At 32.6% G+C, this 68,310-nt stretch overlaps 1 protein-coding gene across 1 annotated transcript; it reads left to right on the top strand.

Moving 5' to 3' along the window:
* Positions 1 to 7,860: 7,860 nt before the first annotated feature.
* Positions 7,861 to 50,563, top strand: LOC134702468 (laminin subunit beta-2-like). Its single transcript, XM_063563367.1, has 30 exons — positions 7,861 to 7,890; positions 9,269 to 9,327; positions 12,943 to 13,018; positions 18,980 to 19,075; positions 19,348 to 19,431; positions 19,946 to 20,137; positions 20,505 to 20,600; positions 22,392 to 22,536; positions 22,891 to 23,051; positions 23,382 to 23,498; positions 23,729 to 23,823; positions 25,998 to 26,131; positions 28,609 to 29,342; positions 30,681 to 30,798; positions 32,310 to 32,437; positions 32,888 to 33,077; positions 33,560 to 33,703; positions 34,295 to 34,529; positions 35,442 to 35,605; positions 36,348 to 36,572; positions 38,366 to 38,565; positions 41,598 to 41,694; positions 41,883 to 42,074; positions 43,968 to 44,148; positions 45,427 to 45,611; positions 45,921 to 46,156; positions 46,528 to 46,710; positions 48,159 to 48,335; positions 49,050 to 49,225; positions 50,359 to 50,563. Exons 1-30 carry the CDS (start codon positions 7,861 to 7,863, stop codon positions 50,546 to 50,548), a joined length of 5,040 nt encoding a protein of 1,679 aa, XP_063419437.1. The 3' UTR covers positions 50,549 to 50,563.
* Positions 50,564 to 68,310: the final 17,747 nt, after the last annotated feature.

Below are 68,310 nucleotides of genomic sequence, written 5' to 3'. Positions count from 1 at the left end.
GAATCAGTGACCATTCATTATTAATTGAAAAGGGAAGGCATTTTAAAATTCCTCGCGAAGAGAGACTTTGCAAAAAATGCAAAGTACTAAATGATGAGAAACATTTCTTAATACATTGTTCTCATAATTCAAATATTAGATTAACATATTTTGATTGCATTAACAGAGAAAGTAATTCATTTGCTAATCTCACGGACAATGACAAAGTTATATATATACTTAACCCATCAACACCAACACAAGTGAATAGACAAGAATCCTTTATAAAAAAAATCAATGAAACTGCATGAGGACAGGGGACCCTTTAATATTTACCGGAATTTGTGTATATATATTGAGTTACTTAGTTATTGTCTTTATTTGTTTTGTTGTAATATATGTCACAAACTGTAAACTTTATATGACAATACAACTTCAACGGAGTGAATGGAATTGAATTGAATAAATGTTGGTCAGCGATGTTATTCGAAATAGAATTTTACTAACACATTTACGATTTTCAGTGGCGGATCCAGAACTTTTCCTAAGGGGGCCCCGCTGACTGACCTAAAAAAAAAGGGGGGCTCCAGTCATGCTTCATTGATTCCATGTATAATCAACCCAATTTTCCCCACGAATCCCTGGATCCGCCTATGCTGCTTGTGCTTGGACACGGACTAAAAAGTGTCAGTGTCAAAAATTGGAAGTTTGCCGAGCTTGATTTGAATGATTAGATACGTCGTTATATTTTTTGTAATTAGTTTATGCATAGAAAAAGGGAATAATATACTACATAATTCTTTTAAGTTACTTTTTATGCTCAGTATGCTCCCCCACGAAATTGACCGGTCATTATTTTCTAATTCATGACGGGGCTTGACAGGGGGTAAGTTTCTCCCTGCTCCCGCCCTTCTTCTCCCTTCTCCAAGCCTCTTTTTCCCTTTAATCGGAAATAGTCCTGTCAAGGACGGCAGTAAAAATCGTGAATGTATGACCCCAGCTTAACTCTGATGCACACCGTTTCTCGATGATTTTTTTTAAAGTATAAATCCAAACTAAAGTAACACAGGCAGGATAATGTGAGAAAATACGGGTAACTTTTGTGACACTATTAGTGCAGTTTCGTAAGAAACCAATTCGTTTTAATGGTTGCAGAAAAACGCTGCTTGCAAAATAGAAAAATAAAATTCTTTTGGAAAATAATACGAATATCAAAGATATATATATACATAGTTCAAGAATTAACAAATAAGAATAATAAAATTGTCCTTGAACTTGGTTATTTTGGCGCACAACTTTCCCTTTATGTTCCAAGTGTAAAATTGAAAATGAAAAAGAGGAATGTGTCCAAGAGACAACGATGCCGACCATAGAACAGACAACAGCAGAAGGTCACCTATATATAGGTCTTCAATGCAGCGAGAATTTCCCGCACCCGGAGGCGGCCTTCAGCTGGCCACTGAACAAATATATACTAGTATTAGTTCAGTGATAATGGACGTCATAATAAACTCCATATAACAAAGAAACTTAAATTATACATCATATATACAAGACTATAACCAGTTTTGGAATATTTTTGGACTGAACAGAAAATATGGTTCCGGAATCTTGTAAACAGTTTTAAATGTGCACCCGTTGGGTTGAAATAAAAAAAAATCCGACCACGTTACATATTTTTCTTTCAATTCCTTTTTTCAAAAACAGGGCAATGCTTTGAAAATTTTAAGGGGTGCACGCCAGTCACGCCCCGCCTAAATCCGCCCCTGTAATGCTTTGTAAAATAGAACAAAATGATCATAAAGTTTAACGCTTATCATATATTTTGGTCACTCAACAAAATGCTGCGAGCATACTGTTTTACTCGTGTCAATTTTTCCGCTCGTCCCTCACTTAAGGAGACTCACGGGTATAAGATTTAAAAAAAATTAACACTTATTTTTCCGTACAAATTGTTTAAATCACCTTTAGTAGTTCTTACTTTATCATATTATACAAAAATCATTTTGCACTTACATTTAGGGCTTTCCGTTTTTAGATTTCCTCTGAGTTTTTTTTTTTCTTTTTACTTTTTTTTAGCACTTTCTTGAATCTTTTGACTCAGTTAACTCATTTAGATAATTGTTTTCCTGCTAAAATAATTCAAATACATACATATTTGTCTCCTTTTTACCCCCCTTCTCTCCTTTCTCCCTTTTCCCGCCCCTCCTCTCCCTTATCCCCTCTCTCCCATGCTCCTAATACCCTGTCCAGGCCCTCATCCATATTTTTTTGCTGCTCGAACGGTTATCATTTTGCTCACTAAACCCCTGTTGGAAACATGTACATATAGTCTTCAAGTCAGTGTCACAGAAATCCAATCCTGGCCTCATACCACAAGCTTTCTTCCCATTGGTTACAATGCATTTTTTTTTTTGTTAAAGGTCAAATTGAATTTAAAAATTTGCACCGCCTCAAACATGAAATAAATGTAACTGCTAATTAGACCATTGTTATTTGAACACAATATGCTTGTCACAGGACAACCCATAACTGCTTTTTCTTTAGAAAGCCGTATTAAAATGTCAAATGTAGGATTTGAATCTAGAATAAATTAAAGAGGCTAGTGTCTATCCTACTTTCATTTTGGCCAAATCACAATTTTCACGTTCATTCAAGAGGCCCCTCATGGGGGGGGGGGGGGGGGTCCTAGTAATCATATAATCACAATTTTTTTGCCAATATAATCACACACATAATCATTAAATATTTGCTTATCTTTAGTAATCAAATAATCATAAACTAAAAATACAGTCCTAGGTGATCAAATAATCATGAAATATTTGGCTTAATAATCAAATAATCATTAAAAAAACGGCCAAGTAATCACATAATCAAAAACCCCATGAGGGCCCTCATTCAACAATTAATTTTACACATATTTTGCTTAAACATTTTAATATATATGCAACTTATAGGACAACTTAAATAGTAAACATTTCAAATAAAACAGTAGTCAGAATACTTGGCAAGAAATACCCCAGGCCACATAATAATTGGGAACTATATAGACCATGATTGCCGCTTCACATCGATTTGACATTGTCCGATAGAGGGCGTAGTAATTATTCGAGTGAACCCTCGATAATCTGCAGTCTTTTCTTGCGAGATACTTGAAGGTAATGGTTGTGCCAATGACACGACCCCTCTAATAACATGAATAACGTTGTCTTCATAATAAGAAAGTGAATTTCAATTGATTTCTAAACAAATAACAATGGATGTAGCAGATTTTGACAAAAAAACCCATCACCCATTCGACATCATTCTACACGTGTCCATGATTTTTTTTTCAAATTTCGCTCTAGTCAAATTCGGGGGAGAAGTAAGAGAACCTTATACAGAGAGAACAATTCATCCCTCATCGCAACCAAAGATAATATTCCTTTTTACAATCAGAGGAGTAGCTAATAATCCTCAATCTTAAGGTTCATCATGACAAACGGAAAAATATGGCTGTAATAACTTGCCGAAAATTACTCTGAGACTAGTACAGACTTACCTGTGAACTTGGAAACGTTTTAATGCCTGGCATCCACTAGACATAATAAAGTTGAATGCATTTTGTGTTTCAGAAAGATATTATCTTTTTGGGGTTTTGATGGGCATTTTTTTTCCTTCATGCAAAAGGTGTGAAAATTAACTAAGTTGTGGTACAACTATGAGATACTCCCTCAGTTAAAAAACCGGTTTGTTATTGTATTGTTTTGAATGTCATTAATTAACATGGACAATAGGTATCTTCACAACTATAGGTGAGTTGAAAGAGTTTATCTGAGTCAGATGTGAGGGGACAGTATCAAAGTAATTCAGGTGTTTGTTTATTTTTGCACCTTCTGCAGAAAGGAAAAAAATGCCCATCAAAAACCGAGAAAGATTTTATCTTTCTTAAACACAAAATGCATTTAACTAGTATATATCTAGTTGATGCTAGGTATTAAAACTTTCCAAACAGCACAGGTAAGTCTACACAGGGTGGTTTTTAAGGTGAAAATAAGGCCATATTTGTCCATTTGTTATGATAAACCTTAAGGCCTGTTGGCACAAATTGTCCCAAAAGCGTTTTTTCTGTCTTGTGCGTTTTCCTCAACATATTTTCTTCTCTGTGCTGGTTAATATTGGGATTGTGGCAGTGACAGCAGTATTAAATCTTCCCGTTCTGTCAATGTAATGTGCCACTGTTTGTAGTTTGGCTTTTGTCTCTTCTGTGTTCCTGCCGTCAAGTCTTGTTAGCATAGTACATTTGTAGCTAAATTATAGTTTCAGAACCCAACCTCTTTGGATATTTGATGTATCAATTACATGTATCTTCTCGTTCGTTTTCATAGCAGACACTCCTGAACAAAATGTTGAGGTGTTTCACTGGTGCTCCACAGTTGCAGGACTCTGTGGAGTTGGTTTGGGCTACTTAGTTCTTGTAGTAATTGAGTTCAGTATAGCTAGTTCTTAGTTGGGCAAATACACTGAAATGTCGTTTAGTTTGGAAATTATACATAATTGAGTGTTTCGTAGTTGGTATTTTTTCATAACAGTCCCTCGCAGCCTCTCTCTGCCTTAATTTTCCATCTTCTCTGTCATTTAATTCCGGTACTTTTATATGTTGCTTGTTTGACGTCCTGAAGTTTTAGGACTTTATTTTCCTCTCCCGCTGTTTTTGCAAGGATGTCAGCCTCATCATTACCAGCTATGTTGGCATGTCCTGGTGTCCATGATATATTTACATTTAGTCCTTTTTGTCTAAGTTGTTCAATGTTTTCTTTTATTTCTCTTATTACGGTGATGTACAAATGTAGCTTCTTGGGGCCCAATTCAGTGTAAGTAATTCCACGGCGGTTTGACCGTCAGAAAAATTGTGATTTTTTTGTATTGCATTGTAAATATTTTCTGTAAATATGTAATGCAGTATTCTAGGATGGTGAACTATGAGAATTGCTATGAGTTCTGCCAGAAGGATGGATCCTCTTTGTGCCACAGGTCTATGTAATCTTGCAGCAGGTTTAATGTGTTCAGCATAGGTAATTGCTCCTGCTCCACAGGGTCCTGGGTTCCCTAAGCAGGATCCATCTGTAAACGATATTGTTTGTTCTTGTGTGCAGTCTCCCATGAGTTGGTTAATGGTTTCCTGGCAAAGTTCTTGTTGCTCATTTGTCCTCAATTTTGAGTTGCCTAGTTGACTCCAATATGAGTCATTGAGTTTCTCCCAATCTGTAGGTAAACTCTGGTTCTATGAGATTGATGTTAATCTTTGTATGTTTTCCTTTTCTGCTGCTTGGCTTAGTGCTTTGCCCATTGGTGTTGGATACTTGTCAAATGTGTCATGTTCTTCATACCTCACAAGTTGCTGTTGGATGGGTTCCTGTGCAGATTTGGATTTAATCTTTGCTATCTCTTTAATGGCTATTTGTTCTAGCCTCAGGTCTGTTGGCATAACTCATGATTCTACTTCTAGTGCTTCTCTGTCCGATGTTGTAGGCATATCCATGCATAGAATAAGTGCTTTTTTCTGTACTCTGCCAAGTTTTTGCAGGTCTGTAAATTGGTTCTGCTATTTGCCATGCTGGACTACAATATTCCATGACCGATCGGACTAGACTGTAGTATAGTTGTAATAGCTTTTTTGACTCAAATCTCCCATAATACATGTAGTTAAATTCCAGTTTGCTCTCTTCAATTGCATCAGTGTGTTTGCTGAAGGTCATTTTCTCGTCCAGATGGTTTAGCTGTTTGCCAGAGTGTTCCGTCATCAGCAAATTGTGTGTAGTCTCCTAGAATGTCTCCCAGTAGGTGGTTGATAAAGATGTTGAATAGTGTGGGAGCCAGAATTGATCCTTGTGGTAGCCCTAAATGTATCTTTGTTTCAAATTCTTCACCTACATAGTTTTCAAAGATGCATCTTGCCATTCTGTTATTTAAGAAGTCTTAAATCCAGGCCCATGTTTTTTTCTCTACAATGTAATACCCAGATGGTGTAGTTTACTAGTAGTTACTAATAGTCCCTCTCGCCAGATTGAATCATATATGCCTTTTCAATATCAATAAGACATGCAAGTGTGATTTCTCCTTTATTGAATTTTTCTATTGTGTTCTGAATAAATCTGATCATGCAGTTTGATGTTGAGTGTTATTTTCCTGAATCCTTGTTTTTCTTCTATAAGCTTAATTCCTTCTATGAACGCTGTCAGCCTTTCAAGAACAATTCTTTCAGTAATTTTGCATATGACACTGGTTAAACTTATTGGGCGGTATGATGATGGTGAGTAGTAATTGATTTTTCCTTGTTTCCTTAGGAATTTTATGTTTTTTGTCTTCCATTCCTGTTGTAGCCAGCCATGTTTAAATGTGAGCTTCACCATAGTTCGTATTGCTTCTATGAGTTTTTTTCCGGCAAATTTCTTGGAAGTGGCCGTCAGCTCCAGGTGATTTACCTATTTTCTAGTAGGCATATTGCTGCCTCAACTTCATCTGTGGTAACCACATAATCCAATTTATGTTCTCGTTTTGTCAATCTTTTCTCTTAAGGTGGTACCTAACACTACAGGGAGATAAAGATAACTCTGTAAAATCAGCTAAACCTTTTAATTACGTTGTGATGTAAAGGGAATATTAAGCTTCTCAATGATCAAAATTAGTGTTTGTCAAACTGCTATATAACCAGTGTAATTTTTGTGACAAAACGGTTGGTTCAAAATATTTGATTCTTTTTATATTTTTGTTAAAGGATCAAAGTAAATACTTTGTCAAAATTTTATGAAAAATAAACAAGCCAAATTAATTTTAGTGAAAGTGTTAGGTACCACCTTAAACTCACATATTCTCTTGTATTCCTCTCGAGTCTGTTTGTAGAACTCTTTGTCAAATTCATCAGTCTTTAGATGTTTACCCTCAAAAAATGTTTTTTGAAAATTTTACTTTCCCTATAACAAATTCTTTTGTCCCTATAATGCACATATTTACATTTACATTTGCTTTTTATTGGTTTTTGCTATTTTCTATTTTGTTTTATTTTTGTGCAACTAAGAGAGAGAAAGCAGTGCCTATTCAAAACTGGAGAAAGAGGATAATTTGTTTGCGCTAATTTTTCACCTACATGTATTTTGTTCTTATAGAAAAATATTCTATTTTATTGGCGAGTTGAACACAATTTTTTTCTTTCCATTTTAGCATTACATAAAGTGGCAGCTGAGGGTGAAACAAATTATTTTTTTCTCCACAAACTGGAAACAAACTTTTTTTCCATACCCCTCCTCCTAGAAAATCAAATGGTTGCTGCCTTACAATCTTTCCATGAGTGATTTTAGATAAATGTGTTTAATGCAAAGACCCTAGCTATAAGTCAATCAATATTAAAGCCAAAATATGCAATTTTTAATGACCTTACAACAGTATCGTACTTTAAAAGACTGTTATAAATCAATATAAAATAAATAAAGGAACTAAAAGAGCAAAAAAACCCAAACTTCAGGGGTTCAAATTAACGTTTGGTATTGGAAGGTACTGTGACCTGTGACATGCCAAACTGAAAGGTCCACAACTTAAATTCTTTTATTTCTTTTAATTGAAATATTTCATAACTCAGTAAGGCCACACCAATTTAATTTCTTGTACTACATACTTTTTTATGTTTGAAAATTGACTGTCTTTGAATTCAATGGAACCCCAAATGAAAAAAAAAATGATTTGGTTGAGTTTCTATTGTTAAGAATGCTTTCACGTCAAAAGTGATGTTTTAGTGTAGGCTTTTGAAAATATTACCCATAATGCATTAGATACTGAAACAACGTAGTGACAAATATTGTGTGTTGCTAAGATATTGATATATGACTATTTTTTCAGAAACTTAAGATGGCTGAAGATTTGTTAAAACAACCAGATGTAAGTTGTTATTATTAGTATCAAGGTTTAAACAGCTTTAATATAAACCGTAGAATGTTTTATATTAACTAAAGTGTTTGTCGTGTGTCTTCATGACATTGCCAGATTTCCAAGTTTTTCTTGCTCATTATGACCATAGTAGAAAAATATATCTTTTTTTGACAAGTGGCTTTTAAGCTCACCTTTCCAAAGGCACTTGGCATCCCGCTGTTGTCCTCTTCAGTCAGGTGTAAACTATTTGAAATATTTTCCACTCTGAAACTACTGAACCAATTCCAACATAACTTCAGCTGAATGATCCTTAGGGTATCTAGAAAACACATGGCGGCAATGGCTAAAAAAGAATATAGAGGTAAAATGCAGGTTATGGCTTACATCTCAAAAATCAAAGCATTTAAAGCAAATGTGACATGGGCTTAAAGTGTTCATTGGGTGAAGTTCTTTCATGCATGAAACTTTTAGTTGAATCTGATAACCTATTGTTGGGTTGCTGACACTAAATTGGTAATTTTTAGGAAATTTTTCAGATTTTGGTTTCTTAAATATGTATTAATGATAAATATAAATTGTAAACAGCAAAAATGTTCTACAAAGTGAGATCTACAAATAAGTTTATATGATCAAAATTGTCAATTGACCCTTCAAGGAATTTATTTTTAATTGGCCTTTAAAGATATTTTTCACAATTTGTTCATCCAGTTTGCTTATATTTTTTTTTTACTTCGAAAAATGTTCTCCTTAAATGAATCTGCTGAATCAATTTCAGCGAAACTTAATTTAAATCTAAATTTTGTATTTTATTTCCTTGTACATTGTATGTCCGGAAAAATAATCTTATATGCAGCATGAGGGGCATCATCTCATTTACTTTTTATGCCCCACCTACGATAGTAGATAGGCATTATGTTTTCTGGTCTGTGTGTCCCTTCGTCTGTCTGTTAGTTCGTCCGTCCGTCTGTCTGTCCCGCTTCAGGTTAAGGTTTTGGTCAAGGTAGTTTTTGATGAAGTTGAAGTCCAATGCTTAGTACACATGTTCCTTATGATATCTTTCTAATTTTAAAGCCAAATTAAACTTTTGACCCTAATTTCACGGTCCACTGAACATAGAAAATGAAAGTGCATGTTTCAGGTTTAAATTTTTGGTCAAGGTAGTTTTTGATGAAGTTGAACTCCAATCAACTTGAAACTAATAGAACACATGTTCCCTATGATATTATCTTTCTAATTTGAATGCCTAATTATATTTTTTATCCAATTTCATGGTCCATTGAACATGGAAAATGATAGTGCCTGCTAAGTGCCAGTGGGGCAACCGTGTACTTTGGACACATTCTTGTTTATATATATTATGTGAAACAATATTTTCTTTTTGATATAGGTAGAGGAGGAGGAAGATTTCCAAAGATTCATGCAAAGTATTGGTGATTTAGAAGAAGAGTAGGTTTATAAATAATTTTTTGTTTGATATTATTGTACAATATTGAAAAAATAGGAATAGAGGGAAACTAAAAGGTAAACAAGCAAATTTTAAGGTGTAGGTTCATTAAGGCCCCTTTTTGGCCCCAAAATATAGTTTTACAAAATTGTGAAAATGTTATCTTTTAGCCATTGACTGGAAAGTACAAAAACTAATTGAATCAATTGAAATAGACACTTAAGTGTTTAAAAAGTGTCCAATATCTTACGTTAGATGAACCTCGGCCCTTACCAGACCTTCTACCTTACATATTGCCTTTGTTTCACATAAACACACTGGAACCGAAAAGCTGTATTTCAAAACTAAATAATGATTTGGTTCCAGAAGAAAACAAAAGCACATTTATATATAAGACCATGCCAAATGAAAATCTTGTTTGGGATTCCCTGCTTGTTGAAAAAAGTCATAAAAAAACAAACTTGCATCCAATGAGAGTCTTAACGCATTCTGAACTTTTATTTTAATTTTTTTAAGTTAATTGTGCATTTGACACAGATCAAGAGCTACATTTTAACAATGTCTTCAAGATTATCAATTATCTGAGCCAACATATTACTGCAGGATAGTCGTTATACATTTAGAGTTCTTATTTACAGTAATATGTTTTATGGTCCGCTAAAATCAACGTAACAACTAACACATTATATTAACGATACAGGCCACATATGTGACAGTTTATGTTTCAAAATCAATCTTATCAAAAGATACATGTATAAAATTTGCATACACTATAATTTAAGGTACCAATTATGAATTTAGATAATCATTTACAGCAGTGTTCTCCCTAGAAATTTTGGATAGCATCACATTTTGTGTAAAAAAAAATAACGATTTCTTTTTAATGTCATTTGTTGCGTCGCGCTGATGCTCTATTTCCTTTATATGTTTTAGTTTATAATGTTCAATTCATAACTGAGAATACAATTAAACTATAACAACAAAAACAGTTGTTTCAGTTTATGTTTTCTTTATTCCTTTATAGTTACAGAATTATTTTTTTCCTCTTGTGCCAAATAAAAATAAATATGTGCTTTCAGTTACCCAACAATAAGTTAAATGAATGAATGGTTCATTATAGTGCAACCTGTATATATATATAAAACTCAATATGTTATACACAAAATTAACTATTTTTTTTATATTACATTAAGTAAAGATAAAGTAGCAAAAGTAGCCAAAAAAATATCAATTTAAAAACTTTTTTTTATCATGTTTATGAAATTCAATGTTTCATGGTACTCAATGAATTAGTCCCTGTTGTTTCTTATCTTTACATCAAAATGAAATGTATTTTGTTATCTAAGTTATCTTACAAATAGTCTATTAATGCGTAGTTTTCTCTATTGGTATATTTTTAGCATCACTTGGCGTCCATCGTCGTCTGTCATCGTCGTAAACTATTTCAAGAATCTTCTCCTCTGAAACTACTCGGCCAAATACTTCCAAACTCTAACTGAATGTTCCTTAGGGTATCTAGTTTATAAATTGTATCCAAAGTTTTGATCTATCAACAAACATGGTCGCCATTGCTAAAAATAGAACATAGAGGTCAAATGCAGTTTTTGGCTTATATCTCAAAAACAAAAGCATTTAGAGCAAATCTGGCATGGGGTAAAAATGTTCATTAGGTGAAGATCTATCAGTACTGAATTTTCAGATGAATCAAACAACCCATTGATGGGTTGCTGCCACTTAATTGGTAATTTTAAGGAAATTATGCAGTTTTTGGTCATTATCTTGAATATTATGATAGATAAATTTAAACTGTAAACAGCAAAAATGATCAGCAAAGTAAGATCTACAAATAAGTTAATTTGACCAAAATTGTCAATTGACCCCTTAATGACAATTTTTCACAATTTGTTCATCATATTTGCTAACTTTAAAAAATCTTCTCCTCTTAAACTACTCAACCAAATTCAACCAAACTTGAACTGAATGATCAGTAGGGTGTATAAAATAAAGTTTGTGTTTTATTTTCTATTTCGTCAAAAACATGGCCATCATGGCTAAAAATAGAACACAGGGTAAAATGCAGTTTTTGGCTTATATCTCAAAAACTCCAGCATTTTGAGCAAATAAGACAAGAAGTTAAAGTATTTATTAGGTCAAGGTCTACCTGTCCTGCAATTTTCAGCCGAATCTAGTAACTGGTTTAATGGTATAATGCCCCTGAATTGATGATTTTAAAGAAATTTTGCAGTTTTTGGTTATTATTTTTATTATCTGCCCTGAAATATTTAGATGAATCTGACAACTCTTTGCTAGGTTGCTGCCCCTAAATTGGTAATTTTAAGGAAATTTTGCTGTTATGGGTTATTATCTTGAATATTATTATAGATAGAGATAAACTGTAAACAGCAATAATGTACAGCAATTTAAGACTCAAAAATAAGTCAAAATGACCAAAATGGTCAATTTGTCACGGAATAGAAGTTCCTTCATAATGTAAGTTCCAAATGGAAAAAATATTTTGGAATATAACTTCCACAGGAATAAATATTACAGTAGATGTTCCTTAAGGAATAAATAGTATAGAATATTTATTCCATTAGGTACAGGTATTATGCCATTGTTTATAATAAAGTTTCCGCTGGAACTTCTGTTAGGTGGAACAAATATACGTTGACAAATTGACCCCCTGAGAAGTTATTGTCCTTTATGATCAATTTTTAACAATTTTCATAAAATTTTTACTAACATTTTCCACTGAAACTACACGGACAAGTTCATTATAGATAGAGATAATTGTAAGCAGCAAGAATGTTCAGTAAAGTAAGATGTACAAACACATCACAATCACCTGAACATAATTTTGTCATGAACTGTCTGCTTCCTTTGTTTGATTCACATATACCAAGGTGAGCGAGACAGGTTCTTTAGAGCCTCTAGTTTCATTTACATCTAATACATCTAAATCAACATTGTCTGTTGTGTAATCCCTTGTCAGTAAGTGCCAAAATTATTTTGGTGTCAACTTCCTTTTACCTCTTTAATGCGAACACCTGTAAAAACCAAACAAAACGCAAAGTCTTGTGGATGTTCAGTTTGGGCAGGTGTCACTGTATAAATATTAAAAAAAGATGTAGTATGATTGCCAATGAGACAACTCTCCACAAGAGACCAAAATGACACAAAGATTAACAATTATAGGTAACTGTACAGCCTTCAACAATGAGCAAAGCCCATACTGCATAATCAGCTATAAAAGGCCCTGAAATGAAAATTTAAAGCAATTCAAACCAGAAAACTAACAGCCTTATCTATATAAAAGAAATCAATGAAAAGCAAATAATTATGTAACACATAAACAAACGACAACCACCGAGTAAATGGCTCCTGACTTGGGACAAGCACATTCATACATAATGTGGCAGGGTTATAAACATGTAAGTGGGATCCCAACCTCCCTAATCTGGGACAGTGGTATAACAGTACAACATAAGAACGAACTATAAAAATCAGTTGAAAAAGGCTTTACTCATCAGATGGACAAAAATACAAGCAATTTCTTTATTTCAGTAATATGTTTTAATGTCAATATGAATTACAATGTATGTTGATTTCATATTCAGAATAGAAGAAATAGATTATCAGGATCATTATGAACAAACTATTAAAGAATTAGAAGAAAAACTTAGGAAAGAACAGGTATACTTCTTATTCTATATCCTTACTAGTAAAAGATCATTGTATACTTATGTTGTATTAATAACCTTACTTTTAACTTGAAATTATAACATCCATAATATATCATTGTTTTGTGTTTTGCTGCACATGCTTGTTTTTAGCATTTAGAGTTCATAGTTAGGCTATTGAGGATCAATACTTAGTCACATTCAAAAAGAAGACGATGAATAAAGTCAACAACTTTGTTATGAAAAAGTTTCTTTTTAGCTCACCTTGCCCTTTAAAGTGAGCTTAGGCCACGGTTTTTTTATTTGTTGGTTTACAGATTTTCCCCATGAAAAAGTCTGGTCGGTCGGTCAGGAAAAAAAAGAAAAAAATATCTTTCAAGACAGAAAAAAAATGCAAAATAAATATACATTTCACCTTTCTAACAAAATGTTTTTTATGCTATTTTGTCATCATTTCAAATTTAAGTTCGATGAAATATTCTTGCTCAGCTGTCATAAATAACGCATGACATTGTCTGATGATTTGCCGTAAAAAAGGGGGGTGTTCACAGACAAAGACGAAATTAAATCGTCATTTCACAAACAAGAAAACAAATTTGCGTAGCTCTTAATCAATTCCAGAAAACTTTGTGAGTATCTTCAAAAACAAAAACTGATAAAGAAACAAATGTTAAAAACGTCGTACGAAAATAAGTTTCAACACACGTGTCAAAAACGTAATAGACTCATCCGCGGAAAAAAACGAGAATATCGGGTTATCTGGTGTCCATTCCCATTTTTTATCCAAATGGACGATATTTTTTTTTTTTATTATCCATGAAACAAGAAAATTCTAAATGACTTGTTGATATTCAGAACTTTTACTTCCAAGGTGCTTTCCAAGTCTATTTCTATGAGATTATGCATCTTACAGACTGATGACATATAAGGGAAACGAACTTATTGTGTTATTGGTTTTAAACACAGATTTCGTTCCGCAAAATTATTTGCGTAAACAACATTTCAAGGTCAGTTATAATTGATTTGTCTTTTTTTAGAAACGTAAACTGGAAGTTTTATTTTTTCACAACAGAGAGTGTTATCAATTTTGTTAGTGATTCATGCATTTCATTTCATAAAAAAAGAAGAATTTAATTATTTTTTAGGAATAATGCATTTGTTTGGGTCAGCTGGAATAAAAAAGCATGGAAAGTCAATTTTATTTTTATTCTAGGAGTCGGCAAAATCGGGTCGGCGGATCCGTAAAACAACAAATTAAAAAATCCTGGCCTTATCTCGTTTCTCAGCGTTCTTATCTTATACAAAAATCTTCTCTAAAACTATTATGGGCCAAATATACCAAACTTTGTCACAATCATCATTGGGGTATATAGTTTAAATAAAATAGTTTTTGTCTGGTGACCTGGCAAACCAACCAAGATGGCCACCATGACTAAAAATAGAACAGAAGGAGAAGGGTACAATGTATATTTTGGCTTGAATCTCTGAAACCAAAGCATTTAGAGCAATCTGACATGGAGTAAAGTTGTTTATCAGGTCAAGATCGATCTATACTGAAATTTTCAGAAGAATCAGATACTTCAGGCATCCCATTTTGGGGTTGCTGCCCCTGAATTGTTAATTTTATGAAAATTTTGCAGCTTTTGGTTACTATCTTGAATATTATTATATGGCCGTCTTAGACAGGAGGTTACTTTTTATCATATTATGGTATTCCGTCTGTCATCCACAATTACAAAAAAAACGCTTTTAATAAATTTTATGAGACTTTGTTGAATTGTTTATAATCTATTGACATAAGCTCCCTTTCGATTTTTCATAAATATCAGATTTTTAGTTCTTTGTTATGAAGTTTTATCCTTAAAAAAAAGAGGATTTTTCCCGTTTTTGGACAATAACTAAAAAATGCTTCCATCAATTTGAATGAAACTTTGGTGAATTGATTGTTTATTTCGGGGTCAGACCTATAGATATATTTTTCATAATCAAAACTGTATGACTTTTGTAGGGTTTTACCTGGCCTTTCAAAAAAATCTTGTTTCAGGGTACGGTTTCCTGCTCCGATAAGAGCTACAGTGGCTGCAAATAAGTTTTCAATTTTCACTGCTAAAAAAACAGACTGTTTACAGTGTTGTCTCCCCTTGAAACATGTATATTTTATATAATTTTTTAAATTATTTCAATCATACAACCTGTTTTAATTGAAAGCTTATTAACTAATTTTTACAATCAAATACAAAAAACATGATACTTTTTCACCAAGTAAGTAAGTAAACAAAGGTTTCCCTCCATGGTTATTTTTAGTTGGGGAATAACCCCTAGTTTTTAGTACGAAACTGTTTATAGCACCCTATATAGCAGTTTGACAAACACCAATTTTGATCATTGAGAAGCTTGATATCCTTTTTACAACACAACTTAATTAAAATGTTTAGCTGACTTTACAGAGTTATCTCCCTGTAGTGTTGGGTACCACCTTAAGTCACCTTTTAAGTAACTGCAGAAAATGTTATCTTTTTACATTTTCTTGATAAAAAAACACTTCCAGCCATACATACCATTATGAAACTTGCTTTTTCAACATTTTTTTACAGTTTGATGAAGGTATTGAAATTTTTATGCCCCATTCAAAGCTCCAGATAAGAATTATCAAATTGGAGTTTTTACCAAACATTTTTTATTTAGAGTGAAATAGTTTTTCAATTGCATTAATAATTTCAATTCACCCCTCGGGCAAATATCAAATTGGATTGCTCACCACCATTAAGCTCCCTCAAGAATTGTTTTTTTTCATCAACACGATATTTTTGTGTTCACTCATCAACTAAAAGGAAATATATATATATATGTCTAGCGGGACGTCTGCAGTGCAGACGATTTTGTGTCACGATATCACAGTAGCATGGGTTCGAATCCCGGCGAGGGATCTGATGATCTCAAAAGATCATTGGATGATTTTAAGGGTCATGACCTTTTTAGCTAACTGGATGAATCAAAATATGCTAACAGGTGTTAATAAAATTGACAACTTCGTGCAATGTGAAAGGCACTCGAAGGGAATTTTCGGTTAACAAAAAAGAAAATGTATTTTTTAATCATTAGAGAAACAGATTCTTACATAGTTACTCGTGGATTATCGGATTTATCAAATCTCAATAGTTAAACTATAAATTTTAAAGTCCTCGCCGAGGCGGCTCGGACTTTAAAATTGATAATTTAACTATCTCGATTGGATAAATCCAATAATCCACTGGTATCAATGTAAGAATCTCTATATATATATATATATACTCTTAACTAATAATATAAAATGTTTTTGTCTTATTTTATTTGTACCTGGATTTACTTGTCCTTTATTAGTACATTTGGTTTCCGATGCTGACTTCATATAAGTGATTCGGCCTTTTATGTTCCATTTGATTTCATTCTGCAAGTTCTAACCCTCGTTCTTGTTCTTGTTTAGGATTGCAAACAGTCGAACGACCCCATGCTATCATCATAAATCCTCAGCTCTCAAAAAGAAGCTAAAACATGCTTCTTTTTGATAGTTTTACCAGAAATTTACTTTCTTTTAATTCATTGCTAAGTGTAATTAATGTTAAATCCCGAGTAGTACAAAAAGAATTATGACGACATGGCTAATGCAAATTTGATATAGACACATAAGATCAAAGTGTTTTCATCACCACATGAACCTTTAAGCAACGGAAAATTTCAACAGGGATCCTTTCAATGCTCTATTTTTAGAGCAAAATGGTGGGTTGAACCTGGTTTTGTGGCATGCCAAACCTCACACTTTTATGGCCATGTGAAATATAACATCAAAATGACAACACAACACCACAGGACTACAATATGAATAAATTGGAGAACACAATTGACAAAGAATCACCCGAGCAACAGCCAACAAAAGGCAACAAGTTCAAAATTTTGATACACCAGAAGTGCAAGAATGATTCTATTCATTAAACACGTACTAAGCTGTACACTGATATTTTTTTTCATAATTTTAAAACTGGATACTGAAGGAGATTTGAACCGTTTCGTAGTTGACATTAACAAAAATACGGTATCACTCTGGTCCATATGATGTGCTCTTTTTTTTCCATCATTTAAACTGCCGTTATAAAAGCATAAAATCTTTTGTAAGACCCTTATGTTTCTATCTCTTGCAAACATAGTGAGAATGAATGTTGAATAGGGTGTTTAGGGACATGCTTTTTTTGGTTATTTTGAAATGGTGTTAAACAAAAACTAAACCAGAACATTTTACCAGGTTTTGGACGTTTACCTGTGTATGTAGATTCTTAATTTTTGGTCCCGTTTTCAAATTGGTTTTCATTGAGGTCCAAAGGGTCCAAAATTAAATTAAGTTTGATTTTAACCAAAATTGAATTCATGGGCTTCTTTGATATGCTGAATCTGAACATGTATTTATATTTTTAACTGGATTTTTGTGACAAAAATGTCGGTTATTGAATTGGGGATGTAGGGCAGATGGGCGGCAATCAAATGTTGTCTGTGCATTAACTCATGAACCGTTCAACCAAAGCTCTTCAAATTTTAAAATGTTGTTACTGACAACTAAATGAATAATGGCGATTTTGATTTAACCGTTCAGGAGTTATGGTTCTTGAAAGATTGAAAAATGGAGTTTCCAGTCATGTCCCTGCATTTATGCATGAACTGTTCTACCAAAGCTTCCCAAATTTTAATGTGTTGTTACTGATGACAAAATGGAGGTCTAGTTCAATAATGACGATTTTGACTTTTACCGTTCAGTAGTTATGGTTCTTGAAAGATTGAAAAATGGAGTTTCCAGTCTTGTCCGTGCATTTACACATGAACTGTTCTACCAAAGCTTTTAAAATTTTTAAATGTTGTTACTGATGCCAAAATAGAGGTCAACTTCAATAATGACGATTTTGACCTTTACTGTTCAGGAGTTATGGTTCTTGAAAGATTGTAAAATGGCTTTTCCATTCACGTTGTTGCATTTACTCATGAACCATTCAATCTAAGCTTTTCAAATTTTAATATGTTGATACTGATGACAAAATGGAGGTCAAATTTGATATTGACAATTTTCACTTTCACCATTCATCAGTAATGGTTCTTGTGATATTGCCAGGACACAAATAAATGTTAATAAATCTGGTTTGCTGTCGTTGTGACAGCCTCTTGTTGATTTTGGGCCCAGTTTTCAAGTTGGTCCAAATCAGGATCCAAAATTATAATATTAAGTATTGTGCAATAGCAAGAAATTTTCAATTGCACAGTATTCAGCAATAGCAAGAAATCTTCGATTGCACAGTATTGTGCAAGAGCAAGTCTTTTCAATTGCACAGTATTGCGCAATAGCAAGAAATATATAATTGCACAATATTGTGAAATAGCAAGATTTTTTTTAATTGGAGTTATCTTTCTTTGTCCAGAATAGTAGTTGAATCAACTTAAATCATTGTTTTATACAATATACTGTGGATTCACTTTTATTCGTAGTATACCAATTTTCGTGGGTTTCGTGGGTCACAGCAAACCACAAATTTAAGAATTCGAATAATCCCGATAAATGTGTATGGAGTCTGCTGTTTATTTCAGGTTATGTTATGCAGTTCTAGTAAAGTGTTGACTTAAGCAATACATATTGTAACATAAAACATGTGACTTTCTCTAAAACGAATCAAATTTGTTAAAATATACAAATCAATAATGTATTCCAATATTTGAGCAAAAATGTGAATAGTGGTAGATTTCTATATTTGAGCAAAATGTGAATACTGTTACATTTCAATATTTGAGCAAAATATGAATACTGTTACATTTCAATATTTAAGCAAAATGTGAATACTGTAACATTTCAATATTTGAGGAAAATGTGAATACTGTTGTGTCACAATATTTGAGCAAAATGTGAATCCTGATGGATTTCATATTTGAACAAAAATGTGAATTAATATTGTTTCATATGCAGGATGCCTTAGACAACCATGCCAGAGTTCTGAGGGAGAAAGACAGCATGATTAAAAGACTTCAAACTAGTTTGGCAGAGAAAGAGAGAAATCTTGAGGTAATTGTTTATATGCCATGCCATGAATAGTAAGAAAAAACGATTTGGCTAAAAACAAGTTCAAAATTGATTTAATATTCCCTGTAAGTTTTTTTTTCATATAATCAAATTCACTCATTTAAGTTAACTATTAATTTTAATATGATGTTTACCAAGTATTTCATCATTTATAAACAATCATGTCTGTAATTTATTGTTATTCAATTTATTACAAATCCTGCAAACCATTGAATAAAATATTAACATACACAGTGTAACTTTTTTTTATCTAGACTTCACAGTGGAGTGTCAATTCCAGTAATGAAGAGTTAAATAGATTAAAGAAACAGTTGAAGGAGAAAGATGATTTATTGCAGGTACAGTAGTTATACTCAAATTATTGCCATTATGGTGTAAAGTTGTTAGATCAATCAGATTGGACTATATTTATTTTTTGCAAGAAATTATTTATTTCATTCTATTTCCTCCATTGTACTAGTTCTACTTGCTATTTATTTCATTCTTTTTCCTACAAGATCTACTCCCTGAGTCTTAATATTAAAGCTGACTATTTTGACTTCAAGTTGACTACAGTCTTTAATCTTCCTCATTAATTTTGCATTCTTAAAGGTAAATTATCTAATACCGAATAGATAAAGCTCTTCAATGATATTTGCCAAAAACCACACAATTCAACTGTCAAGATGGCCACAATAAAATTATTTTTTAACTAAAAAAATCTTAGGGTATGAGAACAAGCAGATAAAGTTTTCCAAAATTGTGTTATTAAATATATTTATTCCTGGATAGAATATTGTGGTGAATGTTTTGTAAGTTTCCTAAGGTGTTACCCAGAGAGTTAGTTAAAAGGGTCCTTATTTTCACCTACAGGATGTGATGTCTGAGCAGTCTAAGGCAACAGCAGCCAATGCAGAGGCTCTGAATAATCTACTGAAGAAACTGAAGTCTAAAGACGAGGACATACGAGAGTTGATGGAGAGATCTAATAAAGAAATGTCAGATCTCCATAACAAACTTCAACAGTTACAAGCAGAACTTAATAGAAAACAACTAAGTTCAAAGGTAGGTCAAGTTTTCATGAATTATTAATAAGTTTTTTCAACTGTTTGTCAATATATAACAGTCCAAAGGCATTTCATAGTTTTGTTTAGGTCTGAGAATTTTCTTTTTTTAAAGAATTTGGTATCGGCAAATGGCAGAATTGTCAAAATCTTCTAAATTTATTCACATATTGTTGAGTCTGGTTGATTTTGAGCCAGGCATATGATATAGATACTTTTAAAGGATGACTGAATTATAAAAAAAAAAGAGACTATTATAGCAACTCAGATTTATATCTAATGATTATATAGAAATATTACCTAATAAGTCTTGTACTAATAAAATATCAAATTTATCGAAAACTTTAAACTGATTTTGTTTTATTTAGAGTTCAGAAGACCAACTTATTGATATTGAACAGGATCACAGACAGGGCATAGACAAACTTGCTGGAGCACTTAAGGATAAGGACAAAACTATTGAGGTAAGAGGGAGAATGTAACCAAGCTTTTTAAAATTGTTTGTGTGTGAAGTTCATAAGTCGTTTTCATTTCTGTTATTTGTTGATGCCCATAGTTGTCTCATTTTGATCTGAGTCACAAACAAGTTTTCTCAAACACTGATTTGAACTGAATTGGATTGATGATTAAAAGTTTCAATATGCATCTATAGTGTACCATACCAGTTCATTTTTTTTGAAAATTGTTGAAAATATAGGGGTTGTGTATTTCAATGATGGCTTATATCAAAATTCTTGAACATGTCCTGGATATATTAATATTAATTTGGGTTCGACGACTTACAGAAAAGAGCGACGATTTACAGAAAAGAACCGAAAAGGATATTGTTTTTTTTTGTAATAGAAGGAAATAAGCAAATTGCATTTAATCATTGAAAAATTCATACAGTGACAGGACTAATTTTAAATCATATATAAAAAATTATGTGGAAAATTACAGGTAGGTTCGGATGCCTATCTTATAGAATAGAAAAATAGAAAAGATTTGTTTTATTCACCAAATAAGGGCCCCTAGGAGGGCATATAGCATACAAACAATAACATATGCAATACACAGACAATAGATATGTTATATGAGTAATAAAAAAAATACTACAGGAAACACGCAAAAAAATAATAGCAATATACTATAAATCAATTAATACTAGTGTTGAGCTCCAAGTCTATTAGTGTATTTTACCTATAAAAAGAAAAACAAGAAGTATTAGTAGGTAGTGATGAGAAATATATATACACATATAAATACATTAAATTACACACAGGTTTTTTTTTAAATAAATTAATTTACTGCACGCGTTGCTGTTTTATCGTAGTTGTCCTATCAGCCAGTTTCCTTTTCCTCTGACCTTTCTTCTTTCCTTTCGACCTAGCTTTATTGACCACTCGTCTACCATCTGTTGACTTAACCAATTTGTTCTTCATACATACGGTATCGTTGGAACCTGGCAAAATATTTGTACCTTTCCATTAAAGTTTTGTTTGCCCAAACATGCCTGTCAATCTTAAAATGTTTGTGTGTGCTCGCAAGCGTATAAGGTCCTCTCCCTATCACTGTTCACTATCGTCTGCAATAGATATACCATTTCTTCCAAAAATGCGTTGCTCCGGCGATATCTAATCTGTCCTTTCTATGCATCCCAACTCCATTTTTCATCTTTTCTGAAACTCAAAGGTTTATTTTCAAATGCCGTGTACATAATACATAGGTTGCTTCAGGAATACTTTTGACAATGGATTTAACTAAAGATCCTTCTTGATCGGAACCAATGACCAATTCCGAGGTTTCCACGGGCAATATGCTGACATCTTATAATAAACAAACAAAATATTTTTTCGCAAGGATAAACATTTATAGAACGATTATATTTACTTTTCATTTATTTTTACTGCATATTATTAAAATCATGTAAAACGCTCAATTCAACGTTTAAACCAGATGCATTTATATTTATTTAATAAATATGTATATACATGTATATGGATCCTCTTTTCGGTCCTTTTCGTTTCATTTTGGTCCTTTTCGGTTCTTTTCGGTTCTTTTCTGTAAATTTGCTCTTTTCTGTAAATCGTTGGACCGATATTTTAGTGTTGGCTTAAGAAAAAAAAGTCTGTGTTACTATTAACATAGAGTGTATATGATTTTAATATGTTTTGCTTGTCAATTTATGCCAGAAAAGATCAGGAAAGATAATAGCAATTTCACAGGCAGTCGTATAAAATGACAACAAATAACTATAGATCTTATTATTTATGTAGACCTTGGTAGAAAGTTGGCAGGAAAACGACAAACTAATCAAAAGATTACAGCAGGTAACTGCAGCTTCACGTGGAACTATAATGGATAATAACAGGCTTAGAGATGAGGCTGATAAACTTAGGAATCAGTTAGCTAAGAAAAAAGGTATTCACAATATAGTTTTAGTCTTAGTGGGGTTTTTAAAAGAAAAACTAAATTAAAAATGTCCTATTATAGGACTTTCATAACTGCCTATAATATTAATTAAGGTATGGGTTTTCCTCATTGTTAAAGGTTGAACAGGTTGAACTTATAATTTTTTTGATCTTCATCATTTTGATTGCTGTACGTCTCATTGTTATATATATATAATCATATCACATTTTAAAGTAAGATTTATTTTATGGAGATCATTGATAATTTTTACCATAAAAATGAAATAGAATGTTTAACAGTTGAAAGACTTGCCATTAAATGTTATCATTGAAAGAAACTTAATCAAATACTATCATTTCACAGATGAAATTAGCGAATTAAAGCTTCAGTTAGACAGAGATGGATCAAGGAGTCCCAAAGCAGGATTTCATGTAGTCTTGGAGGAACTGAAACTTCAATTGGCAGTTAAAACAGAGGCTCTTAAAGCTGCTAAACAAACAGAAGAAGACTTCAGGGAACAAATTGTAAGTTGGAGTGAAAAACTTTGTTAAACCTATGTGAAGCTTTAATTTTTGACAGATGCGGCATTTAGTGTAACCATTGTCTGTTGTATGTATGTCAGGACGTCCCAAAATAAGTTTGTGTTCACTTTCTCAAGTTTGCCTTTACCAAATGTTAGGAAATTATACACAATGCTAATTCCCATAAATTTTATAAAACACAGTTCAAATTTGGATGGAGTCACTTTTACAGTTCTCAAGTCACAAATGTATGTCTTTATAACAGTATCAAGATCACTTTTAATTTTATTAGCAAAAAGTATGTTATCTTTCATTTTGTTTCCAATTTTATAGAATTCTTTACGAAAGCAACTTGAATCGGCTCACCAGAGTATGAAAGAAGTACACACAACAGAAAAACAAGTGTACTACATGAGAGACAACTCTGATGGAAATGGACATTCTGACCAGGTTAGAATTATCTCCCTTGGAATATGTATTTATTTATTCACTGAATAGATCTTTAAATTTGATAGAAGATTAAAGAAATTATCCAGGATGTCAAAATATTCAATGTGTTTTTTATATAAAAAAAATAATGAAATTCTTAATCAACTTTCCTTGAAATATTAAGTATGGTTGAACTAAATTACAAAAAAAAATTAGGTTGTTCAAGGATGATATGTGTTTTCTTTTCACAGTACCAGGACTTCATACAAAGAGAATTGAAAGAGTTGCACAGGATTCAGGAAGCTGAGAAACAAATTCTGTTGGATCTAAAGGAAAAATCAATGTTGTGAGTACTTTATTACTTTTATTGCTTTCAGACCCCTCTATAATGTAATTGTTACATATAGAGACCATGTAAGTCAAACATATTCTTTTTGAAGGAGACAATTTTGAATTCCATATTCCCAAGACACACAACTGATAAAAAACTGATTTTATTCCTAAAAGTTTATTAACTTTCAAATAGAAAATAATATGTTTTTGACAATATTTAATATTATAATTCTTAATTCTCAATGTCAATAAAAAAGTAAAACAAGATTACTGTTTGTCTAAAGGAACAAATATTCCACACACAGTACATTTAAAGGGGATTAATTATGTTGATATTTAATGGAATATTTTCATTTAAATCATAATTTGAATTAAAATATAAAATATTTTAATTCATACATGTGTTGGACTGTGAAACTCAGATCAGGAGATTTGGAAATTTTGGTCAGGAGATTAGGACTCAGATCAGGAGGTTTTTTATCGACATAAATTTTGTCGTAAATGTAACCATATGATGTAGAAATTGTGGTTTTTCTTCAAATGTCCATCAAATTGTAATATGTTTATAGTACCTTTATTGCCTCTCTATTTGAATAAAATAAAATATTAAGAAGAATCTGTTTCTTGTTTTAATTGTTTTGTTTTTGATAAATGATTGTTCACTGCTTGCAAATAAATCATTATATTTATTTATCTTATCTGTATAGATTTTTGTTTATGTCTCCATCTCCATATCATTGGTAAATGTACAGACAAATAAGAAAAAAATAAGCTCCACATGTATATTTGCAACATCATCATGATCATAAATAAATTAAAAAAATAACATACACTAACACTAGTACTGCATGGCTTTTAAGCATTATGAAAGTCATATTTGTAAAAACTTTAAAAGACTTAAACAGTGTAAAATGTTTAGCTATTTCGTAGCTTACACAATAAAATCTAGTATATACTAACAATCACAAATATAAATTTGAAGGTTTCACTGGGAATTACACTAACTAGAACTTTTATAAGTCTAAATGTACATTGAATATTGTTTATTCAAAAAGGAATTGTAAACAGATTTGCAATATAATTCTTGAAAGGAGGTCTAGATTGCTAAAATAATTTATAATTTTATATTTTTTTATTTGTTCCAAAACATTTAAACTCATTTAATCAACATCCTTTTATGATTATTTGATTAAAATATTAATAATTTATAGTCTTTTTACAATTAACATTTTTAAAAGCCAAATAACTGAAAACAGGATAAAACAATGGGAAGTAACAAAAAAGTATTTCAATATTCCCAATACACATCGTTTTTATAACACAACAGCAGTTAGCCAGGGGTAAACATCGTTGATTACCAGTATGTTTGACCCCCAAGCTGTCAAGTGAAGCCCTTATAATTATACATCTTCTTTGATGTACAGGTAAAATTTAACACAGGTGTCAATTACACCCGTACAATAGTATTAAGAAATGATCAAATATGGCGTCCGAAAATTTTCATTCATGAAATATTTCATAGACAGGAGTTTTTTCTCTTAAAAGGGAGGACGGGAGGAGACCCCTGAAAACGGGAGTTTTGTACTCCCGTCGGGAGGTTCACATGTATCTTAATTAAAAATGAATTCAGCTTTGTAGTAGTCAATTCACTAGTGTGAGAAATTAATTAACTGGTTTAATTAAATTTTACAATCAAAATAAAAACTGTATCACAATAATTTAACTGTTATAGAGGGGGTAGACCTGACAAACTTAAAGGGAAAGATAATTTGTCTATTTAGGAAAATAAATTATTATACTAAAATAGTTTTTAAATGCATCAATACTGGAAAATTATTCATTAAAAAGAATCAAATATTAGAACTTATGTAGATTTTAAAAGCAGCAATTTTATATTCTATAGTGAATAATTCTTAGTACCCTTCTGAAACCCCTAATGATTTATAAATGGGGGGGGGGGGGGGGGGGGGAATCTAAAAATGCTATTAAGCCAAATATGTGGTGAACTGTCCATTGGTCAATAGATTTATTCTAATTTTTCTAATGCATGTCCACCTGATTGTGTCTGAGGTTATGGATAAAATCTTGAAAACTAGGAAATAAACATTTTGATAATCCAAACATTTCTTATTGACAAATGTTTTCAACAGCTGGTATACATTTTTAGAGAAATGTATTATTTTTCAGTGAGAAATCACACAATCTAGAGGCTGAATTAGCTGCAATACAGACACTGAAAAGAGAATTAGAAGCTGGAATTCAGAGGAATAATAAACTACAGCAGCAATTGGAACAACAGAAATCCAGGTCACCCAGGAAAGGTAACTCTTCCCTTCTCATACATTTCTGGATTGTAAAATATGTGGTTTTGAGATATTTTCATTGACAAGTTATACAGATATTTTTTTTTTGTTATTGTCGAGTTGATTTATTATATTGAGGACTGAAATTGTCATTACGTTCGTCTGTGCATCCTTCCGTGCGTCTGTCTGTCCTGCTTCAGGTTTAAGTTTTTGGTCAATGAAGTTTTTGATGAAGCTGAATTAAGTCCAATCAACTTGAAACTTAGTACACTAGTTGCTTATGATACGATCTTTCTTATTTTAAAGCTCAATAGGACTTTTGACACCAATTTCATGGTCCACTGAACATATAAAATGAAAGTGGGAGTTTCAGGTTAAAGTTTTTGGTCAAGGTAGTTTTTGATGAAGTAGAAGTCGATCCAATCAACTTGAAACTTAGTACACATGTTCCCTATGATATGATCTTTCTTATTTTAATGCCAAATTAATTTTTTACCCAATTTCATGGTACATTGAACATGAAAATGATAGTAGAGCGGGGCATCCGTGTACTTTGGACACATTCTTGTTATGAATACTTCAGTAGAACATAATTGTTTGATTTTTTCAAGGGAAACAGAAGACCTAATTATGTTTATTCTTCCTTGAAATTTTAAATGAATACTTAAGGGGAACAGATTTTTTTTAATTTTTAGCTCACCTGGCCCAAAGGGCCAAGTGAGCTTTTCTCATCACTTGGCGTCCGGCGTCTGTCGTCTGGCGTTGTTAACTTTTACCAAAATCTTCTCCTCTGAAACTACTGGGCCAAATTACACCAAACTTGGCCATAACCATCATTGGGGTATCTAGTTTAAAAAATGTGTTCGGTGACCCGGCCAACCATCCAAGATGGCCGCCATGGCTAAAATAGAACATGGGGGTAAAATGCAGTTTTTGGCTTATAACTCAAAAATCAAAGCGTTTAGAGCAAATCTGACAAGGGGTAAAATTGTTAAACAGGTCAAAATCTATCTGCCCTGAAATTTTCAGATAAATAGGATAACCAATTGTTGGGTTGCTGCCCCTGAATTAGTAATTTTAAGGAAATTTTGCTGTTTTTGGTTTTTATCTTGAATATTATTATAGATAGAGATAAACTGTAAACAGCAATAATGTTCAGCAATGTAAGATTTACAAATAAGTGAACATGACTGAAATGGTCAGTTGACCCCTTTAGGAGTTATTGCCCTTTATAGTCATTTTTTAACCATTTTTCGTAAATCTTAGTTATCTTTTACAAAAATCTTCATCTCTGAAACTACTTGGCCAAATCAATCTAATCTTGGCCACAACCATCTTTGGGGTATGAAGTTTCAAAAATGTGTCCGGTGACCCGGCCATCCAATCAATATGGCCGCCATGGCAAAAAATAGAATCTGGGGTAAAATGCAGTTTTTGGCTTATAACTCAAAAACCAAAGCATTAATAGTAAATCTGACAGGGGTAAAATTGTTTATCAGGTCAAGGTCTACCTGCCCTGAAATTATCTGATGAATCTGACAACCCAGTTTTGGGATACATCCCCAGAATTAGTCATTTTAACGAAATTTTGCTATTTTTGGTTATTATCTTGAATATTATTATAGATAGAGATAAACGATACACAGCAATAATGTTCAGCAAAATAAGATTAACAAATAAGTCAATATGACCACAATGGTCAGTTGACCCGTTTAGGAGTTATTGCCCTTTATAGTCAATTTTTTTTTAAAAATCTTCTTCTCTGAAACTGCTTGGCCAAATCAATCCAAACTTGGCCACAACCATCTTTGGGGTATGTAGTTTCAAAAATGTGTGCGGTGACCCAGCCATCCAACCAAAATGGCCGCCATGGTCGCCATGGCTAAAAATAGAACATAGGGGTAAAATGCAGTTTTTGGCTTAAAACATAAAAACCAAAGCATTTAGAGCAAATCTGGAGTAAAGGTCAAGATTTATCTGCTCTGAAATTTTAAGATGAATTGGACAACCCGTTGTTGGGTTGCTGATCCTGAATTGTTAGTTTTAAGGAAATTTTGCTGTATTGGTTATTATCTTGAATACTATTATAGATAGAGATAAAATGTAAACAGCAATAATGTTCAGCAAAGTAAGATTTACAAATAAGTCAACGTGACTGGAATGGTCAATTAACCCCCTATGGAGTTATTGTCCTTTATATTCAATTTTTAACAATTTTTATAAAATTTGTAAACTTTTTTTTACATTTTTCACTGAAACTATTGGGCCAAGTTTATTATAGATAGAGATAATTTTAAGCAGTGAGAATGATCAGTTAAGTAAGATGTACAAACACATTACCATCACCAAAACACAATTTTGTCATGAATCCATCCCCTTCCTTTGTTTAATATTCATAAAGATCAAGGTGAGCGACACAGGCTCTTTAGAGCCTCTAGTTTTTAAATTTACAATATGTGAATATGGGAACAGTAGAACTTTTTTAATGATTTCAGGATCCAAGGATAGTTCACAAGATGACCATTTTGACATGGAAAGAAGATTCAGTGACCAGTCCAGTGATACTGCTAATACTTCTGACTCCAGACGGTCAAGTGACACCACTCCACGTAATCAAGATAATGAAGTTCCACAACATTCCTACTCTTGGCCATTGGAAAACAAAAGTCAGAAGAGGAATTCTAAAATTCCGCAAATACAAAAGCCTGCACCAATGAGAACTAACTCTTCTGATAGAAATAGTCCAGATATTCTCAAAAGTCTTTTGATGGAAGCTAGAGGCAGATTTCAAGCCCTAGAGGGCAAACTAGAAGCTACTGAGGGCACTGTTAGACTAGCTAGAGGCAGATTGCAAGCCCTAAAGGGCACACTAGAAGCTACTGAGGGCACTGTTAGACTTCAGACCAAAAAGATGAAATATTATCGTAACTTATTAGAAGAAAATGGAATAGTATTTAAGAGTCCTCTAGGAAGTCGCTCAAACAGTGAATCAAACATTGTCATGGCTCTTGGAGGTAGAAACTTGTGTAAGAATAACCAGACTCTTTCTTATGATAACATTCCTGAATTACTGGTGGACTCACAGACAGAATCTTCAGAGTCTGATTTCTCAGAAAAATACAAAAGTTACGGAAATACAAATAATGTTTCTGAGTTGAAGGACCAGGTCAGACAATTGAAGATAGCCATGGATAAATATAAAGCTGTAATAAAATCACATATGTCACAGGTACAACTATTTATTAAGTCATTGTATTTTAAAAAAAAAAGGATATGTCAATGGCACTGTGCCAAGGTTTTTTCAATTTCTAGTTGTATATGTTTAAAAGATTTAGGTTTCTAGAAAAAAAAAATTGATTCAGATAAAAATTTAAAAGAGTAATTTGCCTTGAACAGGGTTACTTTTTTATTTAGGTTTTGGTAAAAATGGCTTCATAAATACTTTAGAATCTTACATAAATTGTAAATTGTAATGCTCCCACTGATCCGAATAGACAGTCACACCTGGTAAGGTGTGCCCTAGAGGCGTGGTTAAATACTGAAGTGCAAATAACAATTTACCTTTCAACAAACCATCTACGAGTATTGCCACAGAACCGTGAATACACACATTGTATAAACCTAGTCATAGCAGAGATAGTAAAAGGTCAATAATAGTACACCAACATATTGTCTTTACAGATTATTGTACTTTAATTTGTTCACCTTATCAGTCCGAAAACGCATTTATTAAAAATAAATTTATAACTTTTTGTGTTGTCTACAAAAATAATTCGAATATATATGTTTAACATAGATAATTTATCTCACGAATGAGTACAATTGAACGTCTTCTTATCTTCTTATTATCTGATGGTTATTAGATAAAGCATAAGTCATTGGCGCGCTTACGATTACGTTAAAATATGATTAAAAACCAAGACTTTTAATGATTGTATTTTAAATCCTGGCATGCAAAAATCAGGAGAAAACGTCACGACCTACAGGAAGTAGTTGATATTTTTTCATTAATTATTGAATTTCTCCTTTATTACTGCACATATAGCGATAAAACTTTGTGAATATATATATAATGTCATAATGAACATATTTAAACCATAAGTAAAAAATCGTGATTTTTCCCTTTAAGGTCCAAAGGGTCAAAACTTCTTTGTTTGATTTTGACAAACATTGAATCCTTGGGGGTTCTTGCTGAATCTAAAAATGTACTTAGATTTTTAATTATTGGCCCAGTTTTCAAGTTGGTCCAAATCGGGGTTCAAAATCAAAAATTGGATAAATGGGGTTCTTTTATATTCCAAATCTAACTGTGTATGTAGATTTTTAATTTTTGGTCCAGTTTTCAAATTGGTCTACATTAAGGTCCAAAGGGTCCAAATCATAATGTGACATAAACCTATGTTGTGTCAACTATTTAATCACAATCCACATTTAAAGCTGTATCAAACTTAAAAGTTGTGTCCAATACTTGTCCCATCTGTTCAAGGTTTTACATCTGTGGTCGTATAATGCTGCGCCCTGCGAAGCAACTGGTCTGATATTGACATGATATTTATATTTATTGCAGATGCCAAAATTGTGGGAAGACATTAATGTTGATGTTATTCGCTCACAAACAGTTGACCAGACGGGACCATGTGCCAATCACAGACCTGCAGATGATAAAAAAACAGTGTTACAACCTGGTAAATACTATCTTTGAGTATGAAAACAAGGCTATGTTGTATGACGGACAATGAGACAATGTTTGGTCTTAAACCTTATTGCATTCCTACAAATTTCAAAGAATGTTAATTATAAAAGACTTAAAAACAAAAAAGGAAACACCTTGATACAAAAACAGAGGTTTTTTCTGAATTTTATTCATATTGGTGGTATAAGCTTTTTGGCTTTTAGAAAAAAGGATCACTGACATTAATTCAGTTAAATTATTGTTAACATTATTGCGGCGTTTTAGGTTTCTGCAAATTGGCATTACTTTTCCGTGAAAAAAAGATGACGTTTCTGGAAAAAAAAAGTTTACGCTTCCGCGAACAAATATCTTACTATTCCGAAAAAAATAAATTATTACTTTTCCGCAAATAATTAAGGAATACCTACTGATCGAAAGCAAATTAAGCTATAATAAAGAATAAATATGTATTAAGTTAAAGGTCATCATAACATGTAAGTAAAATACATTATTAAAATGTATGAAAACGTATGTTCAAAACATATGAGTTCATAAGTCAGTTCTGGCAGACTATTTGTAGCCAACACATCGTACAAAGTTCATAGTAGCACATTCACCATTTACAAATTTTGTATTTTGTTCAGGAAGGAAGTCCATCTTCTCCTTTTCATATTTCCAAACGGGTGCTTTTACATTTAGAGTTCTCATCTTTATGTAAGATGTTGTCTTCAGTTTCAATAACACATCGACAAAGACAAATATGGCTAGCGTAAAACTGCTCGTTCAGGTAGGCAGGAAAAGACTCAACACCATTCGTTGTTCTCTTTTCCTCGGGGTCAAAGGTGATGCCCAAATGGTTGGTGGAAATCTCAATTGCCATCTATATAAAATTCTAATATATAATCGGCAGACCTCATGCATTAATCGTCAGATGGAGCATCGGCAATTAATTCAACAAAGCATTCTTCAATCATGTCAGTTGGCAAGTAACCAAACCAAAGATTTCTCAATGAAGTTTAACTCATCTTTACCGAGTCAGTAGTTATATCTAGTAAATTGTAGCTAAACTGAGATCAGAACATTTTCTTTATTAAAAAGAAAAAATAAATAATTTATCATATATGTACATTCAAATCTTCATAATTTACCAGGTAAATTTGCGGAAACGTAATAAATACAAATTGCGGAAACGTATATTTTAAATTTGCGGAAACATATATTTTAAATTTGCGGAAACGTAGTATTGTGACTTTGAAAAATTAGCCGAAATGCAATACGCCCCATTATTGGCATGCTGGTTGAAAAACAGATAATGTTAAGAAGATGAACATTGAAAAGTAACCTATTATAAATTTGCAATTCAAATTTAATTCCTAATGGAAAATACATTCATACATATTGTTGATCTAACTAAAGATTATATATTATATCATTAACTTCAATTTAATGGTTTCAAAATTTTTCTTTCTTAGTTATGATGTGTAGAAGTAATATTTTGCTTGACCTTTATGCATATATTTTCAGGAAGTAGATACTCAGTGGTCAGTCCAGCAGCTTGCTTAGAACCAGAGAGAGAATATAAGATAAGAATTAAATTCAATAGTTACAAAACTAACCAGGCTACACCTGATGCAACTACACTGATCGATTCTGTAAGTATCTGGCTTTTTCGAGTTCAAATTATTTTGAACTCAACATATGAAATATATTATCAAAATCACATGCATACAGGAATCTGGTATCGCAATAATTCATAAAATTATATATCTACAAAAACTTGTTTGTCATCATCAATTTTGTTATTTGATGTCCAGATAGCAGTGAAAACACATTATTCCAGATAGACCTTTACACATTTTATTGTCCCCACTGGACAAATAATCAGAAAATTTCAAATTATGTCTTCAAACCAGAATATAAGTAAGGGAAAATTAAGTCATAATTCCATCACTCCAACTTTAGAAAAATGGTTTAACAGTTAAAAAAAATTTAATGAAATTATTTCCAGATTTCCTCTTTAGCATATTTGTTTTGTTTTTGTTTGCTGAAAACTAAGTGCTATTGTTATAATTGTTAATAAATTCATTGTTTTGTGATTGCAGATTGTTTTGACTCCAAACATAGATTGTATTCCAATATTTCATGGTATTGGTTATCCAGAATACATGAAAAATGAATTTATTCGTTACCGATGTCGTGAATCTCAATTGTCAGTCTACCAGCTAGAACTCCAGGACTTCTGTAGACAGCTCACTTTCAGTATTTCTTCCATTATTCACCAGAAAGCTCTTGGTATGTTAACATTATATCTGTCTTAAAATCTGAAAAAAACATCTTCTCTGGAAACAACTTGTATTACCTTTTTAAATGAATTTTGCCGAAATCATACTCATACACCATACAACATTGAAGTTTGTAAATGATTTCATGGAACCCTTACAATAAAACAGTATTTTTTATTGATTATTAGGTGAGAAATATCTCCTTCTTTTATATAGGTATTATTTTCACATGGACTCAAATTTTATGGTTTATAAAAGATGAGAAGAACCAGTAGTGTAAAAGTAATATGAGGTCCCAGAAAAAGTTAAATATTGACCATTTTTCAAATGTGTTAAAAGGAAGATTGTATTTCAACAAAGGAATTATTATATTTTTTACAAAATCCTACTTTCAATCAATGCAATATTGTGATAATCAAATGTAGAACATGAGAAATCGATTCTAATGTGTATAAATATTGTTTATTTTGATTATAGAGTTTTTGATTATAGAGTGTCAATGTGATCCAATGGGATCTTTAAGTAGTGAATGTGAATATGCTGGTGGTCAGTGTAGATGTAAACCTAATGTTGTTGGTCACAGATGTAACAAGTGTGCTCCTGGTACAGATGATTTTGGACCAGATGGATGCAAACGTAAGTAATCAAAGTATAAGCAACTTCAAAACTACAGATCTTCCAACATTAATGGAAGTAGAAGTGCAATGCTTTCACTTTAAAACTTGACAGTAGGATAGTAATTTTACTTGCAAGGAAACAACCATTAAAATTTCTGGGTAGGTTAAGGGTGACTTATCTTCTAAACTGATACCTGGTGAACTAGCAAGTTAAAAAAACAGGCAAGCAAGGTCCATATTGATATCATATTAGCATGTTCTCCTGATATACATGTACATATTATATTTTCTACTGGATGTTAACAACATTTTGCCCTCGATCATTATAAGATGCTATAAGTATACGGTGAACTGTATTTGGTGTGTAGAATGATTGTAAGACATGGATCACCATTGCCTTGACTATTTCCATGGAGCATTGATAAAGACTATTCTTCATTATACATGTACATGTAGTAAAACCTTGATCTTTCGCCATGGAATACTAATCAGTGAAGTAGGCCAAACATTTAAGTGTATCCTTTGATTATAATTGTTCAAAAACAATTTATTGAACATAAGTTGGAATACTTTCATCAATGAAACTTTTCTGAAATATTTTTTCTTATAGCTTGCATCTGTCATGAATATGGTGCTGTAGATAAATTCTGTGATGCCAGGACTGGACAGTGTAACTGTATAAGTTATGTTGGAAACAAGATATGTGACCAATGTCAGGTTGGATATTGGGGATTCCCTCGCTGTAGACCATGCCAATGTATTGATAGGAATGCAGATACGTGTGATGATTTAACAGGCCGATGTGATAATTGTAATGACTTCACTGCTGGTGACCAGTGTGATAAGTAAGATTTGATAAACATTCATATATAATAGTTCACCTTTATTTCCTTTTTAAAATTAAGTTAAAAATTACACCATGACAAGTTAAAGATCAAGTAATACAAGAACTGAAAGTTCAAAGACATTGAAACCTTTTCAAAAAATGAATAAGACGAATCGTAATCTGTTTACTTCTGTTTTTCATTTGAACTGTAAAAACTCACTGTTTAACCATGTCATTTTCACTTTAAAACATTTTGGATACATCATGGAAATTTACATCTGTGTGTTTATACATTTTATTTTAACTGTGAAAAAAAAAATGATCACTTTAAAAAATTTATTGACAAACTAAATCTTACATGTTTTGCTCAAATTAATTGCAACCAACTTAAACAGGTTAACAACGAAAAATGTTTTACATTCTTAGGAAAATAGGTATTCAGTGTTCTACAATCTAATTAACTATTACCATACTCTAATAACATAATATCAAGGGTTTGTAGTCACATCAAAGGTCTTTATTATTTAAATCTATATACTAATGTATGTTATTAAACAAGTTATGCTGTGGAAAGGATTACATAATGGTGTGCACGTAAGGACATCTAACATATTACTTCTACTGCATGGGGTGTGTAACCAAGTATCTTATCAATGTATGGTATTATTGGTCCCTAAACAATATTTCACTTATTTTTATGCCACACTTACTTTTGTTTGGCATATCAGTTTGGTTATTGCTTTGAACAGAAAGAAGAGATTGAGTTAGGAAAATTAGCCATTCCTTAAGTAGGTGAAAATGCAGCTTGATTTTATCAGTATGATTCTATGCAGTTTTTATTTACACAATCAATAATTTGAAGATTCCAAACAATAAGATTTTTTTAGGGTTTGCAACGTGTATATATTTAAATGTAAAATACTTTTTATAGGTGTTTGGATGGAAACTATGGTGATCCTCGTATAAATTACTGCATACCCTGCAGACCTTGTTTATGTCCTGGAGGACCAACTAGTGATGTACAGCATGCTGATTCCTGTTATGAAGATCCAAGACAGCAGTCAGTAGTCTGTAACTGTTATCTAGGTTTCAAAGGTATAATACATTTTGCTATCTCACTACAAAACAATTTGAAATTATTTTAATCTAATACTCATGAACCAAAACTAAAGAATTATGCTATGTACCAGATTACTTTATGGCAATCGTTTTACAAACCAATGCGTTCACAGTTAATACATTTTCCTATAATTTCTTCTTGATGATACAATTATTCTAGTTCTAGTAAACAGTTTCTCAAAAAATTTAACAGTAAAAAAAGGCTAAGGGGAGTCAAAATTTGAACACTGCTAAGTTGACAACAATTTGTATATTTTCGTACAATTTCATGGCTGTCAATATTAAAAGAAGATTTGGTGAAGGCCAGTGGGACAACTCTTCACAAGAGACCAAATGACACGGAAATTAACTAACTATAGTTCACTGTACCACCTTCAACAATGAGCATAGCCCATACCGCATAGTCAGCTATAAAAGGCCCAAAATGAGAAGTGTAAAACAATTCATATGAGAAAATTAACAGCCTAATTCATGTTAAATTTTTTTAATGAAAAACAAATCTAACACACACACATCCACAACCACTGTTTACAGTACAGATCTGAAGACAAAACTGGGGTATTTTAAACAGATTAATAGCACAGACTAGGCCTTTGACATGTAACTGACAAAAATCCTCACTCATAACAGTATATTTAGAGTGCTTTGCAACTTATCCAAATATTTGTAGGAAATGTTAAGGCCGTACTGTAGTGATAATTGATTAAATTATTTTTAGGACCAAACTGTGATACTTGTACAGACAACTACTTTGGAAATCCAAAGGATGTGAATGGTACATGTGAACTGTGTATCTGTAATAAAAATATAGATCCAAAAATTGGTGGAAGTTGTGACACCTCATCAGGGGAATGTCTCAAGTGCATGTTTAATACTGAAGGATTCAACTGTGAGCAGTGTAGTCCTGGTTACTATGGTGATGCAACAACCCAGAATTGTAAACGTAAGCATATGATTTCACCCTTGTTACATTATTTATTTTATATACTTTTATTTAAAGTATAAAGTATTATTTTTAAGACACAAATAATATCTTCCTATGATTTACTCCAAAACAGACATTAAAGGAGTTAAAATGGCATTTAAGCCCACATTTAATACCACAAAATATTAAAAAGTGAGTCAATAACACATTTCTGTCACATTTTTGTCGAGCCTTCGACTTTAGTCGAAAAAGCGAGACTAAGCGATCCTACATTCCGTCGTCGGCGGCGTCAACAAATATTCACCCTGTGGTTCAAGTTTTTGAAATTTTAATAACTTTCTTAAACTATACTGGATTTCTACCAAACTTTGACAGAAGCTTGTTTATGATCATTAGATAGTATCCAGAAGTAAATTTTGTAAAAATAAAATTCCATTTTTTCCGTATTTTACTATAAATGGACTTAGTTTTTCTGCGGGGAAACAAAACATTAACTCTGTGGTTAAAGTTTTTAGAATTTTAATAACTTTCTCAAACTATCCTGGGTTTGTACCAAAGTTGGACAGAAGCTTGTTTATGATCATAAGATAGTATCCAGAAGTGAATTTTGTAAAAATGAACTTCTATTTTTTCTGTATTTTACTATAAATGGACTTAGTTTTTTCTGAGGGGAAACAAAACATTCACTCTGTGGTTAAAGTTTTTAGAATTTTAATAACTTTCTCAAACTATCCTGGGTTTGTACCAAAGTTGGACAGAAGCTTGTTTATGATCATAAGATAATATCCAGAAGTAAATTTTGTAAAAATAAAATTCCATTTTTTCCGTATTTTACTTATAAATGGACTTAGTTTTTTCTGCGTGGAACCATTACATTCACTCTGTGGTTAAAGTTTTTAAAATTTAAATAACTTTCTTTAACTATCCTGGGTTTGTACCAAACTTGGACAGAAGCTTATTTATGATCATAAGATTGTAACCAGAAGTAAAGTTTGTAAAAAGATTACTCCGTTTTTTTCTGTAATTTACTTTTAAATGGACTTAGATTTTCTTACAATCATAAAATAGTAACAAGAGGAATATTTTTTTATTGATTTTTTTCCTCATTGTTGTTGAGCCTGCGATTTACAGCAAAAATAGGCGAGACACTGGGTTCCCCGGAACCCTTACAAATTTTTCTGAACTACTACATAATAAAACTTCTTGATATATTAGTACCAATATTCATATTGTTAGGTTTTACTATGTGACCCTTTTCTTCCTATTTGCATAATTACCACGCTTTCTACATTTGATTCTCACAAAAGAAATTTTATCATTTCTTTTCTTAGCCACTACAAATAAGGATATAAGAGGATCCATCATATTGTGCTGTTTTTATCTCCCTTCAAGACAGATGCATTTCTTTATCAGTATTTGTATGTGATTTATAGAATGTATTTGTGATCCCTATGGAACATTTATTTCTTTGTCAGTATTTATATTTTGATTTATAGAATGTATTTGTGATCCATATGGGACATTTCTTTCTTTGTCACTATTTATATTTTGATTTATAGAATGTATTTGTGATCCCTATGGAACATTTATTTCTTTGTCAGTATTTATATTTTGATTTATAGAATGTATTTGAGATCCATATGGGACATTTCTTTCTTTGTCACTATTTATATTTTGATTTATAGAATGTATTTGTGATCCCTATGGAACATTTATTTCTTTGTCAGTATTTATATTTTGATTTTCAGAATGTGTTTGTGATCCCTATGGAACATTTATTTCTTTGTCAGTATTTATATTTTGATTTTCAGAATGTATTTGTGATCCCTATGGAACAGACCCAACTGGTGGAGACTGTGATAGAGTCACAGGACAATGTCTCTGTCTTCCAAATGTTATTGGACAACAATGTGACTCCTGTGCTGCTGGTTTCTGGAATATAACAAGTCAAATGGGTTGCTCTTCGTGTGGCTGTGATATGCCTGGATCTACTAGAGTAGAATGCAATCAGGTAAAATAATTTCAAAACGATTTATCCAAGCTTTTATTTTAAAGAGGGTCACAGTCCTTTGAAAGTCTACAGTATATATTTATTAAATGTTTTAATCCTTTTTAGCTCACCTGGCCCGAAGGGCCAAGTGAGCTTTTCCCATCACTTTGCGTCCGTCGTCCGTCGTCGTTAACTTTTACAAAAATCTTCTCCTCTGAAACTACTGGGCCAAATCAAACCAAACTTGGCCACAATCATCATTGGGGTATCTAGTTTAAAAAATGTGTGGCGTGACCCGGTCAACCAACCAAGATGGCCGCCACGGCTAAAAATAGAACATAGGGGTAAAATGCAGTTTTTGGCTTATAACTCAAAAACCAAAGCATTTAGAGCAAATCTGACATGGGGTAAAAATGTTTATCAGGTCAAGATCTATCTGCCCTGAAATTTTCAGATGAATCGGTCAATCGGTTGTTGGGTTGCTGCCCCTGAATTGGTAATTTTGAAGAAATTTTGCTGTTTTTGGTTATTATCTTGAATATTATTATAGTTAGAGATAAACTGTAAACAGCAATAATGTTCAGCAAAGTAAGATCTACAAATAAGTCAACATGACCTAAATGGTCAATTGACCCCTTAAGGAGTTATTGCCCTTTATAGTAAATTTTTAACAATTTTCATTAATTTGGTAAATTTATGTAAATTTTTACCAAATATAGTTCTCTGTTACTAATGGGCAAAGTTCATGATAGATATAATTGTAAGAAGCAAAATCGTTCAGTAAAGTAAGAACTTCAAACACATCACCATCACCAAAATACAATTTTGTCATGAATCCATTTGTGTCCTTTGTTTAATATGCACATAGACCAAGGTGAGCGACACAGGCTCTTTAGAGCCTCTAGTTTATCTATACTATTAAACGAGAAGACCTCATTATGGGTGTCGCTTCTCTTCTTTCCACAATAAATCAATTATCATGCATCTGTGTCCTATGGGTTCAGTGCGTAATCGCATTTGTCATCCATTCATATGATTATTCAGATTGACTTATTTTGGGTGAAAAAAGAGAAAAAAGACGTCCGGATATGTTTCCGTCATTGGGCGAAATTTTAAGTCAGATTAGACTTCCAGTTGCGTTTTTCTGTATACTTTGAACATACATTAATACTACGTACACAGTGTATTTTCTGTCTTATATCCGTCATTGGACGAAATTTAAGTCAGATTAGACCTCCGGTTTGCGTTTTTCTTTTTACTTTGAAACCAATACATATACTACGAATAAAGTGTATTTTCTGTCTGATATCATTTTCAAGCCTTACTATCCACTGCGGTCACAGAGTTTATTAAATAGAGAGGGTCTGAATAATATATCAATGACCGCTGTGGACCAATTATTAAACTGAGAATTGACTGTAAAAAGAAAATACACTTTCGGGACGTCTGGAACGGGTGTTTTTAAGATCGAAATTTCAGGATTGACCATTTCGGGATCCGGGATTTCTTTTTTCGATATTTAATTTGTATAATAAATTCAGAACCTCGGGATTTCATGTTTTTAAACCCGGGATATTGGGATCAGGGTCCCTCCGCAGTGGCGGATCCAGAAATTTTCATACGCAGGGGCCCGTTGACTCCCTTAGAGGGTCCCGCTCCGCTGGGTAATGCTTCAGTGATTCTCTATACAAGCAACCAATTATTTTCCAGAAAAGAGAGGGGCGGGCCCAGTAAATCCGCCTCTGCCCCGACCCCCTTTAATGAATGTTCATAATATACAGATAAGCGCCAAAATTATTCATGTGTTATTAAAATTAATAGAGAACAAACAAAAAAAAAAGATTTTTTTTTGTGGAAAAAGGAGGAGCCGGGCTAGAAAAACAATTATCCTGTCCCAAATTACCTTTGACCTTTTCTGAAATTCTCAAGTCACTAAATGTTTTACAAAAAAAAAAGATGTGGTATGAATGCCAATGAGACAGCTCTCCACAAGAGACCAAAATGACACCGAAATTAACATTTAAAGGTCACCTTACGGCCTTCAACAATAAGCAAAAGCCGATACTGCATAGTCTGATATAAAAGACCCCGAAATGACAATGTGTTGATGAGAAAACTAACAGCCTTATTCATGTACAAAAAATGAACGAAAAACAAATATCACTGAACCACTGAATTACAGGCTCCTGACTGGAATGTTCATAATACATGTACACTAAATGTATGTTCAAAATGAAATAAATAGAAAACAAAAAATTGGAATTTTGGAAATAAAGGGGGAGGGCTAAAAAACATTTTCCTGTCCCCAAGTACCTATGACTTTTAATACTTTTCCTGAAATTCTCAAGTTATTAAATCTTTTACAAAATTCTTCCTACAACACTTTACATCCTTTCAAATACGCTCTGAATGCCCGCGATTTTGGGGGTGTGTTCTAGTAAAAATTAAGTGGACCAATGTCTGACTCAGATAAAGTGGACCAATGTCTGACTCAGATACCTATTTAACTTGGTGAAATGCTGATTGATTAATTGCTTACTTTTCTTTATAGTTTGATGGTCAATTTAATTGTGTACAGGAAAGAGGTGGAAGAGATTGTGCCTCTTGTGGTCTTGAGATGTTGATTAATTTATTGCTTATTTTCTTTGTAGTTTGATGGTCAATATGATTGTGTACATGGAAGAGGAGGAAGAGAGTGTGCCTCTTGTGGTCTTGAGATGTTGATTAATTTATTGCTTATTTTCTTTGTAGTTTGATGGTCAATATGATTGTGTACATGGAAGAGGAGGAAGAGATTGTGCCTCTTGTGGTCTTGAGATGTTGATTAATTTATTGCTTATTTTCTTTGTAGTTTGATGGTCAATATGATTGTGTACATGGAAGAGGAGGAAGAGAGTGTGCCTCTTGTGGTCTTGAGATATTGATTAATTAATTGCTTACTTTTCTTTATAGTTTGATGGTCAATTTAATTGTGTACAGGGAAGAGGTGGAAGAGATTGTGCCTCTTGTGGTCTTGAGATATTGATTAATTAATTGCTTACTTTTCTTTATAGTTTGATGGTCAATTTAATTGTGTACAGGGAAGAGGAGGAAGAGATTGTGCCTCTTGTGAAGATAATTACTTGGGAGATCCTACTGTGCAGTGTTATGGTAAGCTGATGTTTTCATTATTCCTAATAAAAACTCCAGTTTGTAAGGCTTTTTATCTTTGAAATTGAGTAGGGAGTAATGAAAGTTTAAAGATAGAATGTTTGTGTTTCAATTTGTAAGGTATTTTTTTTATTTAAATCTTTCTCAATTGAATATTTTAATTCCCTTTTTTTTTTTTTAACTTTTAGCATGTGACGGTAACTACCAAGGCTCTGCTCAGACTCAGTGTGACAGAAGGTCAGGTCAATGTGTATGTCTGACAGGAATCAGTGGTTACAAATGTGATCGTTGTGATAGAGGCACCACAGGAGTACTCCCCAACTGTAAGCCTTGTGGAGATTGTTTCAACAACTGGGACAGAGTGATCAGAGACTTGTCAGGTAACTTTTTAGAATGGTTAAGTTAGTTTAAGTTGAACATACACTTAAGAGATTTATGTGATAACCTTTTACTCAGATCATCTTAAAGTACCATTATCAAATGAATATTCTCAAGTTTGAAATATTATTACATACTGTGAAAGTACTTTTATTCGTGGGGTACCAATTTTTATGGTTTTCGTGGATGACATTATCCACTAATTTAAATGTCCAACGAAATAAAACAACCATTGTCTAAATCAAGACATGGTAGGTTTGACTACTTATGATCTAAAGAGTATATTGAACAACGCCAAATCTGAGAATACTTTAATAGCAGTCACAGAACTACAACCGCATTCATCTATTTAATCTTTAATAACCTAAACTGTACACTTTTTGATCTTTTAATTCTCATGAAAAATATTTTTGATCGATGAAAGTCTAATTTTCGGTATTGATATGCTAGTATGATAATGTGTACATGTTATATCCTCATAGTTCTCCTACATATGGGAAATAATAATTTCATGCTGTGCTTGATTTTGATCCGAATTATTTCACAACTCAAGATACGTTTATAGCATTTGTTTATCTTACTGTTTTCTTTATGCGACGTGTTTATAGCCTAATTTTAAACACCTGTGATAGTCTTTTATCTGTTGATCACTTTATCATGGGTTAATTAGTGTTATCACTATGATTTACATGGGTCAATGTTTACTTTGCAATTTCCTTCAATCTAGACTATTTGTAACCTTTGTTTTTAAAGGCTCTAATTTTTAATTTTTAAAAATCCAGGAATTTAAAAACCCACGAAGATGTAAATATTGCTCAAACCATGAAAATTGATAGCCACGAATTGAAGTACTTTCACAGTATCTTCATATTATGTCCCTCAGAATTTTTCCAACTATAAGTTTGGATGGTGAATGTAAAATTAGAATACTGTAAATGGAAAAGACAGAAATCATCATCAATTTTCATACTTGCTGAAAGAGATTATTCCTCACTCTTGATTACACTTATACTAGTATTTACTGTCAGATGGATTTCCCTTGCTTCAGCAACACTTCTTACACAAGTTAGAGTTTTTGCAGTGTTATTAACTACCTCAAATAGTGTTCATCTATCATATATTTTGATTTCATCAATTAGTTTAAACATATTTATTTATAGTGGATTGGGAAACAAGTTATGGCTCTCTCTTAACACGGGTCAGCCATGTATCGTCCCCTTCCGACGGACTATCATTGTTTCCTTAAGACCATACTCGCAAATGGTGTCAAGGGAGAGCCGAAAATTGAGTTCCTGAAATTTTCATCCCGAACGGGAATCGAACAAGAAACCTTTGTGTTAGTTGTCCAATGCACTAACCACTACACCACGGCTCTTTCATCAATTGTTTGTTGTGTTTGAAGCAAACAAGGATTTTTCAGTTGTGTATTAATCTGCTACATGATCTGTAACTACTCTTAACACATACGAATGGATTTCAGTGAACTTTTTACCAAATCTTCATTTCTTTTAATTCCAACTGAAATATTCTGAATATATTTCATTTTTTGTTCAGAATGACATTCTATTTGTAGAAGAATAAACACCATCTTCATTCTGTTTGATAAACACAATTGAATAAAATGTTATTTCCACATGCAAACTTTTTACCAAGCAATATCCCTTATTTGACAACTCATCTTTTCATATGTGTGATAAGATATATGATGAAGACTTAGATATTTTTTACATTTCGTTTACTGGAACCTAAAAGTTTCTGAAAAAAAAGCACAAAAAATTTAGTAGCTGAAAAGAAGTCACCAAAATTTAGTATTAACATGAAAATTAGACATCCAAAATTATGTTACTAAAAAGTAGGAAATGGAATCGACATTCATGTATCACACATTTTTTCAGCCCAAACAACAGACTTGATCAAAAGTGCAGTAGACATTAAAGCAACAGGTGTAGAAAGTGCCTTTAATAAAGAATTTCAGCAAATGGAGGAAAATTTGGATGAAATAAGACAGATTGTTAGAAATGCCAACATTTCTTCAGAAGATATCAGAAATTTAGATAGTCTGCTAAAATCTCTCAGGTAGGCTTTTATTTTGGAAACATTGGGAATTGAATAACAGAAATACATACAAAAGAATTTTTCACCCTTTTATTATTGACTTCAAAAAGTACTAAAGTTGAAAATCTGAAATATTAATAAATTGGAATCATTTGATATTTGAATTTTAGTACTCAAATATGAATGCAAAGATTTATAGTATCAAAAATTAAGTTACAATGGCAAGATGATAAATTGTTGCATGCTAAAACCCATCAGAAGAAATGTCCTTCATATATCAGGAAAAGACATTTAACCTGTTGCCCCATAGAAAGCCTTGCACTTAGCGTAATAAAGGCTTGAGATTATTGTCCTGCTTCCAACTGTAAACACTGCTTTGGTGATCTGATGTTTGCATGTTTGACTGGAATGCAGGAGATTTGAACCCCAGCCAGGTCAAATTGAAAACTGAAATAAGTATTTGCTGCTTCTCTGCTAACTGGCGGTATTTAGTAGTAAGCACAAAACTTATCAGCTCAGAGTCGAAATAATATGTAGAGTGACATGAAATACCACATCAGAAAAAACATGCTCTGCGTGTTGTTCTAATACAAAGCAGGGTTTATTCTTATACTGTAAACCAACTTATTTTCGCATATATTTTTATTTCGCGTTTTACCCTTTCTTGACCACTTTGCGGCTATTTAATTTCGTGATTTCCTTATTTCCTTGATGAAGTTTAATATGGAGAGACCCAAGGTTTACTTATTCGTGACGATTTATATTTGCGTTATTTTTCTACTAGCGAAAGTCGCGAAAATAAATCGCTAGCGAAAATAAGTTGGTTTACACTATTGCATCATCATGTTCTCATCTTAAATATGCATTTAATTTGTCAGTGGACAAAAAAACAGCCATCATTCCAGACATGACAACATAATTATGCATATCAGGCCCGTAGCCAGGAATTTCAAAAGGGGGGTTCGTTTGACTCACAAACTCGACTTAAACAGTCACAATTCGAACAGAACATTGACTTTAACAGTGCTAATTTGTTTTCAAGGGGGGGTTCGTCCGAACCTCCCGAACCCCCACTGGCTACGGGTATGCATATGCTTTAAGAAGGTGCAGGTAGAACCATTGTTTTATACCCTAGTCGACCCTTGGTGTACAATGGAAAAAATAATGTGTCTGAATATAAAATGAATTCAAAGTTTTGAGAGAAAGGTTAAATCCCAATGTTCAATCATTCAGAAACACAATCATAACTTGTATGCTTTCTTTTTATTATTTTTTCATTCTTTTATCTTATTTACATAGGCAGCTTTTATCAGATGAGTTTAGAAGATTGAATAATACAGAAAGTCAGTTCAAAGCAAGAATGGATGATATAAGAAAAGGAAATAATGATATTTTATCACTCAAACAAAGAGTGGAGGATTTAAAAAAAAAGGCTGATGATTTGAGAAGAAATGCAACAGACATTCAGGCCAGAGATGTAGAAGGTAATGTTCAACAGTACAGTGACCAATTAATGAACTCGTAGCCATAATAAACCTTTTAAAAATCTATCAAGCAACAGAATTAAACATACCGAAATCAATAGAAATTCATGATTTGACAGTATAGTATAATGGGGACTTGGAAATTCTCTGTTTTGCAGATATTTACTGAACTCGGAAAAGGCCTTGTGAGCTATTGCTATTACTCAGTGTCTGTCGTCCATCAATTTCTCACATTTTGATTTCAAGTTATACCCTTGTCTGTCCGTAATTAGTTTCCATTAATAATATAACTTCTTACTTTTACATAAGGTGCCTTCAACATAACAAAGGAGGCACAGCAAAAGTCGAGAATGGCCCAATCTAAAGTTGATGGAACCCAGGGAATGCTGAATGAGTCTATGAAAACAAGAGCTGAAGTGGAAAAAATGCTGGAAGAAAAACGTAATGCATTTAATCAGAAAATACAGGAAAACGAAGCTGAATTAAATGAAATGGATGACAAAGTTTCAAGTCTTGGTAGTAGAATAGCTGATCTAAATGAAATGGTAAAGTTTATTCTTTTTTTTCAAGAGCAACACTGTTTGAAACATAAGCAAAGGATAACGTACAGTTTTTCAGAATTGAATGTTCAATGTGTGTATATAAATGAGATGTACTTAAATTAAACCATGCTTTTCAGTTGAAAATATACTCTTTTCTTAATGTTTCAAATTTAGATCAACTGTATGATATTTAGAATAATAAATATTTGATAATCATAAAACCTTATTTCATACTTTGTTGACTATGGATTGTTTTTTAGCAATTTGTAAACTATGGAAAAATTCATATATATGTCCAGGTGCTAACATTTTAATGTATATATCTTGAAAGACAAGCATCTGTATATAAATAAAATTTGACTTGTACATTACAGGTTTGTGATGGAAGAGGAGATCCTTGTGATAGTGTCTGTGGAGGTGGGGGATGTGGCAAGTGTGGAGGAATCAGTTGTGATGGAGGGGCTCTTACCAAAGCTGACAATGCCATTGATCGGGCCAACCAAGCTAAACTGTTATTAGACATTAAAGAAGTAGATGCCAATACAATGCTTACAGAGGTACATAAAGAAATAATATCAATGATTTTGTCTCATCCTCTTTGGCCCTATGAAAGCTTATATGGTTATTAGCAATATTTTCTTGGAAGGAAAATTTAGCTCAGCTTTGAAAACTGAAGTGTCAGTCATACTGATTATAATTTTGAAACTGAAGCTGACATCAACCAATGAATAATCTGTATACTTAGGTGACATGAACCAAAAAATCAAATAGTTATTTCTTGAATAAATGTCTTGAACATTTTCAAAAATCAGATCCAGTCAACAATATTCAAAAAAATTAAACACATTGGAAATAAGCCTACATCTCTCTTAGATATTTAAAAAAAAGGGTTTGGAGGACCCCAAAAGTTTTATTTGTGTTAATGAAATGAAATATGTCCAATGCAGTGGACATACAAATTCTGTTCTTTTGTCACTTGTAAGTTACATTTTACAACCTAAACAACATAAAATTCTCCTTGAACATATCTACTCTCTAACATAATTATATCGAACTACTGTGGATTCATTTTTATTCGTGGTATACCAATTTTCGTGGGTCACAGCGATCCATGAATTTAAGAATTCAACGAAGAATAGTCCCAATAAATTTGTATGGAGTTTGATGTTTATTTCCGGTTATCTTATGCAGTTCCAGTAAAGTGTTGACTAGCGTTAAACATTGTAACAAAACACATGTTTTTTATTGAAAGAAGATACAAGTATTTTAATTAAATCAATAATAAATATATCGAATATCAGTGATAATTTACTTTTTAAAATTGATTAAAACTTCATAGAAAATAACTGCAAGTTGTTAATTACCGTGGTTTACTAGTGATTGAAAATCAATGGGATTAAGTACGGGGATATTGCCCGTAGGTGATATTGTTTATGGCAGGAACATTTATTTTCACACCATTTTCTTATATGACTGTTTATTAAATCGTGATTAAGGAAATGAGCTTTCAATCATAAAGTTTTGATTGCATTATAGAATTCCAACAAGCATTTATAAATTGTAAAACAAACAAATACTTAGTTGTCTTTTTCCATTATTGTTATAGAAGTTTTTAATGAACACTTTAACCTAAAATGACCAAGCGAGGATTTTGACAATTCAAAACTTTGTCAATGAATTCCTCCTTTTTAGTTTTTTTTTTTATTATTGATCAAACCAAGGAGGTTATATGATCTCCTTAATCAAAAAGAAATCCATGAATTACGTATCTGATTTTTTTTTGTAATCAGCATTCCACGAATTTACGTATACCACGAAACGTCTTTTTTTCTCTATCCACGAAAATTGATACCCACGAAAATAAATGAATCCACAGTATATCATACAGTGTAATGAACTGGCCATTACTGTTTTGGCCTTGATATAGAGTCTTATTTATGTGTTTACTCAAGCAACATAATTCTATTAAATTGTTTCCTATTTACATAGTGTATTGAAATTTCAGATACAGCAAGCACAACAAGAAGCAGAAGAAGCTAAAGATCAAGCCCAGATGGCTTACAATAAAGCTATGAAAGCTAAAAATCAAACTGAAAAAGCTAAACTCATGTTGCAGAATGTTCTTTCTGATGTACAAGACTTCTTGGGATTAGGTAGAGCAACACCAGATAATGTTAAAGAGGTAAGTATCATAGTTTAATTTATGTTGTTTTCAGATTTATTTCAGACTTAGGAAATGAATTTAAACTTATTTGATGAGCTAAATATGAAATGGTACAAAATAAAACAGATATTCTTGCATTTAAAGCATTCATCTGTTTTAACATTTGGTAGACAGTTGTCTCTTTATATGCTATGTATTGGGGTAGCTTCCCCTGAGTAGAAATTTATTCTAGAGAACTTCTTATTTCATTTTATCAAAAATTAAACAATTATTTTACACTTTTGCTTTATATGTTACTATATTGTCTTGTCAGAATGATGATGGTTTAATTCTTTGTTGTTGAAATCTTGTAAAATTTACTGACTCAAATAACAAGTTACTTACATCATAAAAAAGGTATACAGATTGTACCAAAAAGGAGTTGACATTAACTCTAGATTGGCAAGATGCATTTGTATTTCATATGTTCATCCTATCATATCTACTTAAACCCTTAAAAATTTATATGGTGACATCAATGGAGGTCTTGTTAAATAGGCACAGAATCATCACAAAATCTTGATATTACAGCTAGTGAACATTGTTGTTACCTGACCAAATAATGACTTCACAGTTCAGCTAGAAAGCAAACTAACCAAAGATATTACCTTTGCCTACACACTCAATACAATTAGCAGTAATATACGTTTCAATATTTTTGCTAAATCATTAACATTAAAAACTTTTTTGTAGATAACTGAAGAGGTACTTGGTATGAGTATATCACTGACTCCAGACCAAATCATTGAGTTGGCACAGAAAATAAATGAAACCATTTGGGGTTTACAGAATATTTATTCCATTCTCAATGCCACAAGAGATGATTTAGATAAAGCACAGAAGCTGAAGGAGAGGGCAGAAAATGCAAAGTAAAAACTTAATTCAGACCATTACTGTTAAGGGTTCTGTCAACCACCATGGGCTTCAGTAATTTAAATAATCAAAGACACTGGGATGATATTATGTTAAAAAAAATTATCTTTATTATTGTGATGTTACAGCTTAAACTGCATCATCATTTTTCTATGTCACAAGTTTCAATTTAAAATACCATCCTCGGGTATCAATGAATATGTCTGGCTGAAGAACACAAGGTTTGTGAATACAAAAGGAAGGTTGGGATAGATTTTGGGAGTTGAGGTCCCAACAGTTTAGGATCAGGGGCCATAAAGGGGCCCTAATAAGCATTTTTCTTGGTTTTCGCACCATAACTTGAGTATAAGTAAATAGAAATCAATGAAATTTAAACACAAGGTTTACGACCATAAAATGAAGGTTGGGATTGATTTTGGGAGGTTTTATCCCAACAGTTTAGAAATAAGGGGCCCAAAGGGTCCAAAATTAAACTTTGTTTGATCAAAAATTTAATAATTGGGGTTCTTTGGTATGCCGAATCTAACTGTGTATGTAGATTCTTAACTTTTGGTCATGTTTTCAAATTGGTCTACATTAAGGTCCAAAGGGTCCAAAATTAAACTTAGTTTGATTTAGACAAAAAATGAATCGGTTGGGTTCTTTGATATGTTGAATCTAAAAATGTACTTTGATTCTTGATTATTGGCCCAGTTTTCAAGTTGGTCCAAATCTGGGTCCAAAATTAAACTTTATTTGATTTCATCAAAAATTGAATTCTTGGGGTTCTTTGATATGCTGAATCCAACAATGTATATTTTGGATATTGAACCATAATATGGGTAATGTCCAATTTAAAATTAAAAGTTACCACATTCATTATGTGTTAGAAACCGGTGTTGTGTCAACTATTTAATCACAATCCAAATTCAGAGCTGTATCAAGCTTGAATGTTGTGTCCATACTTGCCCCAATGTTCAGGGTTTGACCTCTGCGATCGTATAAATTGCACCCTGTGGAGCATCTGGTTTCATTTGCAATTATTCCACATCTCCTTATTTTTATATTATAATAAAAAGATAATCTTTTTGGTAATATCTAAACAAATTATTGCTTGGTTATATTTGAAAAAAAAACTTAATTATTGTAGGGGTGATGCAAATACTATCCTAGGAAAAGCCCAGGATGTTCTTGACAACTTGAAGGGAGCTACATCTGCCCAGGAGTTAGCTACAGTTGCCATTAATAAGGCTGACGCAGACATAACCAATGCTGAAGCAGACCTCACACAGGTAAATAGAGAAAACAGGTTCAGAAGGAAATACTTCTTCTCTGGATAATAGAAATGCAGTCACTTTACAAAGTTGTGCACATAGATTATGGTCAACATCATTTTATTTGTTTAATTGTTGAGAAAAGACAAGAACTGCATAACTGACTGCAATGTCTGTGTATATGAACAAAACTCTACAATATTAACATGGCCTGGAGTCATTGTTGTACCATCTTCCATTGTTAAAATTGTACTGATTATCCAGTATTTGTACATGTATCGAAAATATCTACAAACTGTGTTATGGAAAATTCATATAATCCTATAAGGGTTTAGAACTATTTGACATGAGAAAGATTTTTAAACCTTCATAGATTGTAATGAAACTTAAGACAGAAGCTAGCCTTCAAGATCAAGAATTAGTATCTGAAAAAAAACTTTATTTTGAAAAACCTTGTTAACTTTTACAAAAATCTTCTCCTCTGAAACTACTGGGCCAAATTTAACCAAACTTGGCCACAATCATCATTGGGGTATTTAGTTTCAAAAATGTGTCCAGTGACCTATCCAACCATCCAAGATGGCCATCATGGCTAAAAGTAGAACATAGGGGTAAAATGCAGTTTTGGCTTATAGCTCAAAAACCAAAGCATTTAGAGCAAATCTGACATGGGGTTAAATTGTTATTCAGGTCAAGATCTATCTGCTCTAAATTTTTCAGATGAATCGGACAACCGTTGTTAGGTTGCTGCCCTAGCCTTGAATTGGTAATTTAAATGAAATTTTGCTGTTTTTGGTTAATATCTTGAATATTATCATAGATAAAGATAAACTGTAAACAGCATCAATGTTCAGCTGAGTAAGATTTACAAATAAGTCAATATGACCAAAATGGTCAATTGACGTCCTAAGGAGTTATTATACGACCTCAAAATTTCGTCGTATATTGCTATCAGGTTGGCGTCGTCGTCTGCGTCATCGCAATCTAACTTTAGTAAAAGTGAATAGAAATCTATGAAATTTTAACACAAGGTTTATGACCACAAAAGGAAGGTTGGGATTGATTTTGGGAGTTTTGATCCCTAAGTTTTGGGAATTAGGGGCCAAAAAGGGCCCAAATAAGCATTTTCTTGTTTTTCGCACTGTATCTTTTGGTCCTAACAGTTTAGGAATTAGGGGCCTAAAAGGGGTTCAAATAAGCGTTTTTCTTGGTTTTTCGCACCATAACTTTAGTAAAAGTAAATAGAAATCTATGAAATTTATACACAAGGTTTATGATCTCAAAAGAAAGGTTGGTATTGATTCTGGGAGGTTTGGTCCCAACAACAGTTTTGGAATAAGGGGCCCAAAGGGTCCAAAATTAAACTTTGTTTGATTTCATCAAAAATTGAATAATTGGGGTTCTTTGATATGCCGTGTCTAACTGTGTACTTAGATTCTTAATTTTTGGTCCCGTTTTCAAATTGGTCTACATTAAGGTCCAAAGGGTCCAAAATTAAACTTAGTTTGATTTTGACAAACATTGAAACTTTGGGGTTCTTTGATATGCTGAATCTAAAAATGTACTTAGATTTTTTATTATTGACCCAGTTTTCAAGTTGGTCCAAATCGGGGTCCAAAATTAAACTTTGTTTGATTTCATCAAAAATTGAATAAAAGGGGTTCTTTGATATGTTGAATCCAAATCATGTACTTAGATTTTTGATTATTGGCCCAGTCTTCAAGTTGGTCCAATCAGGATCTAAAATTATTATATTAAGTATTGTGCAATAGCAAGAAATTTTCAATTGCACAGTACTCAGCAATTACAAGAAATCTTCAATTGCACAGTATTGTGCAATAGCAAGAGATTTTCAATTGCATAGTATTGTGCAATAACAAGAATTTTCAAAGACACAGTATTGCACAATATCTAGAAATATCTAATTTCACAATATTGTGCAATAGCAATATTTTCAATTGGAGTTATCTTTCTTTGTCAAGAATAGGTATTTGAATAAACTTAAATCATTGTTTTATTCAATATACAATGTATATTCACTTTTACTACCAACTGATAAATTAAAACAATATTACCATTCAGTGATAACAAGCACTTTTAAACATTTTAATATTTTATGATGTATTTAAATTAGTAATTATTGTTGCAAACTCAATTAGAAATTTGAATTGAGATTAGTTTTGGAATAAAGGATAGGGGGTGTGAAAAAAAAATTGGGGGGGGGGGGGGGGTCAATTTTTTCTCAATTGAAATTTCATAAATAAAAAGAAAATTTCTTCAAACCTTTTTTTAGAGGATTAATATTCAACAGCATAGTGAATTGCTCAAAGGCAAAACAAAAATTTTAAGTTCATTTGACCACATTCATTCTGTGTCCGAAACCTATGCTGTGTCAACTATTTAATCACAATCCAAATTTAGAGCTGAATCCAGCTTGAATGTTGTGTCCATACTTGCCCCAACCGTTCAGGGTTCAACCTCTGCGGTCGTATAAAGCTGCGCCCTGCGGAGCATCTGGTTGTTAATTTTAACAAAATATTTTCCTCTGTAACTAATGGGCCAAGTTCATTATAAATTGATATAATTGTAAGAAGCAAGAATGTTCAGTAAAATAAGATCTTCAAACACATCACAATCACCAAAACACAATTTTGTCATGAATCTATCTGTGTACTTTGTTTAATATGCACATATACCAAGGTGAGCGACACAGGTTTTAAAATTAGACTGTTGGTTTTCCCGTTTGAAAGGTTTTACACTAGTAATTTTGGGGCCCTTTATAGCTTGTTGTTCTGTGTGAGCCAAGGCTCTGTGTTGAAGGCCATACATTGGCCTCTAATGGTTTACTTTTTTTTAATTGTTATTTGGATGGAGAGTTGTTTCATTATCACTCGCACAACATCCTTCTATATCTATTTAACTTTAAACGGTTAAACATTCTGTTATTTTTCAGTGGAGAGAGTTGGAGGCTGAATTAGAAGATCAGAGAGCTAATGCTCTCAACAGCAGAAAGAAATTAGAAAATGACATTAAGGATCTTCGACAACAAGCAGAGCTAGCTGTTTTTGTAAAGGAAGATGCTGTCATTCAGCTTAAACATGTACAGACTCAGATGAATGACAATCAAACAGAACTTGATGAAAAGCAAGCCTCCATGAAGGATATAGAAAGGAAACTTGAGAATTATAAAGGTGATGTACTGAAATTACAAGAAGTTTTGGCTGCTTCTGACAGACAGAGAAGAAATGCTGAAGCTGTAAGAGATGAGCTATATATATTTACACTGTTTACAAGTTTGAGTTTTGGTGGGGTTATTTTAGCATGCTAAAATGTAAAACAATGCAAAATTTGTAGTTTCCGTTCTCTTACTTAGAGATGCCTCAACCAAATGTTATGAAACTTATACACAATTTTTTTTACGTACCACAAAATACAGATCAAGATGAATTTGGTGGCGACACTTTAATAATTATCAAGTTACGGCCCTTGATCATTCCAAATGTATCCTCGTGTGCATACCAAATGTATCCTTAAGGATAATATTCTCCATCATGTATCTTGTCTTGTAACAGAGGATTTTAATGGTCTGGTTCAGCATACAAAAATTTTAAAAGTTCTTATGAAAAACAAATCTGTCATGGCTGTTGACAGAGAAAAAAAAATGATGATTTTTTTTATTTAACAAATTGTAATATTGTCAAAGTAGGAAGTGGGGGAAAAATATGTGATTTAGAACAACCATTTTTGACACTAGGAAACATCTCTTTTGTGTACAAAAAGAGACTTTAAATGGTATTTAAATTGCTGCTTCTCTCAGAAGCAAAGCATATATATAGGAGTATAGAGTAAGAGAACAGACTGCTGATAAAATTTGAGTTGGAACAATGAGACCAGAATAATCACCAGATTAGGGACTTGTGACTGTTATCTTGTAAGTCAGCTTCTTAAATTTACACTGTTTATTGGACTAGTACATGTAAGCAAATATCTCCTTCCATGTAAATATATAGGCTTATATGTTAGAACACTTGCTGGTGGATGTAAAAGATTGATCAATAGACTGGTACCAGTGGTTAAAGTATAACAACCTCACTCAAGTGATTATATGTCTCATTTATGAGCATTATGTTTTCTTGTCAGTCTTTTTGTTCTGACTGTTTGTCTGTCTGTCTGTCCCACAGGTTACATTTTTTGGTCGAGGTAGTTTTGATGGAGTTGAAGTCCAATCAACTTGAAATTTAGTACACATGTTTCCTATGATATGATTTTTGTTGAGCCTTTGACTTTTGTCGAAAAAGCAAATTAAGCGATCCTACAAATATTCACTCTGTGGTTAAAGTTTTTGAAATTTTAATAACTTTCTTAAACTAAACTGGATTACTTCCAATTGTGAACAGAAGCTTGTTTATGATCACAAGATATAGTATCCAGAAGTTAATTTTGTAAAAATAAAATTCCATTTGTTTCGTCTTTTACTTATAGTTTTTCTGAGGGAAAACATTTCATTCACTGATCTGTGGTAAAAGTTTTTAAAATTTTAACAACTTTCTGAAACTATCCTGGGTTTGTACCAAACATGGACAGAAGCTTGTTTATCATCTAAAGATAATATACAGCAGTAAATTTTGAAGAAAAAAAAATCTGTTTTTTCCGTATTTTACTTTTAAATGAACTTAGATTTTCTGCCAAGAAACAACACATTCATCTGGTTGAATTTAAAAAAAAATTAATAACTTTTTTATAGTACTTTTAATTTGTACCAAACTTAGATAGAAGCTTGTTTATGATCAAAAGCTAGTATTTAGAAGGAAATTTTGTTAATATTTTGTACCTGTGTATCTGTATTTTACTTATAAATGGACTTAGTTTTTCTTCCAGTTAACATTTCATACAGTCTGTAGTTAAAAGTTTTTAAACATTTATTAGATTCATAAACTATCCTGGATTTTTACAAAACTTGGACAGAAGCTTCTTACAATCAAAAGATAGTATCAAGAAGAATATTTTTATTTTTTTCCCCTCATTTTTTTTTTATCCTGTTATTTTCAGCAAAAGTAGGAGAGAAAATGGGTTCCGCAGAACCCTTACAATTTTTTTCTAATTTTAATGCAAATTAGATTTTGTCCCATTTTCACAGTCCACTGAACATAGAAAAATGATAGTGGGGATGGGGCATCCATGTACTGAGGACTCATTCTTGTTATTTACTTTTTGACAAACCATTCCATGAAATAGCCCAACAATATAAACAAACAAAAATGATAGTTTCCATTGTCCCCACTCAATTTGAAAATTAGTTTATGATATGAATCCTATTTAACACAGCACAATAAACTGAAAATAACACAAATTCTATCCAATTCTACAGCTTCAAAATGTTATTACACACTATCAGCACCTGGATGTAGCTTTCCATAAAACAGATAATTTTATGCAGGGTTTCTGCTAGGATTTTGAGGGCTTTAGTTACTTTTGCACGTGATAAAAATCAGCCTTATTTTTGTCGAGCCTGCAACTTTTGTTGCAGAAAGCTCGACATAGGGATAGTGAGGCGGCGGTGTTAGCTCACTTCTTAAAAGCTTTATATTTTAGAAGGTAGAAGACCTGGATGCTTCATACTTTGTATATAGATGCCTCATGTTACGAACTTTCTGTCAGTCACATGTCCAATGTCCTTTACCTCATTTTCATGGTTCAGTGACTACTTGAAAAAAAAGTTAAGATTTTTTGTAATGTTAATTTCTCTCTTATGATAAGTAATCGGATAACTATATTTGGTATGTGCGTACCTTGCAAGGTCCTCATGCCTGTCAGACAGTTTTCACTTGACCTCGACCTCATTTCATGGATCAGTGAACAAGGTTAAGTTTTTGTGGTCAAGTCCATATCTCAGATACTATAAGCAATAGGTCTAGTATATTAGGTGTATGGAAGGACTGTAAGGTGTACATGTCCAACTGGCAGGTGTCATCTGACCTTGACCTCATTTTCATGGTTCAGTGGTTATAGTTAAGTTTTTGTGTTTTGTTCTATTTTTCTTATACTAAATGCAATAGGTCTACTATAATTGGTGTATGGAATGATTGTAAGGTGTACATGTCTAGCTGACAGGTGTCATCTAACCTTGACCTCATTTTCATGGTTCAGTGGTCAAAGTTATTTTTTTTAGTTTTGGTCTATTTTTCTAATACTTTATGCATTAGGTCAACTATATTTAGTGTATGGAAATATTTTATGATCATTTTCATGGTCCATTGCTAAGTTTTAAATGTTTGTGTTTTGGTCTGTTTTTCTTTATTAATTAGCAATAAGTCAATTATATTTGTAATATTGAAGAATTGTTAGCTGTACATGTCTGTCTGGCATGGTTCAGTAAGTTGACCTCATTTTCATGGTTTATTGATCAATGTTTCATTTTCCTTGTCAATGTTGAGTTTATGTGACAGTTGTAATAAAGCTTTATATTTAGGTCTATCAAGATAGTATCAAGGATAAGTAAAGAAGGCGAGACATTTCAGCGCGTGCACTCTTGTTTATAATAGCCAGGGGTCTAGGATGTTTATCAAACTAGCTATACATATATGTCCAAGTCCTTCAAGGACTAGTCTAGGATCATTGAAGACTAGGATTGCTAATGTAGGCAGTTATTGGCAATGTTAAATGAATTGACTGATGTGATGCTAAGATATGAAGAAAAGAACAGGGATCTGGTAATATGGTTCACAACTTCGCTTCAGTTATTTTCAGGGCAAACCCCTGATCAACAAAAGTTGTGTGCCTCTATATTTTAAACCACTACTTTTGATTTTCAAACAAAATGAAATGAAAACGGGAAGTGACAATTGAATAATAATTTCAGAATAAAACCGGATTCATCTACAAACTTTTACGCATGCGCAATACATAGAACAGGAAGCACCTGTTTGCAATTGAAAATATTTACGTTTTGAATAAAGTTCATTCTTTTTAATTGAAGTTGTCGAAAGTTTTTAATGAATATTTATATAAAGTATGACGAAAATACGTTAAAATGACGAAACTACGACAAGCAAACTGCAAATTATGATCGTAAGGGAAATATTGAAATTAAAATAAAGTTGAAATGTCCGGGAAGATTTTCAATTTTGTTCAAATGAAGAAAACACGACAGAATTGTGGGAAATGATTAAATTGAAATGCTGACTGACTGATTTAACTTAAAAAGATTATTATGATGGTCATTTATGAGGTTTTATAATAATAATTAAGGGATTAGTGACCCATCTGATTGGCGATAGGCTGATTACTTGTCATCACAACTTTTAACACCTTTGGTAAACATTAATTACCTGAGGGTCATAAATTTGTCAGAAACATAAATACAGGTAGAATTCAAGTAATTTGATGTGTAAATATTTTTACACTTTCCAAATTTAAGTGACGAAATTGATATGAAATATTTTCGTCATTTCGAAAACCTTTTTGTAAATTACAAAAGTGACAAGTGCTAGCAAAATCACTGTTTTATGTTGTCTTATACATCATTAAGCCATCATATTCATTTAGGTTAAAAAAAATAATTTAAATTATAGTTCACATTCATTTGAAATTTCATGGAATTAATCACTTTCGTGTAAATTTGCTTTTATTTCTTAGAAAGCTTCATCTCATTTCCATGTCAAAGCATTGAGGCATTACTGGAGTGATGTCATAAGGTAATTTAAGAAGTCCCATCGATTATTATTGAAGTTAAAAAAAAAAAATTCATGATCGCACATTAACGCGGGGAATATTATACAACTTGTATTTCTGGAAGAGTTAATTGTCCGTTATTGAACCAGAGTTGTCCTCCTTCTTTCGAAACTACGAACAAATGGTGGCAGAAAAATATGTGAATTACTCGATTTACAAGTATTTTTGCTAAGAAAACAGAAATGGAAACGATTTTTTGAGGAAATTAATTCAGTGGCTCATACTATAAATAACAAAAGATATCTTCCTAGTCAATCAATCTACGTTATTGATACACATTTTTAAAGTTAACTGCTTCTTTCTCTATAAAAAGTTTATGGACACTGATATTTATCTTCATTTTATCAAAATTTGTATGCACAACTCGCTACAGTTTCAGCATTTTCATTAATGACCCTGCAAGGTGCAACAAAAATAAACGGTAAGGGAACATACATATTAAAAAAAAAATGACATTCCAACTATAAATTACTGTATGGCCATATTGTAGAGTCTGCTAAAAAAAAAAGGCCCAAAAAATGACAAATTTGAATACCAAACAATTCAAAATGGGTTAAACAAGTTTGACGGTGCCAATGCTCCCTTTACCTTTCAAATCTGTAGTATTTTTTTTACATAGAGCTCTCTTAAAAAAAGGGATAAAATAACAAAAAATAATATGAAACCAAAATTGTAAAACAAAAAATATATATAAAAATAAAATACCCCAATTAATAAAAAAAATATCCAAAATAATATTGAAAATAATAAATATATAAAAAAAAAATGTGAAAAAATATAAATACCAAAAAAATAATATGAAACCAAAATTGTAAAAAACATTTAGAAAAATATAATAAAATGAGAAAAATTGTAAAAAAAAACATGAAAAAATAATATGAAAACCTATACTAATAAAATAAATAAATAAAAAATAAATAAAAAATAAAATGGAAAAAAAATGTGAATAGAGTTCTATTTGATTAAAAGACAATAATTGTTTCGTATTAAGTCACATGGTATCTCTCAAAAAGTCATGTGACATGCTGAATTAAAGTTGAAAAAATGTGTCAGTTTAAGGGGAAAAAGATGTTGTGCAGACATTTAGTTAGAAAAATAGAACATAATTATAGTGTAAAATGAATGCATGAAGACATTTGGAAACGTACTAGGTGAAAACTTTATACAGAAAGATGTAAAACATGCCAGATGGGTAGAAATATCTATGCTTGAGACACCGAAAAAATATTGGATTTTTAAAGAATTTTTGTCAAAGTCAAATATATGGCCCAAGTTTATGTAAAAGATGTGGTATTCACTACTGCTTACAGAATGATTGAACCTTTAAGAAAGATTTTTTTTCAGTGAACAAATTTAAAGAAAATCTGTTATGGTTTAGTTCCCAGGCTAAACATGTAACAGAAGCAGAGAGAGAAAAAAAGGGGGAGAGAATTATTTTCTTATAAGCTTAATAATGCATTTCAGTTGTAACTCTAATTGAAAAATAGCCGTTATATTACACATCTTTTGGTGGTGTGGCAGTATATTTCAGGAAAATGAAAAAAAATTGAAGAGAACTGTTAGAAAAAATATTATACTGCTGAAAACTTATGTTATCCCTTCTGGTGAATTGTTGCGGCAGATCTGCCGCAAACTCTGCAGTAAGGTTGCTGCAAATAGGTTGCTGCAACTCATACCTACCAACTTTTGAAAGTGCTCATGGGATTTAAGTGCGTGACAACAATTTCAAAGGTTACAATTCTTTGCGACGACTATTTTGCGCTTGCTGTTTTGTGGTCTAGAAAAAGTGTCATATTTGTAAGATGAGCTTACATGCCATGCCTTCTTCAGTTTATTTGCATGATTCTATTTATTATAAATCAGTAGAAAGTATGAACATGTGGCTGCAAAACGAGGAATTAATTTCATGTGTAAGGATATTAAATTATTGTTGACTTTTCCAATTTAAAATTATGCACAAAGAAGGACCATTATCAGGTTTGGAACAACACCTAGGGGTAACCCCTCAATGGATGGACATTAAAAACCACTTTTAAAGTGAAAATGAGCACATATTCATATTATTTGAAGAAACTTTTCCAAAAGAACTATACATCTTAATTACAGTTAACTCTCGTTGTCTCGAACTGGCTTAACTCAAAATTTCGGATGAGTCGAAGTTTTCATGTGGTCTCGAACTTTGTTCCATATAAATGTAAGTAATTCGACTCAAATGTTTGAAACAAATGTATATGATCTATGTGGTATTATATGGTCAACATATGTCCAACAATTTGATATGTTATTGGCCTAAAATCTACTATATTTTTCAAAATAATTGGACCCTTCTTTTAGAAAAGTTGTTCTAAATATAATGTCAGAATTTCTCATTTTTAAGTTAAAAAATCTACATTTAATGATTTTTCTATTTTATTTTTTACAAGAGTAAAATGACCCCTTGACTAAGATATGTCCCTCATTTAAGAGATTCCTCATGTGGTTTTTTAGCTCACCTGGCCCGAAGGGCCAAGTGAGCTTTTCTCATCACTTTGCGTCCGTCGTCGTCCGTCGTCGTCCTGCGTCCGGCGTTAACTTTTACAAAAATCTTCTCCTCTGAAACTACTGGGCCAAATTAAACCAAACTTGACCACAATCATCATTGGGGTATCTAGTTTAAAAATTGTGTCCGGTGACCCGGTCAACCAACCAAGATGGCCGCCATGGCTAAAAATAGAACATAGGGGTAAAATGCAGTTTTTGGCTTATAACTCAAAAACCAAAGCATTTAGAGCAATTCTGACATGGGGTAAAATTGTTTATAAGGTCAAGATCTATCTGCTCTGAAAATTTCAGATGAATCGAACAACCTGTTGTTGGGTTGCTACCCCTAAATTGGTAATTTTAAGGAAATTTTGCTGTTTTTGGTTATTATCTTGAATAATATTATAGATAGAGATAAACTGTAAACAGCAATAATGTTCAGCAAAATAAGATTTACAAATAAGTCAACATGACCGAAATGGTCAAATGACCCCTTTAGGAGTTATTGCCCTTTATAGTCAATTTTTAACCATTTTTCGTAAATCTTATTAATCTTTTACAAAAATCTTCTCCTCTGAAACTACTGGGCCAAATTTAACCAAACTTGGCCACAATCATCATTGGGGTATCTAGTTTAAAAATTGTGTCCGTTGACCCGTCAAACCAACCAAGATGGCGACCATGGCTAAAAATAGAACATGGGGTAAAATGCAGTTTTTGGCTTATAACTCAAAAACAAAAGCATTAAGAGCAAAACTGGCATGGGGTTAAATTGTTTATCATGTCAAGATCTATCTGCCCTGAAAATTTCAGACAAATCGATAGTCAATTTTTAACAATTTTCATAAAATTTGTAAATTTTTACTAACACTTTCAACTGAAACTACTGGGCCAATCATTATAGATGGTGATATATGTACGCAGCAAGAATGTTCAGTAAAGTTAGATCTACAAGCACATCACCATCACCAAAACACAATTTTGTCACGAATCCATCTGTGTCCTTTGTTGAATATTCACATATACCAAGGTGAGCGACACAGGCTCTTTAGAGCCTCTAGTTTTGTTTTGTCCATGTGAAAAATAAAGAACAGTACATTTTACTTTAAATAATTTGGTAATTTAATTGTAATTTGAATATATAAATTTATAGCATTTGTTACAGCACGTGTAATATATCAATTAATTAGTGAATAAACTACTATTTATTATCTTTATGGTAGTACTGCATCATTGAAGTTTGTCAATCAGTCAGGCTTTTATTCTTATTCTGTGGAAGAACCTCCTTGCAGGTAAATAACAATTTGCCAGGTTGACGATTTTTAAAACAAATTAGAGGAATACAACAAATCTAGGATGTTAGAATATTCTTGAGAGAAAACTTTTTTGATTGGCTGATTAATTTGATCATGAGAAACCTAGAATTTGATTGGCTGAACACAATTGTATTCCATTGTACACAGTTCAAAATCAGGAACAATCATATTTTTCGTGTAGATTTTCACAAAATCGTGTTTTGGAGGGCTTTTCAGGATCACGATCGTGCCATCGTGACAAAGAGTCAAAATCGTGTATTACACGCCTAAATCGTGAAAGTTGCAGGTATGCAACTACTCTGCGACCTTTTACCATGCAAATTAAGGTTGTGGCAGACTTGCTGCAAAGTTTTATATCTTTATATAGTTTGTGATGAACTTCTAGCGACTATTTGTGGTGAACCTCTTGCAAACTTTGATAGCCTTATATAGTTTGTGGCAAACTTCTGGCAATTTTTGCAGTGAACTTCTGACAAAATTCCAAAGCCTTATATAGTTTGCAGTGAACTACTGGCAAATCAAGTGACTGTGGTAATTTTTGTACCAATAATAGCAAATTTACATGCAAAAACTGCCAAAAGCTAACAACTACAAAGTTGATCGATGATGTATGGCCTGTTCAAAGAACTACTGTGAAAGTACTTTAATTCGTGGGTATCAATTTTCGTGGTTTGAGAAATATTAACATGTTCGTGGGTTTTTAAATTCGTGGATTTTAGTTTTCTAATAAAAAATAAAAATTGAAAAAAATAAAGCCTTTAGAAACGAAGGTTACAACTAGTCTTGATTGAAGGAAATTGCAAAGTAAACATTGACCCGTGTAAATCGTAGTGATAACACTTATTAACCCATGAAAAAGTGATCAACAGATTAAAGACCATCAAAGGTGTTAGTTATGCCATAAACATGTTACCTAAAGAAAACAGTAACATAAACAAATGCTTTAAACGTATCTTGAATTGTCAAATAATTCTTATCAAAATCAAGCCAAGCATGAAATTATTATTTCCCATATGCACGAGAACTATGAGGATATAAAATGAACACTTTATCATACTGGCATATCGATACTGGAAATCTAACTTTCATCGATCAAAAATATTTTTTATGAGAATTAAAAGATCAAAAGTTGTACAGTTTTGGTTATTAAAGATTAAATAGGTATAATCCTGCATGCAGTTGTAGTTCTGTGACTGCTATTAAAGTATTCTCAGATTTGGCGTTATTCAATATATTCTCAAGATCATATCAGTAGTCAAACCTACCGATGGGGATCTTTCCATGTCTTGATTTGAACAATGGTTGTTTTATTTCGTTGGACACTTAAATTCGTGGATAAAGTCATCCACGAAAACCACGAAAATTGGTACCCCACGAATAAAAGTACTTTCACAGTAATTGAATCATAAATAATCTATCATATATAACATCCTTTTACTTTTTATATAAAAACACCAACATTAGAACTTCCCTCCTATCATCAAAGAAACAGGGAGATTTTAGTACAGGGATCATGCTCAGTATGCTATAAAAAAAAAAAGAAAGAAAAGGTTTGTGTAGAATGTGTAGAAGTTCCAGCACACTTTAGGACTGCTTTAAAGTTTGTTTGCAAAGTTCCTTTAAATTTAAGAACATTTAGAGTTTGTGACAACCTTGCGGCAACTTTTAACACACTGGTGAACAACTTTCAGGTCTTCTTTCAGGTTGCAGCAATGTTTCTGTTTCTCTTTTTATAAGGGATGTAGAGGTTTTGAGTTTCTCTAAATTTGAGTTAAAAGAAATTGATTTGTTATACAAGACATTTATTTTTTAAAAGTGTTTTATAAGGCTGAAGATCTTCTTATTTTTTAATAATATACATGTCCTCAGAAATGAAGTCTGCAGATGATTTATTGCAGTGAAACTACACCCTGAATGTTAGTTTATGAATCATGAAAAGACTTGACTTGAAACTTTATTTTTAAACTCTAATTGTTCAGTAGAATCTTTTTAAGCAGCCATTGAAATTAAGGTTAAAATTTTGAAAAATACGAAATATTGGATTGGAGTCAAATGCACCCGCACAATTGCATGGTTATAACTCACAACCTCAGTGTTTACTGTCTAGTGATTACAGTGATAACTTCTTAGACCACTCAGCCACCGAGGCCCCCTATTAAATTTGAATATAAAGATCTAAGTATTAAGGACCATGTACAGTCAAGTCTGTTTTAAGCATGTCACTCGTAAGAAGTGTCAAAAGTGATGGCTGGAGAAAAGTTACCTTTTAAAAGAGGTTCTGAAATATTCCCAGTCCAAAAAAACACATGTTGTGGAGGTTAAAAGTAGGATATTTTCGCTAATATAAACAAATACGTCTGTTCAGCCATAACTTTTAATAACAACTCAAAGAGCCCACAGCGACGTCACTGAAGTCGCCAACGTCGCCAATGGTAATGTACAAAAGATCTACAAACTTAGGAACGTTGTAATCCCGCGGTAATCTCGACATAACAACGTCGCCAATGGTAATGTACAAAAGATCTACAAACTTAGGAACGTCGTAATCCCGCGGTAATCTCGACATACTGGGGGCCGCAAAAAGTGCAAATTATCTTAAATTTCACATTAACTGTCCATATTTGTAAATAAATCAAATTAAAAAAGTCTCTATCTCCATGAATGAACTAAATTGAATTAACTGAGTTCTTGTTCACATAAATGAAAAATTTGAATTAACTTTGAAAGTCCTTTTGAAAAATTGTTAATCTTCTTCATCATTTTCGTCTACATTGGTTGTCCACTTTCGTATCCTCTCCCGGGCCTTGATGCTCGCATTTCGTTTCGGTCTAGTACTTCTTTGCGTTGTGTCTTGATGTTGCTCGTCAGTGTGATCGCTTGTAACATCCGAATGTGTCCCCGATACTTCCAACGGAAATAGTTTAACGATCGGTCGGGAAGTCTCACCATAGCTTGTCTGTATCCGTGCTGCTCGTACATGTCCATCATTGCCTCTGATAAGTTCATTAACTATACCTAGTTTCCAATTGACTCTAGGTGATTCATTATGTATTTGAACTATGTCTCCAATTTGAATAGATTGTTCGTTTTTTCCTAAAGTTTTGTGAAATTCGCGCAATGAAGTTACGTACTCGGACTTCCATCTGGTCCAGAAGTGTTGTATTAATAAAGTTTGTCTTTGTGCACATTTATTGAGTTCTTTGTGATTCATATAGGTTGGATCGTTGAATTCCTCTATGCCTATTTGCGGATATGGCAGCGTTGATATTCTTCTACCATACAAAAGATGAGCGGGGGTTAACATCTCGCAATCTCGGATATCTGATGAAAGATATGTAAGTGGCCTGTCATTTAAAATTCTTTCTATTTCTGTCACGACAGTCTGTAGAGTTTCCATACTAACTTGAGTTCGTCCAAGTGTCTTTTTCAAGCTTGTCTTTGTTAGTGCAATAAGTCTCTCCCAGAATCCACCATACCAAGGTGCGCGTTTTGGTATGAACTTCCATTCTATTCCTCGTGTAGACACCGTTTCTTTTAGTGTTGCCGATTCACATAATCTTTTTAGTTCCTCTGCTCCTGCAATGAATGTAGTTGCATTATCTGATATAAGTGTCTTGGGTATTGATTTGCGGCTTACGAAACGCCTAAAAGCTTGAACAAACGAATGTTCGGTTAGGTTCGGTACCACCTCTAGATGAATGGCTCTGGTAGAAGCGCAGGTAAACAGGCATATATATGCTTTTGTTAAAATTCTATTTTCGTCTCTTACAAGTAATGCTCCTGTAAAGTCCACTCCTGTGACTGTAAAGGGGGGTGCTTCCTGTAATCTGATTTTCGGTAAAGGTGGTGGGTCTGGTGCAACGTACGATTTTCCATTCACTTTGCGGCAAATAACGCATTTTCGGAGTAATTTCTTTGCATACTGTCGAATAGTTGGTATCCAAAACGTTTGTCTAATATTGGTGACTGTAGCATTCATTCCACTATGAAGTAATTTTTCGTGTGCGTCCAATACAATTAGTCTAGTTAACGGATGATTTGCCGGTATAAGGTACGGAAATTTCGCTGATTCTGGTATTGGTGCGTTGTGTATTCTCCCGTTACATCTAATAAGACCGGTTTCGTCTAAGAAAAGTCCCAATTGTCGGACTCTGGGTACTTTATTTGTGTTTCTGTGTTGTGCTCCTCTCAGATCTAGAATCCAAGTATTTACTGCTGTTTGAATTTCATTTACCTCCAGTGGTCCACTTTTTCTGGAAATCCTATCCCGTATACAGTTGCGTATAAAACGGATGACATACGCGGTAATACGTAATAACTTCATGTAAGATCCATAGTTCGAAATATCCAATATGTTTGTTATACTTCCTAGACTCTTTTGGTGCGTCATATTCAAGTTGTCCAATTCCTCTTCATTTTCTCTGTCATCTACCAGTGACGTCAAAACAGTGTTTTTTGCGCTGTTTAGTTCCGGCCATTTTGTACTATCTGTTAACCAATGTGGTCCTTTCCGCCAAAGTATACTCTGGTCAAATTGTTCAATTGTAAGTCCTCTTGTTAGAAGATCTGCCGGGTTGTTATCAGTAGGGCAATATCGCCATTTGTATGGATGCGTCAATTCTGTTATTTCCCTCACTCGATTAGCTATAAAACGTTTCAAAGTCTTCGTAGATGTTAGCCAATGAAGAACGATGCTGCTATCTGACCAAAATACAATTTTTGGATAATTAAGTGTTGAATGAAGATGTGCAGCTAGTCGTGCGCCGATGATTGCTGCCATAAGTTCAAGTTGTGGGAGGGTTAAGCATTTGACTGGTGCTACTCTGGTTTTCGCCATTACTAAAGTTGTTTCGTTTTCGTTACTCAAATAAGCTGCTGCGCCGTACGCCTTTGGACTTGCGTCTGTAAATACATGAAGTACTAATTCTGTTGATGTTGATGGCTTGCTAAAGTAATATCGAGGAATAGTGAATTGTATTGCCTTTTCCAAATCTTTGGTCAAATCTATCCACGTAGTCTTTAAATTATCTGGTATAAGTTCGTCCCAATCTAATCCACATTTCCATAACTCTTGTATCATGATTTTCGCTCTAATTGTAATCGGACTAAGTAAGCCTAGTGGGTCATAAATCTTTGAAGAATATTTCAAAACTTCTCGTTTAGTTACATGTTGAAGTAGTTCCGGTGTAGGAATATCACGCTTAGGGTAAAAAATCTCGTCGCTACGACTGTTCCACAACATTCCAAGTATTTTGGTATACTTATCCGTATCTAGGACGTTTTCTTCTTTAGCTAATTCTAGTAATTTAGCACTGTTTGAACTCCATGATCTCAAGTTGAATCCAGCTCCAGCCATCAAGCTTCTTGCTTCTTTGAAATACGTAAGTAAATCTTCCTCTTTGTTCATACTAGACAATATGTTATCAACGTAAATATCTCTTTCTAGAATTTTAGCTGTTTCACTGTTTCCGAATTGTTTCAAATGTTTCTGTATTGTGGCGTTGAGTATAAAGGGCGAAGACGTCGCTCCAAATAACACTGCTTTGAACCTATAAGTTTTCAGCTGACTTCCTGGATTTGTAGGGTCACTAAGCCATAAAAATCGGGTAACATCTCTATCTTCTTCGCTCAATCCAACATGTAAGAAAGCTTTCTCAATATCAGTACATGTAGCAAACTGGTTGGCTCTAAACTGTACTAGGAGTTTTGTCAAATCATTTAATTTTGGTTGTGTCCATAAGACAATCATTTAGACTTGGATGACTTGGTGATTGACGACAACTGCAGTCGTATACTATTCGTATAGGAGTTGTGCTAGATTCCTTGTGTATAGGGTGGTGTGGAATGTAATGAATTTTCCCGCCTTTTTGTTCATTTTCATCTACTGTCTCAACAAATCCTCTGCGTTCCTGTTCGGCGATTATATCTCCATACTTCTTTAGTAGTTTAGGATCTTGACTAAGTTTCTTAATAACGTTCTCTGTTCTTCTTCTTGTGACTGTATAGTTTGATGGTAGTTCGTCATGTTCCTGTTTCCATGGCAATTTTGCAAAGTATTTATTACCTCTGAGTTCAATCGAAGTGTCTTGATATGTTTCCAAAAAATCTGTATCGTCTATGTCTGTTTCCTTCGAGTTAATACCAATCGATTCCAATCTCCAAAATGTTTCTATATCATGCTCTTCTGTTTTATGAGAAATAAGAATATTAAAAATGCTAGTACCCATCAATGAGTTATCCCTCTTGTCGCTTACTGGACCG

Source organism: Mytilus trossulus, unplaced genomic scaffold (assembly GCF_036588685.1).
Source record: "Mytilus trossulus isolate FHL-02 unplaced genomic scaffold, PNRI_Mtr1.1.1.hap1 h1tg000486l__unscaffolded, whole genome shotgun sequence".
In the NCBI taxonomy this organism is placed as follows: Eukaryota; Metazoa; Mollusca; class Bivalvia; order Mytilida; family Mytilidae; genus Mytilus; species Mytilus trossulus.
The sequence above is the reverse complement of the archived record's forward strand: the minus strand, read 5'-3'. Positions and strand labels throughout refer to the sequence as shown.

Bases quoted from the DNA above. Each gene is read 5' to 3' on its own strand.
- LOC134702468 (XM_063563367.1), top strand. From the start codon at position 7,861: ATGGCTGAAGATTTGTTAAAACAACCAGAT. The intron at 44,149-45,426 runs GTAGGCTTTTAT...TTATTTACATAG, and splicing joins AGTCTGCTAAAATCTCTCAG to GCAGCTTTTATCAGATGAGT. The intron at 48,336-49,049 runs GTAAGTATCATA...ACTTTTTTGTAG, and splicing joins CACCAGATAATGTTAAAGAG to ATAACTGAAGAGGTACTTGG.